This window comes from Hevea brasiliensis, chromosome 14 (genome assembly GCF_030052815.1).
Source record: "Hevea brasiliensis isolate MT/VB/25A 57/8 chromosome 14, ASM3005281v1, whole genome shotgun sequence".
NCBI classification, from domain to species: domain Eukaryota; kingdom Viridiplantae; phylum Streptophyta; class Magnoliopsida; order Malpighiales; family Euphorbiaceae; genus Hevea; species Hevea brasiliensis.
This window is the reverse complement of record NC_079506.1, coordinates 54688389-54760477: the sequence shown is the minus strand read 5'-3', so window position 1 is coordinate 54760477 and position 72089 is coordinate 54688389.

Genomic DNA, 72089 nt, shown 5'->3' with positions numbered 1-72089 from the left:
ATAGACGGGCATTCAATGATCTCAAAGCTATGATGCATTTTCTACTCAAAGCATCAGCAACTACATTTGCCTTCCCAGGATAGTAATCAATCACACAATCATAGTCCTTCAAGAACTCAATCCATCACCTCTGTCTGAGGTTGAGCTCCTTCTGGGTTGGCAAGTATTTTAGACTTTTATGGTCTGTGTAAATGTAGCACTTTTCACCATATAAGTAATGCCTCCATATCTTCAGTGCGAAGATAATTACTGCAAGTTCTAGATCATGGGTAGGGTAATTATGTTCATGTGGCTTTAGCTGCTTGGAAGCATAGGCGACCACCTTCCCCTCTTGCATCAATACACACCCTAACCCATTATGAGAGGCATCACTGTAGACCAGAAAGTCCTTCTCCGACACTGGCTGTGTTAACACTGGTGCCTCTGTCAACATAGCTTTCAACTTCTCAAAACTGGCCTGACACTTGTCATTCCTGGCAAATCTGATATTCTTATGTAACAACTTGGTCATTGGAGTAGCTATTAAGGAAAATCCCTTCACAAATCTTCTGTAATACCCAGCTAGCCCTAAGAAACTTCTGACCTCAGTTGTATTCCTAGGAGGCTTCCATTCCATCACTGCTTCTATTTTCTTGGGATCCACTATAATCCCATCAGCTGACACTATGTGTCCAAGGAATGCAATCTCATTCAACCAGAAGTCACACTTGGACAACTTAGCATGCAGCTTCTTTTCTCTCAGGGTTTGCAGAACAATCCTCAAATGCTCATCATGTTCTTCCCTGGTCTTGGAATACACCAAAATATCATCAGTAAAGACCACTATGAACCGATCTAAGTATGGATGGAAGATACGGTTTATAAGGTTTATGAATGCCGCTGGGGCATTTGTTAGGCTAAAGGGCATCACTAGAAACTCATAATGCCCATACCGGGTCCTAAATGCAGTCTTTGGCACATCTGCATCCTTCCCCCTTAACTGATGATACTCTGATCTGAGATCAATTTTTGAAAATACTCCTGCTCCCTTCAACTGATCAAACAGATCATCAATTATAGGCAACAGATATTTGTTCTTCACTGTTACTTTATTCAACTGCCGGTAATCAATACATAACCTCAAAGTCCCATCCTTCTTTTTCACAAACAGCACTGGAGCTCCCCATGTTGACACACTGGGGCGTATGAACCCCTTATCCAGCAACTCCTATAACTGGATTTTCAGTTCTTTCAATTCTATGGGTGCCATGCTATAAGGTGCAATAGAGATTGGTACTGTACCCGGCAGAATCTCAATAGCAAATTTGACTTCCCTTTCTAGTGGCGAGCCAGGCAATTCTTTAGGGAACACATCTGGGAAGTCTCTTACTGTGGGTATATCATGCAGATCTAGTTTAGCCTGCCTAGTATCCACCACATGTGCTAGGTAGGCTTCACAGCCTTTTCTTATTAGTTTTCTTGCAACTGTGGCTGAGATGATATTGGATAAAAAATTTGTCCTTTCCCCAACAACTGTAATCTCATTACCCTTAGCAGTTTTCAATGAGATCCTCTTCAACTTACAATCAACCATTGCCTGATGACATGACAACCAGTCCATTCCCAAAATCACTTCAAACTCATGAAAAGGCAACTCAATCAGGTTTGCCAAGAATTCATACCCCTGAATCCTCAATGGGCAACCTTTGTACACCTTGTTCACCACTACACTGTGGCCCAATGGATTAGTGACCAGGATGTCTTGGTCACTCTTCCCTACTAGTATCCCCCTTTCTACAGGTAGGTTGATGCAGATGTATGAATGAGTGGATCCAGTGTAACACCCCGAACGTCCGAGTTATAAATAGTACCATTTTTGGTCTGTGACTAGTACTATTCAAAGACATATTGAGGACCAAAAATAAAATGAAAATTTATTGAGATGGACGCAATAAAAATTCAAATGACCTAAAAATATAAGGACTCACCGGGTATATTAAAAAGGAGGGATTATGACCCGATGAGGGGCATTTTAGTCAATTCACCTCAAGAGTTGACTTTTGACCAAAATTTTAATTAATTTAAGTGAAATTAATGAATTGAATTATGGAATTTTTTTTTTAGGAAAAGAATTCAAGTACAAAGTGAAAGGAAAATAAAAGAAACAAAAATCTAGAATTTTAGGTCCATTTTGACCCAATTGAAATTTTAGTACCAATGGGCTTTGGACAACTCAATTAAAATTAATTAAATAAATCAAAAATTGGGATAAGTATAAAAGGAAGTCATCTTCCTCCCTCCCTCATTTAGTTGCCCTCCCACACACCTCCTCTCCCTCTCTTTTCTTTCTTCTCTCTTCATTCTTCCACTTACAACCTCTCTCAACTATTGATTTTCCCCACTTTTTCTCCATGGGTTTTCTATCCAATTGGTAGAAAACATTAAATTTATCTTTCATTGAGAGATTAGAAGCTAAGAGAACAAAAGAGTCAGAAGAAATTGAAGATTAGAAGTGGTCACTTGAGGTAAGTTTCTTTTCATGTTAGATTAGTTGTATAAGCCTTGAATGAAGTTAACTTATGATCAAATTTCATGAGAAATTGAAAGGAAACATGCATGGAACCTAAACTAGGTTTTTGGCCAACTTAGGGAAAATTAGGGTTTTGATGTATTTTAGTTAAATTGATGATAAATCTAAGTTAAATTGAGGTAGTATGCATGATTGGAAGTAGTAAGATTTCATGGGATTGCATAAATTAAATTATGGAAGCTTAGGGTTCATGGGAAAATTGGGTTTTGGTGCTAGAGAGTGAAATTGGTGTGTGTAGTGTTAAATTATGGTCATTTGAGGTTTATTTAGTTTGAATTGATATTGGGTTGATGAATGGAGGTAATGAAATGGTAGGATTAGGGAAATTGCAAACTTTGGTTTTTGAAAATTGTAGGTTTTGTGCTAGGAAGTGCCATTGATATGTTAATGCTAAATTATAGTCATTTTTGGTGAATTAAATGTGAATTGAGGTTAGTTAGTGGAAGTAATTGAAGAAATGAAAATTTGAACCTAGGGCAGAATTTGCATACTGAGTTCAGTGTGTTTGACAGCTAAGCTACACAACTCCAATTGGTGTGAAACTAATTGGAAATGAAACTTAAGACATAGGGCTAGAATTTTTGTGAAGATACCCTGCCCCGAAAATGATCTTAAGCTATTCGAAATGAACCTTGAACTTAGAGACAAAATTCTAGAACCTGCAGAATTTGACCATATGAACAATAAACTTTGCATGGCCATAACTCTGTCTAGAAAACTCCGATTTAGGTGAATCTTGAACCAATGGAAACCTAAGACATAGTAGAACATTTCATATGCAGAACTTGAGGCCAAAATATGGACTTAACCTAATCAAATTGCTGAGCAAATTTGAATCACTGAATCTGCAGAATTGCAGATTTACCATATGAACAGTAAACTTTGCATGGCCATAACTCTCTCTAGAAAACTCCAATTTAGGCGATTCTTGAATCGATGGAAACCTAAGACATAGTAGAACATTTCGTATGAAAAACATTAGACCAAATTATGCACTTAACTTGATCAAATTGCTGAATGAATTCGGATCAATAAATCTGCCAGAACTAAATCTGCAGCATGAACAGTGACGTGAACAGTAATCATGTTTTCGGCATAACTTGAGTACACATATCCAAATTAGGCGATTCAAAAAGGAAAATAAAATTAAGACCTAGATGAACAATTTTCATGAAGCACAGCTCACCAAATTCTGATCGAAACTAGGTAAAAATTGGGTTCAAAGATTGGGGCACCAAGTTGTCCAAAACCAAAATTTTCTAAAATTTATAAAGCTAACTTAGGATGCATTAGACATGCATGTAATGAGTTTTTGGCAGCAATTGAGATTGGTATGGAGGTATTTTATTTGTGTATTTTCAGTAGAAAAAGAAGTTGGAACGGACAAGGAGAAATAGGTAATAAGGAAGGAGAATTATTGAAGGTTTGTGCACAACTAACATTTTCTTCATTTTTAAACTTGTAAATTGCTTGAAATGTGTTGAATAGAATGAGTTTGCTTTGAACAAGTTTACTTTGACTAAAATATGGTTTTTCTCTTGCATTTAAGAAATTTGGGTGTTGCCACCTTTATATGGTTATTATGATGAATATAAATGTGTTTATTGGTTTATAAATGTGATTGTGAGTAAAAAATTTTTGGAAACTGTTTTGAAACCACAGTTAGCATGACAGTCCCTTTCGGAACTCCCTAGTAGTAACGGCTACTTGGGGTTAATAATTGATATTGATTATGTCTCCCATTAATAATGGTTAGTGGGGTAAGACTACATGAGTACTCATTAGTTAGCTAGCCCTTCCCTCATTAATAACGGTTAGTGAGGTTGAGATTGCTTTGTCGTGGTGTACAACATGGCACTGATCGTGAAATTTTGTGTCATGGCCTGAACTGTGTGTTGATTTTGGCGACACTAATGCTTGGTGAATTGGGATTTATGATGTGTGATTTCTCATTTGAAATGTTATTCCAATAAATGGCTCTTATGGACTTAGAACTATTGTGAAGTTTTCATGTTTAAGAAAAATGTGATTTATTATGCTTTGACAAATTGTATTTTACCTTAAGTTTTAAAGTTATTAGTTGTGCACCACTGAGTGATATACTCAATGATAGCTTCTTTATGCTGTCTGTCGCAAGGGATTTTGTGGTCGCCTGGACGATCACTCACCGAAGTGGGAAAGAGTGAGGAGTCGCCACCTTAGTTTTGAGGGAAACTAAAGAAAACCATTTGGAGGAAAATGAAACCACTTCAAAACAGAGATTCTAGGTTCGGGGTCCGTAAACGGGTGGGGAAGGTGTTAGGCACCCCACCTCGTCCCTTAATAAGGGTAAGTAGATTTAATTTTGGCGTTCTTTATAAATTGGTTAGGAGGGCTTGAATAGGAATGTTAGTCCTTTTAGTAAAAGGAATATTTGATCTTTCACTAAATTCGGATTACCCAGATACATAAGTAAATGAGACAGCCTTAGTGAGTTGGTGTCGCGAATCATCTTGGTTTTGGGATTATTTAAGTATAGGTTAAGATTTGGTGTGAGAATCGGATAAGAACTCTCCTCCGGTCTCTTTTAAGTTATTTATTAAAATTTTGGGGTAAGACTGGATAAGAACTCTCCTCCGATCTCCCCCAGACGTTTATTAAAACTTTGAGTTAAGACCGGATAAGAACTCTCTTCCGATCTCTTTTAATGTTTATTAAAATTTTTAAGTTGAGACCGGATAAGAACTCTCCTCCGATCTCTTTTAATGTTTATTAAAATTTTTAAGTTGAGACAGGATAAGAACTCTCCTCCGATCTCTTTTAATGTTTATTAAAATTTTGAGAGGGGATCGGATAAGAACTCTCCTCCGATCTCCTCTAGATGTTTATTGAAATTTTTGAGTTGAGACCGGATAAGAACTCTCCTCTGATCTCTATTAGATTAACAGAAGCCTGAAAGGGACTTTTCCGGTCTCCCGGATTTTAATTTCGGCTATATGACATAAGATCCTAAAGCTAAGGATTCTAGCATTCAAAGATGCTGGGGATAAGGCTTCTCGATACCTTTTGGCTAGATGGGGAAAACTAGACTCGATTTACCGACCTTCCATGTATTTATTTTACCAATATCTGTTAACGACCGATATATTTTGTTTTGTTTATTTCGGTTTTATTCTACTTTATGACCTCTTTGTCGAATTGCTGTTTACGTCAGCCTAGTAGTTTGGCTATCTTCCTGACACATTATTCAGGTTCTCTCTTTTAAAAGAGACCCCCCTAAGTTGCGGTTACCTACGTCTTGCCTGACCATTTACACGCTACTAGGAACCAGAAAAACTTGCATTCAGAAATGACGAAGATTAATAAAACGACGGACTAATCAATAAAGAGATAACTCGAGAGTAACATTCTTTTGGGTCCTTTTGCACGAAATGAACTTGGAGAAAATCACATACGCAAGAAGAACAAAGAAAGTGCGAAAAATAAATGTAAACATTTAGTAAAACAAAGAATATGAGCTCTTACCTGTGAGGAGCCAAATCTACTGAAATAGCTACGAGGTGGCGAATAGAGATAAGACAGTGGACTGATAAGCCAGAGAGCTGACGTTCGTCGGGAAGTGAAGGGAGCTTAGCTAAAATATAATCAGATTAAGATAAAAGCCGAGTGGAATGAAGTTTTGCTTAGACAGTGGGAATGAAAACAGAGATGATAAGGGGCTGAAAGTGAGGGTGTGACCAGATAATGAACAAACTGAAAATGTAGAGTTCCAGTATTCAGAATCCTTTTCAAGAAACACTTCAGAAAACTAGTTTCAAAAGTTTTTCCAATCAACACTTCAAAGTAGCGGAATAACAAACTAAATGGAGTTTTCAGAGTTCTTCCGCTATAATAACAGCTTCTGTTTTTTTGTCCGTCCCTTGAACAGTTTTTCATGCTGGTATTTATAGGAATCGTGCTCCCATGAAGGGTCAGGATTTATTTTGAGGGAGATGGAGGGTCAAGATTTCGAAGGACATGATCGGATGTCTAGGAATTAAAGAGAATCAAGATGAATGGCTGAGATCTCTCTTCAGAACATTTGTCCTTTTCTCCTTTCAATCTAACGGTCCCAAATCTTCTTGTCCGGAACGATCTGAGGGCTAAGAGCGAAAGGCGTTGGTATTGTCGTCTCCTCTCTTGATCCAAGGGTTCTGGATTTGTCCTTACAAGTGAGATCGACGGCGGGGATTGGGATATACAGGACTGTCATGACATACCACGCACTTGTCAAGATTGGCGGCGATTCTTAGGCGTATGGAGATCTCGCCTGCAACGCTTTAACTACCTCGGCTCTTATTCTGACAACGGTTATTTGGGATTTGTCTCATTCCTTTTGTCTTCCGATCCCTCTTCTTGACACGCTCCTATTTCGATCTCTCATGTTAATCTCCCGTCTTCCGATCTATTATTCTTATCTCTCCTTTTCTCTGGTCCGGTCTGGTCAAAGCATTAATTTCCCCTTGATTCTCGAGGCGTTCGCTTGCTTTACGCTTCAAAGAATAAATGCTCATTTTCCCTATATATACCCCTCATGACAGAGACATTTCCTTCATCCGATTTTCCTCTCTTCCTTTCTTACTTTCCTCGTTTCTAGCTTCCTGGAAGTTCTGGCTATAACTGTGGCTTTGATCTTTTCCCGATGGACTTCTTTACTCACCGACTGAAAATTTACGATCCCGGTGATCGAATGACCGTAACTGACGATGGTGAGAGAACTGGATTTGACCGATCTGTATTGCGGACCTCGGTTATACCGATCTCGAGTCGCTCAACTGAGTTCATATGGCTTCTCATCACATTGAGTGTTCCGACAGCGGCTTTCCTCCACATTGGGTGTTCCGACAGCGCCTTGGTTCTGGTCGGTGACACCCCTTTGGATCCGTCACAATGTGACATTCCGATCCCTAGAGATCGCCCAAATGATGTATTTTGTTTTCAATGTAATCCGATCTCTAGAGATCACAGAAATGATGTGATCCAATTTTAGTGTAATCCGATCCCTAGAGATCGCCCAAATGATGTAATCCGATCTTTTGAAAATAAAGACTTTATTTTATCGGTTATCATCTTTTTATCTTTGCATTGATTATTTTCCGATCTCTAATGTGATTATCCAATCTGGTGCTTTACCTGAATGACACTTAACTGATCCTTTATTCAAAATATTTAACTTATTATGCCGATCTCCAATTAACCGATCTCAGAACATTCGGATATTTGAGAGAAATGTCGAAACCGCCGAGTCCCACCAATCGATGCGCGCTTAAACCTCGCGAGCATTAAATGCTCGGACTAGTATAAATAGGGGTGGGAGGGTTAGCCGCTTGTTCTCTCATTCCATTTTCAATCCCTGCTCACAACTTCAAGTTCTCTGCTTTCTCAAGTTCTTCCGACGCCGATCGGACTCCTAAGGGCTTTGATCTTCTTTTTAGTTTAAGTTCTTTATTCCTTTTGAAAATGAGCTGCCGAAGGTCGAGAGCGCGAGCCCTCCTTCCATTCGGGCTTCATGGTCGTCTGATGACGAAGAGGTAGTCGGGCCAAGCACGCAACCCGAACCTCCTGTGGCTTCCGCCTGTGCCTGGGGCGGGTCATACCATCAAGGCGTGCACTGCTTTGGAGGGAGACTCTCCTATAGATGAGCTACCGTCGCTTCTTCGAGTATCCGATCCGCAATCATTTAGCCAAGAATACAACATTCGCCCGATTAAATGCGAGCTAATCAAGTGCCATGGCGATCTTCGTGTCGATCACTCCTTTGAAGGGAATGACATGGTTATGGTGTACGAGGAACAGTTAAAGGCCGGTCTTCGGTTCCCTCTAGATGACTTCTATAAGGAGGTCCTAAAACTTCACCGAGCGTGCATTGCTCAAATTCACCCTAACTCGTGGCGGATCTTGGTAGCCTTCCGAGGTCTATGCCGAGCTAAGGGAATCAGACCTACGGCTAAGGTTTTCGCCGAGCTGCACAGACTAACTCGCCGAAAGGATGATGAACACTGGTTCTTTCAGTGAAGCCTCATTGCGGCTCTTTTCCGACCGCCTCATCCCTTAAGAATTGGAAGAACCGTTTCTTCTTTTTGAGGAGCAAAGATCCGAGCTACTTTGAGGACTTCCCCCGTAGCTGGTGGTACCAGGGGCCTTTGCTTCCGAAGCATATTACCCTGAACCAGGAGGAAAGCTTAATAGCGATGGATCTGAAGAGTCTGGCCGCCACTCAAAAGTATTCTTGTTTGGATGCGGTAACTGCCGAGTTGCACCATTGGACCATTCAACTGCTCACCGGCCAAGACCGCGAACTTCCGCTCTCTGACCTCGGCATTGGTATTTTCTATATCTCAGCTCTCAGGACCTTAGCGATCTCACTGACCTTTTCTTTGTGCAGGTATGGCGGGTGGTGAGAGTTCTAGGAAGCGGAAGAAGGACAAAGAGATCTCCCGGAGAATAAAGGAGATGAAGCGTTCGGAAATGCTTCGAACAGCTGGTCATGAATCTGGGGAAGTACAAGGGGACCCGCCTCAACCTTCGGATCTGCCGACCTCTGAAGCTGTCCGATCTCCTCCTAGATTGGAAGAGCAGCCTCCGGCTCTTCCAGTTGTTCCAAGCACAGAGAGGGGTCCTTCTCAATCTTCTGGAATGACCTCTTCTCGTGGCGCTCAAAAGCTAATTGAGTCCCTGAAGAATAATCGGACTGTTCGGGAGAACCCTGGTTTTGCCCAAGTCTTGGGGTCTTCCTTCTTTCTTCGGGAGGATCGGGACAGGCTATCCTCGAACAGCCTTGATGATATCTTGACTCATTCCATGAGCCTGAACGTGGAGTGCCTGGTGAATCAGACCATGGTTTGGGAGAAGGTTCAGCGTCTGGGCAAGGAGATCGGGAAGAAAAATCAGGAAGTGGCTTCCCTCCGATCTCAACTCTCATCCGCTCAAGATTATATATCTCAAGTTGAGGGGCGAGCGAAGTTTTATGAGGACAGGGTGGCCGAACTGAATCTTATTCTGGCTGAAAGGAATCGGGCTCTCGGAGAAGTCCAGGCGCTACAGGCCAACGAAGCTGCTCAGGTCGCCCAACTCATCGAAGAGCTTAAAGAGAAAGACGGGGAGCTTAAGGAGAAAGATGAAGAGATGGTGACGGGAATTGCCGGGGCCTACGTGAATGCTCACAAGGACCTCTTGGCCGAACTCCAGAAGCGTTACCCGGGGGAGGACTTCTCTTGGATGGCCGACCTGGCTCCTGAGGGCGACGATGAGGACAGTGAGGAGGAAGCCGAGGGTGGGAGATAGAGTGAACAAAATGTAAATCAGGCTGGGGGTGACCCTCCAGCCGAATAGCTTGTAAAAAAAATGAAATGAAATGGACTCTCTTTTGTTCAATGAATGGATGTGATTGGAAAATCTCTGAATTGCCTAAGTATTTGATTGTATGAGCATAGCGAAACAAGAACTAAATGCAATTATTAATCTAAGTATAAGAGATCGGAAAGCACAATAAGCATGAGATCGGTGGGGAAGAAATGCTGAATGGGACTTGATTAAAATTGAAAATTTAACTAACACTTAAAATTGGAATCCTTATTAAACCGAACCAAAACCTTAACTCTTAAACTTTCGAAAGGGAGATCGGCAATAAAACTGGTAAGAAAAGATCTAGTGCCAGTTCATTTATCAGGAATATACTTGACGGGTCCTGAGTTTCGACAATGGGTTTGAGAGATCGGTGAGTGACAGACTGGTAAAGCTTTGACTGATGCGAGAACGTAACAACTTGATTTAATTCTTTGCGGGGAGAGATCGGAATTGTGACAGCCTATCAAAGAGGGATCGGAAATGTGATTAGCTGTCCGAAGGAGACTTAGTACCGGGGATCGGTTTCAAAGTTTTATTGATTTCGGGGATCGGCCAAAATATGGTGTCGACAGCTGCCCCTCTTTACATAATTTCTATTAAGGAAAAAAATTCCCGTGTAGGAATTATGTAAAGATTCAGACTCATATTTTCGACGATTAGGTGTACCTAAGTTAACGACCTAGAAATTGGCAACGGAAGTTAGAATACTTAGAAAATTAAAATCAACTTGGATCCAGAAACCAGAGGTTGATAGCAGGAAAATTAAATTGCGAGAAAATAAAATTGCAAGAATTTAAAATCAACTTAGATCGAGGAACCAGAGGTTGATAACAGAAATGTAAATTGCAGGAAATTAAAATCAACTTAGATCAAGGAACCAGAGGTTGATGGTGGAAATGTGAATTGCAAGAAATTAAAATCAACTTAGATCAAGGAACCAGAGGTTGATGACAAAAGTGTAAATTGCAGGAAATTAAAATCAACTTAGATCAAGGAACCAGAGGTTGATGGTGGAAATGTGAATTGCAAGAAATTAAAATCAACTTAGATCAAGGAACCAGAGGTTGATGACAAAAGTGTAAATTGCAGGAAATTAAAATCAACTTAGATCAAGGAACCAGAGGTTGATGGTGGAAATGTGAATTGTAGGAAATTAAAATAAACTTAGATCAAGGAACCAGAGGTTGATGACAGAAAATTTAAATTGCATGAAATTAAAATCAACTTAGATCAAGGAACCAGAGGTTGATGGTGGAAATGTGAATTGCAAGAAATTAAAATCAACTTAGATCAAGGAACCAGAGGTTGATGACGTAAAAATTTAAATTGCATGAAATTAAAATCAACTTAGATCAAGGAACCAGAGGTTGATGGTGGAAATGTGAATTGCAGGAAATTAAAATCAACTTAGATCAAGGAACCAGAGGTTGATGACAGAAAATTTAAATTGCATGAAATTAAAATCAACTTAGATCAAGGAACCAGAGGTTAATGATAGAAAATTTAAATTGCATGAAATTAAAATCAACTTAGATCAAGGAACCAGAGGTTGATGGTGGAAATGTGAATTGCAAGAAATTAAAATCAACTTAGATCAAGGAACCAGAGGTTGATGACAGAAAATTTAAATTGCATAAAATTAAAATCAACTTAGATCAAGGAACCAGAGGTTGATGGTGGAAATGTGAATTGCAGGAAATTAAAATCAACTTAGATCAAGGAACCAGAGGTTGATGACAGAAAATTTAAATTGCATGAAATTAAAATCAACTTAGATCAAGGAACCAGAGGTTGATGACAGAAAATTTAAATTGCATGAAATTAAAATCAACTTAGATCAAGGAACCAGAGGTTGATGACAGAAAATTTAAATTGCATGAAATTAAAATCAACCTACAAAGCAAGTCTAACCCTGACACATGAAGTTCTTTCCCTGACGAAGTGTACTTAACAAGATACCAAAGGCCGATGATTAATGGAGGAGGAGTTGCAAGACTCGACCCATGATCCCATTCTTTCGGATGACCCTTTTTGTCCCCGATTTTCTTTCTATTTTACGGAAAGCGCCCTTGCGGGTTTTCACTTTCTGTTCGTCCATTCGACTGTAAGCGCTTCGGTTTTCACCACTAGTTTTTTTTTTTTTTTTTTTGAAGGCCATTCCCTGCAAATCTCATAATAAAGCACGTGAGGTTATCAATTTTCGAATTCAGATCTTATGGCAAAAATTTTAACTAATCAATAACGCTTTAAACAAAGAGAAAGGATAGAATTTGAAAAGTGAGTAGACAAGAAAACAAAAGCAGAATGAATAAAGTATAATTTTATTATGGCTTTAGGAAAAATAGGGATATACTTTCAAAGGAAGGGTACAAGGATAGATCTCACATATTCCTTACAGTTGGTTTTGAAGTCTTTTAACTGCCATTATTTCAAGTCCTCTGAAGCCTCATGTCGCGACAGTTTCCTCTCCATCCTCGGTTTCATATCCCCCTCCTTATTTCCCCATTTTGGTTCTTGGGGCGCCCTTCTGGGTTTTCACCCCAATTTTTTTTTTTTTTTTTTTTTTTTTTTTTTTTAGGACGCCCTTTCGGGTTTTCATCCTTCACCCATTTTATGCATAGTACCTCTTGACAGTGTCAGCATTTACAGGTCTCGGGAATTCGTCACCGTCCATGTGGGTCAAGATCAAGGCTCCTCCAGAAAATGCCTTTTTAACCACATAGGGTCCCTCATAGGTTGGTGACCATTTGCTCCGGGGATCGTTTTAGTTCGGCAGCACTTTCTTCAGTACTAGGTCCCCGGGTTGGAATTCGCGTGGGCGGACACCTTTATCAAAGGCCCTAGCCATTCTCCTCTGGTATAATTGCCCATGACATGCTGCTGTTAATCTTTTCTCGTCCAGCAAGTTTAACTGATCTAACCTTGACTGGATCCATTCTGATTCATCAATTCCTGATTCCTTCAGGATCCTTAAGGAGGGAATTTCGACCTCAATAGGTAATACAGCTTCCATCCCGTAGACCAGTGAGTATGGAGTTGCCCCGGTTGAGGTCCTCACTAAGTCCCAGATGCGTGAAGAGCGTAAGGGAGCATATCATGCCAATCCCTATATGTGACCGTCATTTTCCGAATTATCCTCTTGAGGTTTTTGTTTGCGGCTTCCACCGCTCCATTCATCTGGGGACGGTATGGGGAGGAGTTGAGATGTCGGATTCTGTATTGATCACACAGTTTCTGAACCTTCGGACCATTCAAGTTCTTGGCATTATCAGTGACAATTTCATTCGGGAGGCCATGCCGGCAGATGATGTTGCTTTTGAAGAATTTAAGAAACGTGTTTTGAGTGATGTGAGCATACGACGTTGCTTCGACCCATTTGGAGAAATAGTCGATGGCCACTAGGATAAACCTATGTCCATTGGATGCCTTGGGATTGATAGGACCAATCACATCGATGCCCCACATTGCGAAAGGCCAAGGTGAGACGAGGTTGAATAACTTGTGAGGTGGCACATTTATTGGATCCGCATAAATCTGACACTTATGGCACTTTCGGAAATACTCGATGCAGTCTTTTTCCATTGTGGTCCAAAAATATCCCCGTCGCATGATTTGCTTAGCCATCACGTGTCCATTGGCGTGAGTTGCACAATTTCCCTCATGAGTCTCAAAAAGGATTCTCTTTGCCTCTTTTGCATCTACACATCTCAATAATTCGCCGCTGGAGCTCCTCTTGTATAGGGTTTCTCCACTGGGGAAGTATCCCAACGCTAATCTCCGAATCATCTTCTTTTCATTTTTGCTTGCCCCTGAGGGGAATTCTCTGGTTCTGCAGTAGACCAGGATATCATGATACCAAGGCTTTCCATCGGGCTCCTCTTCAACCATGAAGCAGTAAGCAGGCTCATCCCTTGCTTTAATCCTCAATGCTTGAGTCATCTGCCCTTCTTCGATCTGAGCCATAACAGCTAGAGTGGCTAAGGCGTCAGCAAATTGATTCTTGTCTCTGCTAAGATGGGTGAAAGAGATTTCTTCAAATTCCTTGATTAGTTCCAGCAGGTACTTCTGATATGGGATCAGCTTGAGGTCTTTGGTTTGCCATTCTCCCTTGACTTGATAAATTATCAGAGCCGAGTCTTCGTACACCTCCAGCTTTCTGATTTTCATCTCGATAGCAGCTTGTAGACCCATTACACAAGCTTCATATTCTGCGACATTGTTAGTAATACCAAATCTCAACTTGACAGCTATCGGGAAATGTTTTCCGTCCGGGGATACTAGTACAGCTCCGATTCCATTTCCGGATAAATTGACTGCTCCATCAAAATACATTTCCCATACATCGGCTGGCCCGTCTTCTTCGCAGTCTACCTCATTAATATGCTCATCAGGGAACTCAAAATCCAGAGCTTCATAATCCTGGATAGGGTTTTCCGCTAGGAGGTCAGCAATCACGCTACCTTTCACCGCTTTCCGGGTCATGTAGACTATATCATATTGGGAGAGTATAACCTGCCACTTGGCTATCCTTCCTGGCACGAAGGGGCTCTCGAATACATATCTGATAGGATCCATTCTGGAGATAAGCCATGTCTTGTGATTCAACATATAGTGCTTGAGGCGATTTGCTGTCCAGGCTAACGCGCAGCAAGTCTTTTCTAAGAAAGAGTACCTTGATTCACAATCATTGAACTTCTTGCTCAGGTAATAAATGGCCCTCTCTTTTCGGCCGGTATCATCATGTTGTCCCAAAACACATCCCATCGAGTTCTGCTGGACTGCCATGTACAGGATCAAAGGCCTGCCTGCCACAGGTGGAACCAATACTGGTGGATTTGACAGATACTGCTTGATTTTCTCAAAAGCCTCTTGACAAACTGAATCCCATTGAGTAGAGTTGTTTTTCCGGAGTAATCTGAAAATAGGCTCAGCTTTGGCAGTGAGATTAGAAATAAACCTCGAAATGTAGTTCAGCTTTCCCAGAAAACTGCGCACCTCCCTTTCTGTTTTTGGGGATGGCATTTCTTGAATAGCTCGAACTTTGTCTGGATCTAATTCTATCCCTTTCTCGCTTACTATGAATCCCAACAACTTCCCCGATTTAGCTCCGAATATGCATTTAGCTGGGTTCAGCTTCAAGTGGTATTTCCTGAGCCTTTCGAATACCCTCCTCATCACCTGAACGTGGCTCTCTTCTCCCCTGGATTTGATGATCATATCATCCACGTATACCTCCACTTCTTTATGCATCATGTCATGGAATAATGTGACCATTGCGCGCTGGTAAGTAGCCCCGGCATTTTTCAACCCGAAGGGCATGACCCAATAGCAGAATACTCCCCATTGAGTGATGAAAGCAGTTTTATCCTTGTCTTCTTCTTCCATTGGGATCTGGTTATATCCTGATGCCCCATCAATACACGAACACCTTCCCAATCCCGCAGCATTGTCAACTAACACATCAATGTGGGGGAGAGGGAAATCGTCTTTCAAGCTAGCTTTATTAAGGTCCCTGTAGTCAACGAACACTCTGACTCTCCCATCTTTCTTCATTACCGGGACGACGTTAGCCACCCATTGGGGATATTTGACCACTTCTAAGAACCCGGCGTCATACTGTTTCTTGACTTCATCCCGAACTTTGAGCAGTGTGTCGGGATTCATTCTCCTTAGTTTCTGCTTCACCGGAATCGTTCCTGGAATTAAGGGAATTTTGTGCACTACTATCTGAGGGTCCAAACCCACCATATCATCATAGCTCCAAGAAAATACATCGAGGAATTCTTTAAGCAGACTGATCATATCTCTTAATTCTTCACTCTCTACTACCTTAAGTTCCCTTTTTACTTCTTCCGTGCCCAAGTTTATTGTGTGCGTCTCGTCTCCACAAGGCACGAGGGAGGGCTCATCCTTTTCACTGTCTTCTTGCGTAAGTTCTTCCTCAGAATCACTTGAAGTAATGGAGGTTATGGGGATTTCAAAATTAACCAGAGGGATTTCTGAGTCTATTGGATTATTAGGTGTTAATTGATGAATGGTCCTGAATAAGTAAGGAATAGAACGTGTTATAAGGATGGAATTAAAAAGGAAATAAAGAGAGTATTGGATTTAAAATGCGCTATCAATTCATTAATTTTAATGCCATAAGAAAAGGTCCATTTACAATATTACACTTGTCACCATGGACAAAATGATCAAGTGTTGATAACCAAAGGTACTTTACTCGAGATTGAGTACAGGGATATCCTCTGTTGTCCAGTTGTCAAGCTCCTGCCCCTCAGCCATTAGCGATACTAGGGTCTCATACAAGGAGTCCAGTTGGATGACATCGATGGATGGATCATCGGGTGATTCTTCTGTGTTTGCCGGATGTTGAATGACCGGCTTGGTGAAGATCTCCGTGATTCTCGGGACTACTTTCATCTTTCCCATTTTCTGATCGAACCTCTGATCCCGAAGTATTTTCCTCATCCAGAATTGCCCATCCACGAGGGCATCCTCCTCATATCCCAAACCACAACGGCCTACCCTCTGAATAGCCGGTATGGGTTCCATGATTCCTTGCAGTGTGGTGCCCAAGCCTTTCCCCTCTTGATACCCATTCCTCGACATCACTTTGGCCACCATAGCCATAGCCCCCTCCTTCCCGGTATCTTGTAGTTCAAGGGCCTGGAAAGAACTTTCCAATGATTCCTCGGCCGCTTCCACATAAGGAAGTGATTGCGGCTTGGTGACCAGTATGGCTTCTTCGCCCCTTACAGTGATGATTTTGCCGTCCTTAATGTATTTGACCTTCTGGTGCAAAGTCGAAGGAACAGCATTCGCAGAATGGATCCATGGCCTCCCCAACAGCATAGTGTAAGCTGGCTCAATGTTCATCACCTGGAACGTGACGTTGAAAGTGCATGCACCGACTTGGACTGGCAAGTCAATGTCTCCAAGCACCTCTCTTCTGGTGCCGTCAAAAGCTCTTACCACCATAGCACTCTGACGTATATATGATTGGTCGACTGGCAGTCTGGCTAAGGTAGCGCTAGGCAGTACATTGAGGGCTGATCCGTTGTCGATGAGGACCTTGGCCACTATACAACCCTTACACTTCACAGTTACATGTAGAGCTTTATTGTGCCCTAGGCCTGCGGGGTTTACCTCCTCTTCAGAAAAGGCTACAAAGCTGGATGCCTGGATTTGTTCTACTATCTTCTCAAACTGCCCCGGAGTAATGTCGGGGTTTACAAAGGCTTGATCCAGGATTCTTTGTAAGGCTTGTCGGTGGACTTCCGAGCTCAGGATCAGTGATAACAGTGAAATCCGGGCGGGTGTTTTTCTCAACTGCTCCACCACATCATACTCGCTCTGTTTCATTATTTGGAGCAGCAGTTCTTCATCTTCCTTGTGCTCAACAGGCTCTACTTCCCCTGCTTTCTCAACCTCCTCTTCCGTGTTTCTTGATGACTCTCCCATTTTTACTTTCCCTTTTCTCCTCTCTCTTTCTTCGTTCCCGTAACACCTCCCACTTCGAGTTATAAACTCGACTTCTTGCTCAGGTGGAGAGGGCTTTGTTGTGATACTGGGCTGAGAACTGGTCTGGGGAGTAATGTTGCTGGCAGGTCCAGCATAAGTCATCCTGAAGTGCTCATGAGGAGCGAAACATGGTTTTGGTGGTGCCGGAGGTGAAACAAGACCAGGAGCCGAGGTACTGCTTGACGCTCCCTGAGTGAAAACTCGGAAATTATAATTCCATGGAACAGCGTGAGTATTGGCGACGGGGAGCTGAGGTGGAGTTCGGATAACCGTTACCGGTGGTGAGGCTACCGGGGGTGAGAAGGTGATTCTGGGTTTGGAGGTAGAAGCATTCTGGCAGTGGTGTTCACTCCCTTTTCCGTCTTCAGCCATGTCTGGCAACTCAGAACCTTAAGAGACAATAAGTTAGGACTTCTTGCTCAACCCCTCACAATCTCGCACTCATGGTCACCGCCTCCATGGTAAGGACACCCCGTACTCTCTTCGAATCCTGCTACCTGAGGGCGAAGGTAGCCTTCCCTCATTGCTACAGCAAAAATCTCCTTAAAGTAAGGAACCAGCTTATCCACTTCTGGTGTTGATCCTTCTCCCTTAGACTCTATCATATTTACACCACTGCCCGTATTATGGTTAGGCAAAGGGGTTTGAGGTAACGTTGGGGAGGGAACCATTTCTCGATCTTCAACCACCCATTTCGGATTAAAGCGCACTCTCCTCCGAGTGCCCCGCAGCTTATCGCTGAATGCCCTTGTGCCCCTCCATGGTACTCACAACGGCAAAGGGCATCATACCATCCGGGTATGGTGGCTGGATTGGGTCTAAGGGGACTGGTACAATTTGGTTTATACCGACAAGGTATCGGTATATTTCACTGAGTGGGAGGGGAAGAGGTGGATCAGGGTTTCTTGGGGGTCTTGAATTATTTTGTGGTGGTCTTGGTTGAGCAGGAGGAGGTGGTCTTGGTTGGAAATTTGTAGGTGGGGCATATTGTGGGCGCGGTTGTGGATAATTTGGGAGGGGAGGTGGGATGTTTGCGATGGTTTGGCCATGAGGGGGAGGATATGGCCGGTAGTTATTTTGGGGGAATGGGGAATAATTGTTTTGACGGGTGACAGAATGTACCTCACCCTCCTTTTTCTTGCCAAGTCGGCGCCTTCTTTGCGAGTTCTCTCACGACTTCGCAATGTCCCCATTCTTAAGTTGGCTTTAATTCTCTCACCCGCCTGGATGATGTCAGAGAAGCTGTTGGAAGTGTTTCCAATCATCAAGTTGAAGTAGGGAGCCTTCAAAGTCTCGATGAACAAAGAGCATAGCTCATTGTCAGTCACCGGGGGATATACTTCCGCCGCCTTTTCCCTCCATCTCTGGGCATACTGCTTGAAACCTTCCCGGTCTTTCTGTGCCATGTTCTGGAGGTCTCTCCTTGTGGGTGCCGCATCACAATTGAATTTGTATTGCTTCAAGAAGGTATCAGCTAAATCCTTCCAGGAGTGCAGCTTGCTCCTGTCCAATTGTATGCACCATCTTAGAGCCGCTCCGGAGAGGCTCTCGTGAAAGAAGTGAATGAGAAGTCTGTCATCTTCTGTTAGGGCAGACATTTTGGCAATATAGGTTGCCAGGTGGATGCGGGGATCTGAGTTCCCGGTGTACTTGTCAAAATCCGGAACCTTGAATTTGGGTGGCACCACCACATCTGGCACCAGTCTTAGTGATGCCACATCCACAGAGCCATACATATTCAGCCCTTCAATTGCTCTCAATCTTTCCTCTAGAGCAGACAGTTTCTCATTTTCTTTTGACTTATTTTCTCCCCCTACTGCGTGGAATACTCCCCCAGTTGGGAGATGAGGGGTGAAGTGAATGGGAGGGATCACATTTGAAGGGTATGGGTCGGTGTTTTGAACAGTTGGGTAATGAGAGTAAGGCAGGTCATTATTTGTGGTAACCGGATTGACAGTGATTGTCGGATCCGGGATGGGAGACTGAAAGGTAAAAGAAGTTGAAGCTTGATGAGGATCATTTGTTGGAGGTGGTGGAGGAGGTAATGGCAGGCTAGACTCTGCTATTGGTTTATTCTGGGACATTTCTCTCATTAGTCTCATAAGTTCTGAGACCTGGTCTTTCAATTCGGAAACTTGCCCCTGTAGGTTCTGTACTTGTTCCTGATCTTCCATTATCTTCTTTGTTCGAGATCTTGTTAAGTACACTCGCTTGGGCTGAACTGTGTGCTTGGTCAGACTTGCTTTGTTTGAAGCAATATTGATTTCCTGTGAGGGGTAAAAAAGAAAATTTTAAATGAACTTTTTTGCAAAGAAACTAAAAGTCCTGGTCTGGACGAAGGATACAGTGGCATTTGAGAGCCAGGTTGAGATCTGTAAAAGGACAATTGCATCGACTTTATCATGGCATCGTCCGATAGTCTGACTGTGAATGACGGGATTGAATGCGCATTTATGATACCTGTCCATATAGCGCATTCAATTTTTCACATAACCCTAGCGAGGGAGTTCCTACGGGAGTCATATTATTCATTCAAAAATTTACTAAACAATGATCCAAAAATCATTTCATTAACTGAATAATTTGTACACCATATTCTTTACATCGGCCTAGGCTCTGGGAGGTTCTTTATAATGAGATGACATTTTCTGAGATACTCATATAACCTTTCTTCTTGCTTAGCAGGATCGAATGCTTTCAAGGCATACTCGGATTCAGGTAATAGTTCTTGTTTTCCCTGTGCTATTGTTCTCTCCAGCTGGTCAACATTCTCTTTCAGTCCTTGATAGAGAGCAGCTTGTTTTTCTTTCTCTTTCCTTTCTTTAGCACACTCTTTCAAGATATCGTTGATGAGTAGTGCTTGTTCTTTTAATTCAAGCTTCTTCTTTTTGTTTTCTTGCTTATACTCTTCAATGAGTATTTCTTGTTATTTCATCTTTTCCTGAAGCTTACTATTCTGCACTTTTATTTCTTTGGCCTCAGCTTGAAGAGAGTCTTTTTCCTTTTCCCACTGCACCTCTTGCTTTTCGAACTCCATCCTTTCGGCTCTTGCCTCTTCCTTGAGTCTTCTCACCCTTCTCTTAAGTTTCTGTTGTTGGTCCTCCAATTGTTTCATTCGTTTTTGCAGCTGTGAGTTCTCGGTATTTGCCTTCTGTAGCGAGTCATCCCGGCAGTCATCAGCTTCTTCTAATAGGGCGCTTTGGCGAGGGTCACTATTCTTGAATTCTACAGTAGAGTGTTCTCGGTCTCTGTCAGCTCTCCATTTAAGATAATCGCCCGAGGCAGTTGGGCCTTTTGGCGATCTCTCCATCAGAGTGATGTCTTCCCAGGACTTGCGAGCCATTTTCAGCCCTTCCTCTTCCTTGAGCTCATGGTAGAAGTGACCTCGGTGGTATTCTTCAATGTTGATCACGGACTGTGTTGAGCCAAACTGCCTCATTACCAATGCCGGAGTGTAACTTGTGTATCCGGTTATTCCAATTAGGGACACCGACTGATTACCCCCTGTACCGATCAGAACGGATTGGCCTGACGTCCACAGCTTTCTCCAACAGTAATTATGGCCATTGAAACTCAAAATCCTTTCCCACCACTGCTGTTCATTCTTCAGACTGATTACTAACCGGGTCATTCTCTCGATGGGAGGCTGGTCAAGGTACCAAGTCAATCCCTTTGTCTCCACAGGACACATGTGACTGATAATCCAGAGGTATAACAGTTGAGAACAACACTTAAGGGATCCTTTGCCCTGTTGTCTGCAGTAGGTAAGGGTTAATAAAGTCTCCGCAAGGATTGCCGGTATTGGATTAATCTGCTGCCTTTCCACCGTCCAGAACACTTCCACCGCGTTGCAAGTTATGATTCCCAATGGTCCCGGGAACAAAATCAGACCATAGATTCCCAAGGCGAGTGCTACCGAAGCTTGATCCCACCGTTTCTCTCGGAGGCATTGATCTAACCATTTCTGGAGATATGTCCAATACCAACCATGCGTGTTTCCTTTGGTGGTTTCTTTTGACTTCAATTCTTCTGGGGGAGTACCCAACATATGTGCCAGTCGTTTCCAGGTCTGCCTATGTTCGAGGTGTAGGTAGATCCGGTTCTGTAATGAGTAAGGAATCCCTAGCAATGCCTGATATTCTTCCATAGTGGGAACCGTATCAATGTCATTGAAAGAGAATACCCCGTACTTAGAATTCCAAATCAACAACATGGCTTTTAATGCCGGGATTTGGACCTTGACTCTCATTAAGGTCGCAATCCTCCCGTACTTCTCTTCAAATCGTGCCTTGACCTGATCGGGAAGCGACCTCCATCCATTAGACAGACCCTCGAGGTCGTTCATTCTGACCTCTATTTTATTCAGATCTAATGAAGGTAGTGAGCTAGCGTGTGCCTCGGAAACATCATTTTGCGAGGGTACCAAGCTATGAGCTTATTTGGACCAAAGTTTAGCATTCTGAACCTTTTCTGCTGACTGACTCGAGGATGCCATGATAAAAATGATGCCTATCCTTTTACAGACTCTTGGTTTGGTAATGCCTGTGAGAAAATTCGTTAGTAAGACAAATTAGGGTAATTTTGAATCATACTGTTGACAGGGTGACACGTACACATTTATCAAAGTAGGAAAATGTGTAGGTGTTCTAGTAGGATTCAAGATTACCCTCAAAAGAAATGAACAAAAGGAAATTAAAGCAGAATAGGGTAAGAGTAAGTATGCCCCTTTTGTCCTATAGTAGGGAGACTCCTAACACCGGGTGAGCGCTACCTACCTGGATAGTTCTATCTTATGAGGTAGTTTACTACGGCTTTCAACTATTGTGATAGTTTAGCTCAGGATCTAATTTTCTAAAAGCCACAGGTTCCCAAATTGCCCCTACTGTAAACAGTAGAGCCCCATTCTACCCCCATGATATTATCGGGAAAATTCCACGAGTATCACAGTGGATAGAACGAGTTTTAATTTGAGCAGAAGCCTTCACGGATACTAACGGGGTAGAACCCACGGGTACCGCTACATGACCCCCTCCTACTTTCCTAAAAGGGTAAGAAAGCCCGGGTTAGGACCAAAGTGTGTGAGGACATTGTGTAAGTGTTTAGTGTGTGAAGGGACACCTTTACCTCTTCCCAATTTAGGGGGATTTTATTTTTCCATTTTTCCCTTTTTCCCTTTTGTTGAAATGAAGAGCACTGTGAGAAATAGAACAGGCAAAACAAACAAAATAGTTAGCAGCAATAATAATAATTAACGTATAAAACATCGCCGAATGAGCCCATCTAACTATAATTTGATCTGACAAAATTAAATCTACTTTTGGACCACTAGACTAGGGTTAAGTCAATCTTTAATGTTAATCCCCAGTGGAGTCACCAAGCTGTCGCAAGGGATTTTGCGGTCGCCTGGACAATCACTCACCGAAGTGGGAAAGAGTGAGGAGTCGCCACCTTAGTTTTGAGGGAAACTAAAGAAAACCATTTGGAGGAAAATGAAACCACTTCAAAACAGAGATTCTAGGTTCGGGGTCCGTAAACGGGTGGGGAAGGTGTTAGGCACCCCACCTCGTCCCTTAATAAGGGTAAGTAGATTTAATTTTGGCGTTCTTTATAAATTGGTTAGGAGGGCTTGAATAGGAATGTTAGTCCTTTTAGTAAAAGGAATATTTGATCTTTCACTAAATTCGGATTACCCAGATACATAAGTAAATGAGACAGCCTTAGTGAGTTGGTGTCGCGAATCATCTTGGTTTTGGGATTATTTAAGTATAGGTTAAGATTTGGTGTGAGAATCGGATAAGAACTCTCCTCCGGTCTCTTTTAAGTTATTTATTAAAATTTTGGGGTAAGACCGGATAAGAACTCTCCTCCGATCTCCCCCAGACGTTTATTAAAACTTTGAGTTGAGACCGGATAAGAACTCTCTTCCGATCTCTTTTAATGTTTATTAAAATTTTTAAGTTGAGACCGGATAAGAACTCTCCTCCGATCTCTTTTAATGTTTATTAAAATTTTTAAGTTGAGACCGGATAAGAACTCTCCTCCGATCTCTTTTAATGTTTATTAAAATTTTTAAGTTGAGACCGGATAAGAACTCTCCTCCGTTCTCTTTTAATGTTTATTAAAATTTTGAGAGGGGATCGGATAAGAACTCTCCTCCGATCTCCTCTAGATGTTTATTGAAAATTTTGAGTTGAGACCGGATAAGAACTCTCCTCCGATCTCTATTAGATTAACAGGAGCTTGAAAGGGACTTTTCCGGTCTCCCGAATTTTAATTTCGGCTATATGACATAAGATCCTAAAGCTAAGGATTCTAGCATTCAAAGATGCTGGGGATAAGGCTTCTCGATACCTTTTGGCTAGATGGGGAAAACTAGACTCGATTTACCGACCTTCCATGTATTTATTTTACCAATATCTGTTAACGACCGATATATTTTGTTTCGTTTATTTCGGTTTTATTCTACTTTATGACCTCTTTGTCGAATTGTTGTTTACGTCAGCCTAGTAGTTTGGCTATCTTCCTGACACATTATTCAGGTTCTCTCTTTTAAAAGAGACCCCCCTAAGTTGCGGTTACCTACATCTTGCCTGACCATTTACATGCTACTAGGAACCAGAAAAACTTGCATTCAGAAATGACGAAGATTAATAAAACGACGGACTAATCAATAAAGAGATAACTCGAGAGTAACATTCTTTTGGGTCCTTTTGCACGAAATGAACTTGGAGAAAATCACATACGCAAGAAGAACAAAGAAAGTGCGAAAAATAAATGTAAACATTTAGTAAAACAGCAATATGAGCTCTTACTTGTGAGGAGCCAAATCTACCGAAATAGCTACGAGGTGGCGAATAGAGATAAGACAGTGGACTGATAAGCTAGAGAGCTGACGTTCGTCGGGAAGTGAAGGGAGCTTAGCTAAAATATAATCAGATTAAGATAAAAGCCGAGTGGAATGAAGTTTTGCTTAGACAGTGGGAATGAAAACAGAGATGATAAAGGGCTCAAAGTGAGGGTGTGACCAGATAATGAACAAACTGGAAATGTAGAGTTCCAGTATTCAGAATCCTTTTCAAGAAACACTTCAGAAAACTAGTTTCAAAAGTTTTTCCAATCAACACTTCAAAGTAGCGGAATAACAAACTAAATGGAGTTTTCAGAGTTCTTCCGCTATAATAACAGCTTCTGTTTTTTTGTCCGTCCCTTTACGCTTTTTCATCTTTGGGTATTTATAGGAATCGGGTGCTCCCCATGAAGGGTCAGGATTTATTTTGAGGGAGATGGAGGGTCAAGATTTCGAAGGACATGATCGGATGTCTAGGAATTAAAGAGAATCAAGATGAATGGCTGAGATCTCTCTTCAGAACATTTGTCCTTTTCTCCTTTCAATCTAACGGTCCCAAATCTTCTTGTCCGGAACGATCTGAGGGCTAAGAGCGAAAGGCGCTGGTATTGTCGTCTCCTCTCTTGATCCAAGGGTTCCAGATTTGTCCTTACAAGTGAGATCGACGGCGGGGATTGGGATATACAGGACTGTCATGACATACCCTGGCACTTGTCAGCATTGCGGGCGATTCTTAGGCGTGCGGTGGAGATCTCGCCTGCAACGCTTTAACTACCTCGGCTCTAATTCTGACAATGGTTATTTGGGATTTGTCTCATTCCTTTTGTCTTCCGATCCCTCTTCTTGACACGCTCCTATTCCGATCTCTCATGTTAATCTCCCGTCTTCCGATCTATTATTCCGATCTCTCCTTTTCTCGGTCCGTCCGTCAAAGCATTAATTTCCTTGATTCTTGAGGCGTTGCCGTTTTCGCTCAAAGAATAAATGCTCATTTTCCCCTATATATACCCCTGTTGACAGAGACATTTCCTTCATCTGATTTTCCTCTCTTCCTTTCTTACTTTCCCTGTTCTAGCTGTTCCGGTGGAAGTTCTGGCTATAACTGTGGCTTTGATCTTTTCCCGATGGACTTCTTTACTCACCGACTGAAAATTTACGATCCCGGTGATCGAATGACCTTAACTGACGATGGTGAGAGAACTGGATTTGACCGATCTGTATTGCGGACCTCGGTTGTACCGATCTCGAGTCGCTCAACTGAGTTCATTCGGCTTCTCATCACATTGAGTGTTCCGACAGCGGCTTTCCTCCACATTGGGTGTTCCGACAGCGCCTCGGTTCTGGTCGGTGACACCCCTTTGGATCCGTCACAATGTGACATTCCGATCCCTAGAGATCGCCCAAATGATGTATTTTGTTTTCAATGTAATCCAATCTCTAGAGATCACAGAAATGATGTGATCCAATTTTAGTGTAATCCGATCCCTAGAGATCGCCCAAATGATGTAATCCGATCTTTTGAAAATAAAGACTTTATTTTGTCGGTTATCATCTTTTTATTTTTGCATTGATTATTTTTCGATCTCTAATGTGATTATCCAATCTGGTGCTTTACGAATGACACTTAAGCGATCCTTTATTCAAAATATTTAACTTATTTTGCCGATCTCCAATTAACCGATCTCGTAACATTCGGATATTTGAGAGAAATGTCGAAACCGCCGAGTCCCACCAATCGATGCGCGCTTAGAACCTCGCGAGCATTAAATGCTCGGACTAGTATAAATAGGGGTGGGAGGGTTAGCCGCTTGTTCTCTCATTCCATTTTCAATCCCTGCTCACAACTTCAAGTTCTCGTTTTCTCAAGTTCTTCCGACGCCGATCGGACTCGGTAAGGGCTTTGATCTTCTTTTTAGTTTAAGTTCTTTATTCCTTTTGAAAATGAGCGGTGCAGAAGGTCGAGAGCGCGAGCCCTCCTTCCATTCAGTTCTCATGGTCGTCGATGACGAAGAGGTAGTCGGGCCAAGCACGCAACCCGAACCTCCTGTGGCTTCCGCCTGTGCCTGGGGCGAGTCATACCATCAAGGCGTGCACCTGTTTCAGGGAGGGAGACTCTCCCTATAGATGAGCTACCGTCGGTTCTTCGAGTATCCGATCTGCAATCATTTAGCCAAGAATACAACATTCGCCCGATTAAATGAGCTAATCAAGTGCCATGGCGATCTTCGTGTCGATCACTCCTTTGAAGGGAATGACATGGTTATGGTGTACGAGGAACGCTTAAAGGCGGTCTTGGTTCCCTCTAGAAGACTTATATAAGGAGGTCCTAAAACATCACCGAGCGTCCATTCCTCAAATTCAACCTAACACGTGTCGGATCATGATAGCCTTAAGAGGTCTATGACGAGATAAGGGAATCAGACAAACGGCGAATGTTTTCGCCGAGCCGCATGCACTAACTCGCGAAAGGATGACGAACACCGGTTCTTTCAGAAGCCTCATTGCGGGCTCTTTCGATCGCCCTCATCCCTTAAGAATTGGAAGAACCGCTTTCTTCATTCTCGAGGAGCAAAGATCCGAGCCGCTTGAGGAGTTCCTCAGAGTGGTGGTACCAGGGGCCTTTGCTTCCGAAGCATATTACCCTGAACCAGGAGGAAAGCTTAATAGTGATGGATCTGAAGAGTCTGGCCGCCACTCAAAAGTATTCTTGTTTGGATGCGGTGACTGCCGAGTTGCACCATTGGACCCTTCAACTGCTCACCGACCAAGACCGCGAACTTCCGCTCTCTGACCTCGGCATTGGTATTTTTTATATCTCAGCTCTCAGGACCTTAGCGATCTCACTGACCTTTTCTTTGTGCAGGTATGGCGGGTGGTGAGGGTTCTAGGAAGCGGAAGAAGGACAAAGAGATCTCCCGGAGAATAAAGGAGATGAAGCGTTCAGAAATGCTTCGAACACCTGGTCATGAATCTGGGGAAGTATAAGGGGACCCGCCTCAACCTTCGGATCTGCCGACCGCTGAAGCTGTCCGATCTCCTCCTAGATTGGAAGAGCAGCCTCCTACTCTTCCAGTTGTTCCAAGCACAGAGAGGGGTCCTTCTCAATCTTCTGGGAGGACCTCTTCTCATGGCGCTCAAAAGCTAATCGAGTCCTTGAAGAATAACCTGATCGTCGAGAACCCGGTTTGCCCAAGTCTTGGGGTCTTCCATCTTTCTTCGGGAGGATCGGGACAGGCTATCCTTGAACAGCCTTGATGATATCTTGACTCATTCCATGAGCCTGAACGTGGAGTGCCTGGTGAATCAAACCATGGTTTGGGAGAAGGTTCAGCGTCTGGGCAAGGAGATCGGGAAGAAAAATCAGGAAGTGGCTTCGCTCCGATCTCAACTCTCATCTGCTCAAGATTATATATCTCAAGTTGAGGGGCGAGCGAAGTTTTATGAGGACAGGTGGCCGAACCGAATCTTGTTCCGCCGAAAGGAATCGGGCTCGGAGAAGTCCAGCGCTACTGTGCCAACGGCCGCCAGTCGCCCAACTCATCGAAGAGCTTAAAGAGAAAGATGGGGAGCTTAAGGAGAAAGATGAAGAGATGGTGACAGGAATTGCCGGGGCCTACGTGAATGCTCACAAGGACCTCTTGGCCGAACTCCAGAAGCGTTACCCGGGGGAGGACTTCTCTTGGATGGCCGACTGCTCTGAGGCGACGATGAGGACAGTGAGGAGGAAGCCGAGGGTGGGAGAGAGAGTGAACAAAATGTAAATCAGGCTGGGGGTGACCCTCCAGCCGAATAGCTTGTAAAAAAAATGAAATGAAATGGACTCTCTTTTGTTCAATGAATGGATGTGATTGGAAAATCTCTGAATTGCCTAAGTATTTGATTGTATGAGCATAGCGAAAAAAGAACTAAATGCAATTATTAATCTAAGTATAAGAGATCGGAAAGCACAATAAGCATGAGATCGGTGGGGAAGAAATGCTGAATGGGACTTGATTAAAATTGAAAATTTAACTAACACTTAAAATTGGAATCCTTATTAAACCGAACCAAAACCTTAACTCTTAAACTTTCGAAAGGGAGATCGGCAATAAAACTGGTAAGAAAAGATCTAGTGCCAGTTCATTTATCAGGAATATACTTGACGGGTCCTGAGTTTCGACAATGGGTTTGAGAGATCGGTGAGCGACAGACTGGTAAAGCTTTGACTGATGCGAGAACGTAACAACTTGATTTAATTCTTTGCGTGGAGAGATCGGAATTGTGACAGCCTATCAAAGAGGGATCGAAAATGTGATTAGCTGTCCGAAGGAGACTTAGTACCGGGGATCGGTTTCAAAGTTTTATTGATTTCGGGGATCGGCCAAAATATGGTGTCGACACTGTCGCAGGTAGGGGAAAGGAGAAGGCTACCAAGTGAGAGACTTGGAAGCAGCATTTTGGTATTGATTGTGGGTATTTACTTTAGGTATACCCTTGTGATTCCTTTAGATGTATTTTATACCTATATGTATGGATGTACAAACATTGAGTAGTTTGTATTTAAAAGCATTGCATTGCTATCACATTTTGAGTTTGTAACTATTTGTATTTTATTTTGAGACTTATGAAAATGTAACTCTTGTAATATTTAGTCTATCATTATTTCCAATGAATGTTTACATGGAATTTTAATTATTCTCATGCAGTTTTCCGCAAAAGGATTGATAAGATAAAAAGTTATGATTTGTTTTAAAATCCTTTGTAACATAACTAATGGGTTATCGGTAGGTGAAGTTCGGTAATTCATTAGGTATGCTACGGGAACATGTCATGCCTTACTAGGGATAAGGTGTTACATGTTTTAGTGGTATCAGAGCTTTGGTTTTTATACAAGTTTTGAAATAGCATGTTTGAAAATTTTTGATAAGTACAACTGCTCAACTGTCATTAATTGATACATATAGTGCATTCCATCATAAATATGGACTAATGGAGGGAAATCTCCTTGTGTTGGTTGTTCAAGGAGTAGAATTCCTTGTGATTGAGTACGGAAGAGGGGGATCACACAGTAGAGCAATCAGTAGCAACTGAGGTACAGGGGGAAGCCCCAGCTCCTCAGAATGCCAATGGATCGGCTGCACCCATCCCACCCATGCAGTTTCCCGCTCAGTTCGCTTAGTAGATGGCTGCACTATTTTAGCAAATGGCTGGCAATATACCAGTCCAAGCTCCTGTGCAAGCACCTCCAGTGCAACCACCATCCCCAGCCAGACAATATGACAATTTAATGAAGTATGGGGCAACAGAGTTCAAGGGTACAGTGGACCCATTAGAAGCTGAGCAATGGTTAGAATTGATGGAGAGGGTCTTTAAGAAATTGCACTGCACAGATGAGTTGAAGTTTGAATATTCAATTTCCCTACTGCATGGAGATGCATATGAGTGGTGGAAGACCAGTCCCCACAGTTTGGCTGAGCCACCAGTGCTGACATGGGATGACTTTCTAAGGGAGTTTAGACAGAAGTATGTTCCTAATACCTATATGGATATAAAGCTACAGGAGTTTCTCAGTTTGAAGTAAGGGAACAAGACTATAGCCAAGTATGAGAGAGACTTTTCTCACCTCAGCCACTATGCTGGAAGCCTACTTACTACCAGTAGAGACATATGCAAACGGTTTGAGGCCAGTTTGAGGCCTAGTTTGAGATTGCAAGTGGTTGGGTTTCGACATGACAACTTCTCTAGGTTGATATCACAGGCCCTTGAATTGGAAAGGATAGAACTGGAAGGGGGATCTAAGAAGGTAACCACTGAAAAAGAGAAGAGCAGTAAGCCTACAGGTCAGAGTCCAAGTAACAATTCGGGTAAGAGGAAGAGCTTTGGGGGACCAAGTAATAAAGAATCTAGTAAGGGAAGATTCTCAGGGCAGAGGCCACCTAGATCCGGACAGCAGACATCTAGGGGTTCCTTTCCTACCCGTGCTTGTGAGACTTGTGGCAAGACTCATGGAGGAGTATGTTATAAGGCCATAGGAGCCTGTTACAATTGTGGTGGAAGTGGGCATTTTGCTAGAGATTGCACTAGTGCCCGCAAATCTGGGCCACCTACTACCACTGAGGGATCTGTTCAAGGTTCTACTTCCAAAGGACAACAGACAACTAGAAGAGGCACAGGCAGGGGTAGAGGTAACACTTCTAGCAGTCAGGGCATAGTGAGCCAACCAGAGCAGAGTGGTGCACTAATCAGGGTGTACACCATGCGCCAGATGGATGAAGCTGAGACATCAGATGTTGTGGCTGGTACTTTCTCCATTTCTTATAGAGATGTATATGTGCTGTTTGACTCTGGTTCTACACTTTCTTATGCTAGTGCCAGTATTGCAGGCTATATTGCTATTCCTTGTGTGAAATTGGATTATGATGTGCTAGTGACTAGTCCTTTAGGACAAGAGGTTAGGGTGAACAAATTGTATAAGGATTGTCCTTTGGTGATCCAAGGACATACATTCCTATCAAACTTAATTGACATGCCCTTCTGAGATTATGATATCATATTGGGCATGGATTGGTTAGCCAAGCATCACGCCATGATTGACTGTAGACTGAAGATAGTCACTTTTGGTCTTCCTGAGTATGCAGACGTAGTGATACATGGGGAGAGGCAGTTATTGCCATCCAACATCATTTCAGCTGCACTTGCTAGAAAGATGATTAGAAAGGGATGTGAAGCTTATCTAGCTCATGTGATAGACACCCAGGTGGGGAGTCCGGATCTTAAAGATATTCCTACTGTATAGGATTTTCCAAATGTCTTTCGGGAAGAATTACCGGGATTGCCTTTGGAAAGAGAGGTGCAGTTTGAAATTGAGACTATGCCTAGTGTGGAGCCAATCTCCATCACTCCTTATAGGATGGCACCTGTTGAGTTAAAAGAGTTGAAGGTGCAATTGCAGGAATTGTTAGATAAGGGTTTCATCCGCCCTAGCGCGTCACCTTGGGGAGCACCAGTATTATTTGTGAAGAAAAAGGATGGTACTCTCCGCCTATGCATAGACTACAGACAGTTAAATAAGGTGATCATAAAGAATAGATATCCTCTGCCACGGATCGATGATTTGTTTGATCAGTTGAAGGATGCAACTGTATTCTCCAAAATTGACTTGAGATCAGGCTACTACCATTTGAGGGTGCAGGAGCAAAGTATTCCTAAAACTGCCTTTAGGACTCAGTATGGCCACTATGAGTTCTTGGTAATGCCATTCGGGTTTACTAATGCTCCAGCTGCTTTTATGGGCCTGATGAACACTATCTTCAGGCCATATTTGGACCAGTTTGTTATGGTGTTCATTGATGATATTTTGGTGTACTCAAAGAATACAGAGGAACACGGCAAGCACTTGAGGATAGTATTGCAGACTTTGAGGGAGAAGCAGTTGTATGCCAAACTATCAAAATGTGAGTTTTGGCTAAAGGAGATTTCATTTTTGGGGCATATTGTATCTGCAGAAGGTATCCAGGTAGATCCTAGCAAAGTAGAAGCTATTCTTAATTGGAAGCCACCTAGAAATGTCATGGAAGTTTGGAGTTTCCTTGGTTTAGCTGGGTATTACCGAAGGTTTGTGAAGGGATTCTCCATGCTAGCATCTCCACTGACCATGCTACTTAGGAAGGATGTAAAATTTCAGTGGACTGATCGATGCCAGGAAAGTTTTGATGAGTTAAAGAGGATTTAATTGAAGCTCCAATCTTAACCTTGCCCACTTTGGGTAAGGAGTACACCATATACAGTGATGCTTCTCATAACGGATTAGGCTGTGTGTTGATGCAAGATAGAAACTTCATTGCCTATGCTTCACGCCAGCTTAAACCGTATGAGAGGAATTATCCTACACATGACTTGGAGCTAGCAGCCATTGTCTTTGCCTTGAAGATCTGGAGACATTACTTGTATGGAGAGAGATGTTATATATACACAGATCATAAAAGTTTGAAGTACTTGGGCACACAAAAGGAGTTAAATTTGAGGCAGAGGAGATGGTTAGAGCTGATAAAAGATTGTAATTGTTTGATAGACTATCAGCCTGGAAAAGCTAATGTTGTAGCTGATGATTTAAGTCGCAAGACTATGGCTGGTTTGAGGGTTTCTCCATTGTCCATGGTGCATGAGTTAAGGGCATTGCATGCTAATTTGGAGATTAATGAAGATGGTCAGATGGTAGCTACTTGGCAAGTGAAGCCAATGCTGGCAGAACAAATTAAAGTAGTTGCACAGAAGGATGATAAGTATGTAAAGTTGATGGAAGAGGCTCGAGATGGGAAGAAACCAAAATTATCAGTAAATGATGAGAGATTGTTGTTATATAAGGGCAGAATGTGCATTCCTGAGAATGTTGAACTGAGGTAGACCATTTTAAAGGAAGCACATGATTCACCTTTTGCAATGCACCCCGGTGGAACCAAAATGTACAGAAGTGTGAAAGAGCACTATTGGTGGAGAGGAATGAAGAAAGACATTGCAGAATATGTTGCCAAATGCTAACTTGTTAACAAGTAAAGGCAGAACACCAAGTGCTTTGTAGGGTTGCTACAGCCATTGCCAATTCCCTAGTGGAAATGGGAAAGAATCACTATGGATTTCGTGACAGGACTTCCACGTACACAAAAGAATCATGATACAGTTTGGGTTATTATTGATAGATTGACTAAATCTGCACACTTTTTGCTAGTGAGGATGGATTACAGCCTGGAAAGATTGGCCAAACTGTACATTGATGATGATGTTGTGAGGTTACATGGAGTGCCAGTGTCTATTGTGTCGGACAGAGACCTAAGGTTCACTTCTAGATTCTGGGGTAGTCTCCAAAAAGCCCTAGGAACTAGATTGAACTTCAGTACAGCATTCCATCCACAAATAGATGGCCAATCTGAAAGGATCATTCAGATTTTGGAGGATATGCTTTGGGCTTGTGTGATTGAGTTTGAAGGGAGTTGGGACACACACTTGCCTTTAATTGAATTTGCCTATAATAACAGTTATTAGTCAAGCATCGGGATGCCTCCATACGAAGCACTTTATGGTAGAAAGTGTAGAACTCCCTTGTGTTGGGATGAAGTGGGCGAGAGGAAGTTGATTGGTCTAGAATTAATGCAGCAGACAAAAGAAAAGGTTAAGCTCATTAGAGACAAACTCGAAGTTGCAACGGATAGACATAAGTCCTATATTGACCTAAAGAGAAGAGATATTTGGTACAGTGTGGGTGACAAGGTGTTCCTGAAAGTTTCCCCATAGAAGAGGATTATGAGGTTTGGTAGAAAGGGGAAACTAAGTCCTCGCTTCATTAGGCCGTATGAGGTTCTGGAAAAAGTGGGTCCATTGGCATATAGACTTGCATTGCCTCCGGAGTTGGAAAAGATTCACAATGTCTTCCATGTCTCCATGTTGAGGAGGTACAGATCAGACCCCTCTCACATTTTGCTAGTAGAGGAGATTGAGGTGAATCCAGACCTAACATATGATGAAGAGCCCATAAAGATCTTGGCACATGAGGTGAAGCAGCTAAGAAACAAGCAAATAACTCTAGTGAAAGTACTGTGGAACCATCATTCAGGCCAGGAGGCTACATCGGAGCGTGAGGAGGACATAAGGAGACAGCACCCACAGCTATTCAAATAATGAAACCAGGTAAATTTTGAGGACAAAATTTATTTTTAAGGAGGGGAGAATTGTAACACTCTGAACCTCCGAGTTATGAATAGTACCATTTTTGGTCCGTGACTTGTACTATTCAAAAACACCTTGAGGACCAAAAAAAAATTAAAATTTATTAAGATGGACACAATAAAAATTCAAATGACCTAAAAATATAAGGACTCACCGGGTATATTGAAAAAGAGGGATTATGACTCGATAAGGGGCATTTTGGTCAATTGACCTCAAGAGTTGACTTTTGACCAAAATGTTAATTAATTTAAGTGAAATTAATGAATTGAATTATGGAATAATTTTTTTTTAGGAAAGGAATTCAAGTATAAAGTGAAAGGAAAATAAAAGAAACAAAAATCTAGAATTTTAGGTCCATTTTGACCTAATTGAAATTTTAGGACCAATGAGCTTTGGACAACTCAATTAAAATTAATTAAATAAATAAAAAATTGGGATAAGTATAAAAGGAAGTCATCTTCCTCCCTCCCTCATTTACTTGCCCTCCCACACACCTCCTCTCCCTCTCTTTTCTTTCTTCTCTCTTCATTCTTCCACTTACAACCTTTCTCAAGCATTGATTTTCCCTACTTTTTCTCTATGGGTTTTCTATCTAATTGGTAGAAAACATTAAATTTATCTTTCATTCAGAGATTAGAAGCTAAGAGAGCAAAAGAGTTAGAAGAAATTGAAGATTAGAAGTGGTCACTTGAGGTAAGTTTCTTTTCATGTTAGATTAGTTGTATAAGCCTTGAATGAAGTTAACTTATGATGAAATTTCATGAGAAATTAAAAGGAAATATGCATGGAACCTAAACTAGGGTTTTGGCCAACTTAAGGAAAATTAGGGTTTTGATGTATTTTAGTTAAATTGATGATAAATCTAAGTTAAATTGAGATAGTATGCATGATTGGGAGTAGTAAGATTTTATGGAATTGCATAAATAAAATTATGGAAGATTAGGGTTCATGAGAAAATTGGGTTTTGGTGCTAGAGAGTGAAATTGGTGTGTGTAGTGTTAAATTATGGTCATTTGAGGTTTATTTAGTTTGAATTGATATTGGGTTGATGAATGGAGGTAATGAAATAGTAGGATTAGGGAAATTGCAAACTTTGGTGTTTGAAAATTGTAGGTTTTGTGCTAGGAAGTGCCATTGATGTGTTAATATTAAATTATAGCCATTTTGGGTGAATTAAATGTGAATTGAGGTTGGTTAGTAGAAGTAATTGAAGAAATGAAAATTTGAACTTAGGGAAGAATTTGCACACTGAGTTAAGTGTGTTTGATGGCCCATAAATTGAGCTACACAACTCCAATTGGTGTGAAACCAGTTGGAAATGAAACTTAAGACATAGGGCTAGAATTTTTGTGAAGATACCCTGCCCCGAAAATGACCTTAAGCTATCCGAAATGAGCCTTGAACTTAGAGACAAAATTCTAGAACCTACAGAATTTGATCATATGAACAGTAAACTTTGCATGGCCATAACTCTCTCTAGAAAACTTTGATTTAGGCAATTCTTGAACCGATGGAAACCTAAGATATAGTAGAACATTTCATATGAAGAACTCGAGGCCAAAATATGGACTTAACCCAATCAAATTACTGAGTAAAGTTGAATCATTGAATCTACAGAATTGCAGATTTACCATATAAATAGTAAAATTTGCATGGCCATAACTCTCTCTAGAAAACTCCAATTTAGGAGATTCTTGAACTTATGGAAACCTAAGACCTAATAGAACATCTCGTATGAAGAACATTAGACCAAATTATGGACTTAACTTGATCAAATTGCTGTACGAAGTTGGATCGATAAATCTGCCAGAACTAAATCTGTAGCATGAACAGTGACGTGAACAGTAATCATTTTTTCGGCATAACTTGAGCTACATAGCTCCGAATTAGGCGATTCAAAAAGGAAAATAAAGTTAAGACCTAGATGAACAATTTTCATGAAGAACAGCTCACCAAATTCTGATCGAAACTAGGTAAAAATTGGGTTCAAAGATTGGGGCACCAAGTTGTCCAAAACTAAAATTTTCTAAAATTTGTAAAGCTAACTTGGGATGCATTAGATATGCATGTAATGAGTTTTTGGCAGCAATTGAGATTGATATTGAGGTATTTTATTTGTGTATTTTCAGTAGAAAAAGAAGTTGGAACGGACAAGGAGAAGTAGGTAATAAGGAAGGAGAATTATTGAAGGTTTGTGCACAACTAACATTTTCTTTTTTTTTTAAACTTGTAAGTTGCTTGAAATGTGTTAAATAGAATGAGTTTGCTTTGAACAAGTTTTACTTTGACTGAAATATGATTTTTCTCTTGCATTTAAGAAATTTGGGTGTTGCTACCTTTATATGGATATTATGATGAATTTAAATGTGTTTATTGGTTTATAAATGTGGTTGTGAGTGGAAAATTTTTGGAAACTGTTTTGAAACCACAGTTACCATAACAATCCCTTTCGGAACTCCCCAGTAGTAACAGCTACTTGGGGTTGATAATTAATATTGATTGTCTCCCATTAATAACGATTAGTGGGGTAAGACTACATGAGTATTCATTAGCTAGCTAGCCCTTCCCTCATTAATAACGGTTAGTGAGGTTGAGATTACTTTGTCACGGTGTACAACATGACACTGATCGTAAAATTTTGTGTCATGGCCTAAACTGTGTGTTGATGTTGGCAACACTAATGCTTTGTGAATTGTGATTTATGATGTGTGATTTCTCATTTGAAATGTTATTCCAATAAATGGCTTTTATGGACTTAGAACTATTGTGAAGTTTTCATGTTTAAGAAAAATGTGATTTATTATGCTTTGTCAAATTGTATTTTACCTTAAGTTTTAAAGTTATTAGTTGTGCACCACTGAGTGATATACTCAGCGATAGCTTCTTTATGCTGTCGCAGGTAAGGGAAAGGAGAAGGCTATCAAGTGAGAGACTTGGAAGTAGCATTTTGGTATTAATTATGGGTATTTACGTTAGGTATACCATTGTGATTACTTTGGATGTATTTTGTACCTATATGTATGGATGTACGGACATTGAGCAGTTTGTATTTAAAAGAATTGTATTGCTATCACATTTTGAGTTTGTAACTATTTGTATTTTATTTTGAGACTTATGAAAATGTAACTTTTATAATATTTAGTCTATCATTATTTCCAATGAATGTTTACATGGAATTTTAACTATTCTCATGCAGTTTTCCATAAAAGAATTGATAAGATAAAAAGTTATGATTTGTTTTAAAATCCTTTGTAACATAACTAATGGGTTATCGGTAGGTGAAGTTCGGTGATTCATTAGTTATGCTACGGGAACATGTCATGCCTTACCAAGGATAAGGTGTGACATCCTGGATCCACCAATGCATGCACAGATGTATTATAGAGGGAGAACGTACCCCTGATGACGTTTGGGGCATCTTGCTCCTCCTGAGCTCTTATGGCATAGGATCTGGCAGGTGCTCTGTCCTCAGGCCTCTCTCCTGGCTCAGATGCGGGTCTCTGTGATGGTCCCACTGCCTTAGATTTTCAAGATTTCCTACCCCTTTGTGGTGCAGGAGCAGGTCTGTCTGCTTGTGTTGGAGCTGCAGTAGCAGTTTTGTGTGGACAGTTCTTCAACTGATGCTCTGTTGACCCATACCTTAAGCAGGCACCAGTCACTCTCCAACACTCCCCTTTATGCCACTTCAGGCAATGTGGACATGCGGAAGATGCTAGGGCTGGTCCCCTGAACCCCATCCCCGGAGAGCTACCCACTAATGGTGTGGACTGACCTCTCCTAGGGGTGAACTATGGCCTGGGCCCCTCGGACTAACACTGACCTTGTGGTTGACCTAAACTCTATGCAGGTGGACCTTTGAACTTCTTCCCAAGTGCAGAAGATGGACTAGACTGACCCGGGCCCCTCTTCTGCTGTCTCTCTCTTCTGGTCTGCTCACTTATTATAACCTTTTTAACTTTTATTGCAGTTTCCACTAACTTCGTGACGTCTGTGATTCCCAAGGCAGTGATCATGATCATTTAAGTCAATCCCAAGTACAATATAATTCATTTAAGTCATTTATTGAAATTATAATTTATTTGAGGTTTCGCAAATTTTATAGAAAATCCGGCAGAGTGCCGGCTAAAAATGGATAAAACAGTTCTTCGGAAACTGTGAAAAACACTTCCAAAATTTTCAATCAATCCCAAACTCCATTTCATCAACAAATTCTCAATATTTTTCAACAATATTTCCATTTCTCAATCATTAATTTCATAGGATATTCATGTAAAAGTCATCAATAAACATTCACTTTTTCATTCATAAACACAATTGCCATTATTTACATCAATACCAAAATACATTACATAAGTCTTAATTACACATGAGAAAATAAAAGTTAATTACAAAATACCAAAATAAAACCTAGTGTCCTACCAATGCATTGATGACGGTAAGGTGACACGAACACTATGCAGAGATGCAGAGGGTCTCACCTGGTCTGTGGCCTACTAGGCTCTCGATCGGTCTCTCGATAACCTACGCATGGCAAAAAGCAACGTGCTAAGCAATAATGCTTAGTGGTGCCAATAATAGAATAAAAAGAAATAATAAAAAATAAATATGCAGTGCATGTTTTGATGTCTTATACAGACAATTTTTCGATCATTATTGGTAATCTTATTTATTTTGTACTTGTTATATTCATAATTTCATTAAATTTATTCACTTTCAGTTTTGGTTACCCAAGTAACCTATACCGGATGACTGGACTGGATAAACGGATAAACTGGCACTAGGTATCAAGTACCTCGGGCCGTCACACCATCGGTCACATATGTATCTCCCGGTGTGCAACAGAACAGTTAATAAGCTGTAATAAGATTAGGCACAAGGCCAAGTCTCAACACAATCTCAGAAAGGCTAAAAGCCATGAAATCACAGAATGGCATAATGCCATGTGCAGTACTACTAACTAAACCCTATTGGCATGCCAACCTATCCAAACCAATCTTGCTAGGTGTACTAGGGCATGTTACACTTTTAAATTGTACAATTCTTAAAATTTAAGTTTAGGTGTTACTATTCATTTCATTAGTCAACTAAAATGTTGACTTTTGAATAGGCAATAGGTACATTGGTTATAATACTCCCAACATACCACATTTTGCATTCTAAAGTTGTTGGTATTGGTTGCCAATACCATTTCTAAGCTTAGTGCTAGTTGTTCAAAATTTTCAGATATCAAGCCTTTTGTTTACTGTTCCATTGGTCATTTTTACAGTAGGAATTTGGCAAAGTTGTCAACATTAAAGTTGTTCCTTATTGTGTCTAGTTACAGTTTTTTTTTTTTTGAATCACTCCATTTGGAGTTTTGTAGCTCAAGTTATGGCCTAAACACCATAACTGGCCAGATTATAAACTTTCCAGATTTTCTGGACTGACTAAATCTACAGTGTTTTGTGTAGTGAATGTAGGTCACTTTTTGAACATGTTATGATCAAAATTTGGGTTAGGTTTCTTCATGAAAGTTGTAGGTCTATATCTCATATTTCTGCTGGAAAGATTTTAGGTCAATTGGACCTTTCTACGCTAATATATGACCAAGTGAATAGACATTATTCATTTGGTCATTTTGCCCAGGCAGAATGCAAGTCACCCGGATTAGGCCAATTTTTAGGTCAACTTGGTTTGGTTTTTTGAGCAGGGTTTCTATACCAAAGTTGTGCCATTATTGTCTAGTTTCATGTCCAATTAGCCTTGCACCAATTGAACTTCTACAACTCCATTTATAACTACCTAAACCTGCTGGACTCATGCTCAGTCTTGTAGGTTAGCCAAGGCAGCTCACCCATACACAAATGCCAAGCCTCAACTCACTTCATTTCTTGTTCACACACAACCAAATGATCATCAATTGATCATTAAAACTTATTTTCATCCTTACATGAACAAAATCTCAAGTTTGTGTCCAAATCCTAACCTCTACATTTCACATCTCATGCAAATACCACCATCCAATTATACAAAGCATATAAACAATTCAATACACACTAGTAGGCATGTGTAATCAACTCAATTCAATAAAACCACTAAGCTCTCATTACTGGCTGAAATTTTGGTTCTTCATTTAAGCATAGTTTCATTCATTTTCCATGAAATTCCATCTCATGTTAACTTAATTCTAAGAATCAAATAAGGAAGAGGTCTATAAATTGCACTAACCTTCACTTAGTCACTTTCCAAGACTTAAAACTTCACTTTCTTCCTTTCAAATTGCTGCACAAGGCTTGCTCTAGTGGTAGGGATAATTTTTAATGAAGGCAAGTTAGGGTTTTGAGGTAGTTTGATGGGTGAACCAAAGCTTGGAAAAGCATTAATGGAGGAAGACGATGGAGGTGCTGGTTCAGCCAAAAGAAGAAGATAAGGAATTCTGATTTTTTTTTATTTTCTTTGCTGCCCATTTATTTATTTTAAGTGAGTGCTAGCCATGTGTCACCATGTGATTGGTTAAAATTGTTTTAATGACATCATAATGATGTCAAAATTCCCATTTTCTTTCGTTTTCTTTCCATTTTTTTTCTACTCATTTTCAATTAAATTTGTAGCAATATTTATTCACATTTTATGTGAAAATAATTATTTACTTAATTGGATAAGTCGGCCAAAAATCATCTCTGAAGGCGAAATGACCAAAATGCCCTCCGTTTGGCTTAACAGACCAAAATTGTCTGTACCGATTGAAAAATTTTCTAAGCATTTTCCTGGCATTCTAATGCCATAGGAACCTCAATGACCCTTCTCTAGAGTCCCAAAAATTATTTTATGAATTTTTCCTTGGGTGTAAGGCTCCTAGCTGCGGGAACCGCAACTTCCCACTAGGTTACCCATCGCTAGGGCACCGGCACGTTTAACTTAGTTGTATTTTATTTTTAAAGTTTTTTCTAAATTTTTCTTATTAATATTTGAGTTAATTTTGGTTCCTCACTTTAGTTTAAATATTTTTCCGGACGTTCTAGCTGTCCAGACCGACATTGATCACCGAAACAGTAGAATGTACGGAGTTGCTATAGTGAGGGTGTTACATTTATGGTGAAAAGGTGAGGTTTGGCAAGAGAGAGAGAGAAGAAAGCTCTTCAACGGTGAAGGGAGAGAGTGGCTACCGAAAATTAAAGAAGAAGGTCTGATTTCTTTTTAATTTTTATCCTTATTTATTTAGTTTTTATCCTCTTAAAATGCTTGTCAAACTCCCATTAGTTGGTAATTTAATTTGTTGAAAATTTTAACTTAAGTTTTATGACATCATGGCTTATGTCATAAGCCAAATTTTTATTTCAATTTCTTTTTTTTCTTACTCATTTTTAGTTTAATTTTCATCACTTTTTATTCATATTTTATGTCATATAATTTACTTACTTAATTGGACAAGTTGGTTAAAAATCATCTCTGCAGTTGAAATAACCAAAATGCCCTCCGTTTAGCTTAAGGAGCTAAAACTGTTTGTACTGATCTTAAAAATTCTCCTAACCTTTTCTTGACATTCTAATGCTACCTAGGGCGCTGTAACTCTTCTCTGACGTCCCAGAAATTATTTCACAGGATTCTTCTCGGGTTTAGAGTTACTAACTGCCTTCACCGATACTTCCTATTAGGTCACCCATCACTAGGACACCGACTCTGTTAATTGGTTGTGTTTTATTTCTAAAATTTTTCCTTAATTTTTCTTGGTATTATTTGAGTTATTTATGACTCCTCACTCTAATCTAAATACAATTTTAGACATTCTAGCTGTCCGAACAAACCTTCGTCACCAGAACAATAGAATGTACGGTCAGGCTAAAGTGAGGGTGTTACAGGTAGAGAGTCATGCACCCACACCTGCTCCTAGTAGGGAGCAAAGTAGTAGAGCCGAGTCATCTCACGGTACTGCAGGGAGAGCATAGTAGGCTTTCCTAGAACAGATGACTCAGCTGCTCTATCAGGTCACTGGAGCTATACCTCAGCCACAGCCACCTCCACCTCCATAGCCACAGCCACAGCTATCACCACTTGTACAACCATCACCGCCCCCACAGCCGCAACCTACACACAGATCTCGACTAGAGAGATTGTGGAAGTATGGGGCAGTTGACTTTAGAGGTAAGAAAGAGGATGATCCAGCTGTATCAGAGTATTGGCTGGAGAGGACAGAGAGGGTATTGCAGCAGCTACACTGCACCCTAGAGCAGCAGTTGGAGTGTGCTCTGTCACTGGTACAGGAGGATGCTTATAGATGGTGGGTGACAGTATCAAGAGTGGTACAGCCTGCACAGATCACCTGGGAGTTCTTTTTGGCTGAATTCAGAAAGAAATACATCAGTCATGTGTACTTGGAGGCCAGAAAGAGAATTCTTGGCACTGAGATAGAGGCAGCTTACAGTTTTCGAATATGAACAGGAATTCGTGAGACTTAGTGGATATGCATTGGAGTTGATGCCCACTGTCGACACCATATTTTGGCCGATCCCTAGAATCAATAAAAATTCTTCTTTGAACAGCTAATCACGTTTCCGATCCCTCTTTGATAGGCGGTCACATTTCCGATCTCTCCTCACAAAGAATTGAATTAATGCTGAGCCCTCATATTCATTAAGGCCTCGCCGATCTCTCAAATCATTTACCGACCTCTCAAACCCGTTGTCGAATTTCCGGACCTGTCAAGTATATTCCTGATCTCTGTTGATAAATAAAATGAACTGGCACTAGATCTTTTCCTACCAGTTTTATTGCCGACCTCCTTTTCGGAAGATTAAGAGCTAAAGTTTGGGTTCGGTTTAACGAGGGTTCCGATCTTAAGTGTTCAAGTTAAATTTTCAATTTTAATCAAGTCCCGTTCAGCATTTCTCCCCCACCGATCTCATGCTTATTGTGCTTTCCGATCTTTTATACTTAGATTAATAATGGCATTTAGTTCATGTTTCGCTATGCTCATACAATCAAATACTTAGGCAATTCGAAGATTTTCCAATCACATCCATTCATTGAACAAAAGAGATATTCCATTTCATTTCATAATTTGTACAAGTTATTCGGCTGGGGGATCACCCCCAGCCTGATTTACATTCTACTCACTCTCTCTCTCTTCCTCGCCCTCCTCCTCACTATCTTCACCATCGCCCCCGGGAGCCAGGTCGTCCATCCAAGAGAAGTCCTCTTCAGGATAGCGCTTTTGAAGTTCGGCCAAGAGATCCTTATGAGCATTCACATAGGCTCCGGCTATTCCCGACACCATCTCTTCATCCTTTTCCTTGAGCTCTTTTTCTTTCTCCGAAAGCTCCTTATCCTTCGCGTTAAGCTCCTCTACAAGTTGAGCGACCTGAGCGGCTTCGTTGGCCTGAAGTGCCTGGACTTCTCTGAGAGCCCGTTCACTTTCAGCCAAGTCACGAGACCTTTCGGCCAGCTGGTCTTCATGGTACTTCGCCCGTCCCTCAACTTGAGATATATAATCCCGAGCGGATGAGAGTTGGGATTGGAGGGAAGTCAATTCCTGATTTTTCTTCCCAACCTCCTTACCTGCACGCCGAATCTTTTCCGAATCATGGTCCGGTTCACGGACACTCCACGCTTAGGCTCATGGTTCGAGTCAAGATATCATCGAGACCATTCAGGATAGCTGTCCGATCCTCTTGAAAGAAGATGGTAGATCCCGTGACTTTGGCAAAATCGGAGTTCTCCCTAACGATCGGTTATTCTTCAAGCCGATCAAGATGTCGAGCGCCACGAGAAGAGGTCCTCCCGGAAGATTGAGAAGGCTCCTTTCCTTGCTTGGAATAATCGAGAGAGGCGGGCCGCTCTTCCGATCTAGGAGGAGATCTCGACAGCCTCAATGGTCGGTGGACCGAAGGTTGAGGCGGGTCTCTTTGTATCTCCCTGTGTTCGTGGATCGGTGTTTGAAGACGTTCAACGCTTCATCTCCTTTACCTTCCGGAGATCTCTCTTTCCTTCTTCCGCTTCCTAGAACCCTCACCACCCGCCATACCGCACGTAAAAGAGGTTAGTGAGATCGCTAAGGTCCCGAGAATCGAGATATAGAAAATACCAATGCCGAGGTCGAGAGCGGAAGTTCGCGATCTCGGCCGGTAATCGCTGCATGGTCCAATGGTGCGATTCGGCGATCACCGCATTTGGACAGAATATTTTAGAGTGGTGGCACGACTTTTCAGCTCCATCACTATCAAGCTTTCCTCTTGACTCGTGGTAATGTGTTTGAGCGAGGGCCCCGGTACCACCAGCCTACTAGGAAAGTCCTCAAAGCAGCTCGGATCTTTACTCCTCAGAATGAAGAACCGGTTCTTCCAATTCTTAAGGGATGAGGGCAGATCGGAAAAGAGTCCGCAACGAGGCTTCGCCTGAAAGAACCAGTGTTCGTCATCCTTTCGGCGAGTTAGTCTGTGCAGCTCGGCGAACACCTTAGCCGTAGGTCTGATTCCCTTAGCTCGGCATAGACCTCGGAAAGCTACCAAGATCCGCCACGAGTTGGGGTGGATTTGAACAATGGATGCTCGGTGAAGTTTTAGGACCTCCTTATAGAAATCGGCTAGAGGGAACCTCAGACCGGCCTTTAACTGTTCCTCGTACACCATGACCATGTCATTCTCTTCAAAAGAGTGATCGACACGAAGATCGCCATGGCACTTGATCAGCTCATATGAATCAGGACAAATGTTGTATTCTTGAACAAACGATTGCAGATCGGATTCTCGAAGAACCGACGGAAGCTCGTCTATAGGAAGGGTCTCTCTCCTTGAAGGTGGTGCAAGCCTTGATGGTATGACCCGACCCCGACCTGGAGCAGAGACCCTAGGGGGTTTAGGTTGCACGCTGGGCCCGACTGCCTCTTCTTCGTCAGACGATGACCATGAGAACTGAATGGAAGGAGGGCTCGCCGCTCGACCTTCGCACCGCTCATTTTTAAAAGAAACAAAGAACTTAAACAAGAAAGAAGATCAAAGTCCTTACCGAGTCCGATCGGCCGAGAGACTGGAGAAAATGAGAGAACTTGAAGTTGTGAGCAGGGATTGAAAATGGAATGAGAGAACAAGCGGCTAACCCTCCCACCCCTATTTATACTAGTCCGAGCATTTAATGCTCGCGAGGTTCTAGGCGCATCGATTGGTGGGACTCGACACTGTTTCCGACACTTCTCTCAAATATCCGAATGTTCGAGATCGGTTAATTGGAGATCGGCATAATAAGTTAAGTATTTTGAATAAAGGATCGCTTAAGTGTCATTCGTAAAGAACCGATCGGATAACCACATTAGAGATCGGAAAAATAATCAATGCAAAATAATAAGATGATAACCGACAAAATAAAGTCTTTATTTTCAAAAGTTCGGATTACATCATTTGTGCGATCTCTAGGATCGGATTACACTAACATTGGATCACATCATTTCGTGATCTCTAGAGATCGGATTGCATTGAAAATAAAATACATCATTTGGGCGATCTCTAGCGATCGGACTACAATAAAGGTCTAACTACAACATTTGGGCAATCTCTAGAGATCTGATTACATTGCAGGATTACCTCAGTTGGGCGATCTCTAGAGACCGTGGAACATCCTATCTAAAAGGCCTATGTCAAAGCCTAGTCTTGTGGTGAATCAAAAGATGTGTTTGACCAGAGACCTACTGTTGGCATCGGATAGATGTGCAGCTCGGATGGGGTGACTATGACTCCCATGAAGAGGAGAGACATCGCCACCGATGTTACCACTCGAAACCGACCATTGTCGGAACACCCAATGTGGAGGAAAGACGCCGGAACATCCAATGCGATGAGAAGCCGAATGAACTCGAGAGAGCGACTCGAGATCGGTACAACCAAAGTCCGCAATACTGATCGATCAAATCCACCCTCTCACCATCATCAAGAAAGGTCATTCGATCACCGGATCGTGAATTTTCGATCGGTAAGTAAAGAAGTTCATCGGAAAAGATCAAAGCCACGATTATAGCCGAACTTCCACCGAGCAAATAGAACAGGAAAGTAAGAAAAGAAGAGAGGAAAGTCGATGAAGAAAATGTCTCCGCGATGTGGGTATATATAGGGGGAAATGGGCATTTAATGCTGAGCGGAAAACGAAGCGGACGCTTCGAGAATCGAGATGTAATTAATGCTTGGACCGAATCCAGACTGATTAAGGGATAATAGAGATCGGGAGATAGGAGATCAGCATGAGAGATCGGAATAGGAGCTAGGGGAGGGATCGGAAGACAAAAAGAATAAGACAAATAACCGTCGTCAGAATCAGAGCCGAGGTAGTTAAAGCGTGGCAGACGAGATCTCCACCGCACGCCTAAGAATCGCCCGCAATGCTGACAGGTGCCAGGGTATGTCATGACAGTCCTGTACATCCCAATCTCCACCGTTGATCTCACTTGTAAGGATGAATCCGGAACCCTTGGATCAAAAGAGAAGATGACAATACCAGCGTTTTTCACTCTTAGCCCTCAGATCGTTCCGGACAAGAGGACTCAAGACCGTCAGATTAAAAGAGGAAAAGGACAAATATTCTGAGAAGCGATTTCAGCCATTCGTTTTGATTCTCTTTAATTCCTGAACGTCCGATCATGTACTTCAAAATCTTGACCCTCCATCTCCCTCAAAATAAATCCTGACCCTTCATGGGGAGCACCCGATTCCTATAAATACCTGCATGGAAAAGCTGTTCAAGGACGGACAAAAATATAGACAAGAGGCTGCTATTATCGTGGAGGAACTCTGAAACTTCATTCAGTTTGTTACTCTGCTGTTTTGTAGTGATTAAAAAGACTTTTGAAACTAGTTTTCAGGAGTGTTTTCTTGGAAAAGATTTTGAATACTGGAACTCTACATTTCCAGTTTGTTCATTATCTGACATCAACTCTCAGGCTGATCAATCCGCCATCTTCATCACTATTTACCACCTCATAGTTATTTCAATACATTTGGCTCCTCACAGACATCAACTCTCAGGCTGATCAATCCGCCATCTTCATCACTATTTACCACCTCACAGTTATTTCAATATATTTGGCTCCTCACAGGTAAGAGTTCATATTACTGTTTTATTAAGTATTTGCGTTTACTTTTCGCACTTTCTTTGTTCTCTTTACGTACGCGGTTTTCTCTAAGTTTATTCTAAGCAAAAAATCTCAAAGAACGTTACTCTCGAATTATCTCTTTAGTGATCGGTCCATCATTTCATCAATTTTCGTCATTTCTGAATACGAGCTTTTAGCTCCTAGTAGCGTGTAAGTGGTCAGGCAAAATATAGGTATCTGCAACTTAAGGGCCTCTTTTAAAAGAGAAAGCTTGAATAACACGTCAGGAAAATAGCCAAACTATTAGGCTGACGTGAACGGGAATTCGGCAAGATTCCATGAAGAGGAATAAAACCAAAATAAACTAGACAGAACAGATCGGACATTAATAGGTATGCGTGAAATGACTACATGGAAGGTCGGTAAATCAGGTTTAGTATTACCCATTTAGTCATAGGGTATCAAGAAACCTTATCTCCAGTATTTTTGAATGCCAGAAACCTTAGTTTTAGGTTCTTGTGACATGTAGCTGAAATTGAAATTCGGGAGATCGGCAAAGCCCCTTCCAGGCTCATGCTAATCCGAAAGAGATCGGAGGAGAGTTCTTATCCGGTCTCAGCTTAAAATTTTAATAAATACTTAATAGAGATCGGAGGAGAGTTCTTATCCGGTCTCAGCTTAAAATTTTAATAAATGCTTAATAGAGATTGGAGGAGAGTTCTTATCCGGTCTCAGCTTAAAATTTTAATAAATACTTAAAAGAGGTCGGAGGAGAGTTCTTATCCGATCTCAAATTAAAATCTCTAATAAATATTTATTAGGGATCGGAAGAGAGTTCTTATCCGATCCCCAACCAAAATTTTAATGAATATCTAAAAGAGGTTCGGAAGAGAGTTCTTATCCGATCTTCTAAATTAAATTTTAAATAAAACATTCCTTTTCAAGTAAAATTAACATACACAAGTAATTCACTAAAGTTGTCTCATTTACTTATGTATCTGGGTGATTCTAATCAGTGAAAAATCAAACATTCCTTTTACCAAAAGGACTAACATTCCCATCCGAGCCCTTCTAACTAATTTATAAAGGACGCAAAATTAAATCTACTTACCCTTATTAAGGGACGAGGTGGGGTGCCTAACACCTTCCCCACCCGTTTACGGACCCCGAACCTAGAATCTCTGTCTTGAAGTGGTTTCATTCTTTATTTATCTTCTCAAATGGTTTTCTTTAGTTCCCCTCAAAACTAAGGTGGCGACTCCTCACTCTTTCCCACTTCGGTGAGTGATCGTCCGGGCGACCGCAAAATCCCATTCACGTGACTTAGCGACTCCACTGGGGATATATTGACCCAACCCCAGTCTAGAGGTCCAAAAGTAGGCTTAATTTTTGTCCGATCAAATTATATTTAGAGGGGCTCACTCGGCGATGTCTTATATGCTAATTATTATTGCTACTAACTATTTTGTTTTGCCTGTTCTATCTCCTACAGTGCTCTTCATTTCAAAGAAAAAGGAAAAAAGAAAAAATGGAAAAATAAAATCCCCCTGAATTGGGAAGAGGTAAAAGTGTCCCTTCACACACTGAACACTTACACAATGTCCTCACACACTATGGTCCTAACCCGGGCTTTCTTACCCTTTTAGGAAAGTAGGAGGGGGTCATGTAGCGGTGCAGTGGGTTTTACCCGTTTGTATCCGTGAAGGCTTCGCTCAAATTGAAACTCGTTCTATTTACCGTGATACCCGTGGAATTTTCCGATAATATCATGGGGGTAGGATGGGGCTCTCTTGTTTCTGATAGGGGCAATTTGGGAACTGTGGCTATTAGAAAATTAGATCTGAGCTAAACCGTCACGATAGTGAAAGCCGTAGTAAAGCGCCTCATAAGATAGAACTATCCGGATAGGTAGCGCTTACCGGTGTTAGGAGTCTCCCTACTATAGGACAAATGGGGCATACTTACTCTTATCCGATTGTGTTTAGTTTAGTTTGTTCTTACTATTAAGGGTAATCTTGAATCATGGTGTTAAGAAAACCTGCACATTTTCCTACGTTGATAAATGTGAAGGAACCACTCTCCCAACCATATAATCCAAGATTACCTGAATCTATCCCGCTAATAAGTTTTTCCTGCAGACATCACTAAATTAAGGTCTATGAAAGATAAGCATCATTTTTAACATGGCATTCTCGAGTCAGTTGGCAGAAGAAGTTCTTAGACCATAACAGAATGCTAAACCATTGTTGAACCTATGAGGCGGTTCGGGCCATGGTTTAGCAAAATTGTGAATGGATAGTATGACTCCCGTAGGTACTCCCTCGTTAGGGTTATGCGAAAAGTTGGAAGCGCCATATGGACAAGTACTATAGAGGCGTGTTCAATCCAGTCATTCACCGTCAGACTATCGAACAATGCCATGATAAAATTGATGCAATTATCCTTCTCCAGACCCCATTTTGGCTCCCAGATGCCACAGTATCCTTCGTCCGAACCAGGACCTTTAGTTTTTACGAAATCCAAAATTTATTAAAAGTTTTTTTACTTCCTCACAGAAAAACAACATTGCTTCGAACAAGGCAAGTCTGACCAAGCACGCGATTCAACCCCAGCGAGTGTACTTAACAAGATCCCGGACAAAGAAGATAATGGAAGACCAGGAACAAGTACAGAACCTACAGGGGCAAGTGTCTGAAATAAAAGACCAAGTTTCAGAACTTGTGAAGCTGATGAGGGAGATGTCCCAAAATAAGCCAGCTTCAGACCTTAACCTACCATTACCTCCCCCACCTCCTACAACGGTTGATTCTCACTACGCTTCAACCTCTTTCACTTTCCGGCCATCAATACCGGATCCGACGGTCACTGTCAATCTGGTTCCACTAAATAATGAACCTCCTTTCTCTTATTATCCAGCCATCCCGAATGCCGAACCATCCCTTTCGGTCCCGAACCCTCCAATTCATTCCGCCCCTCATTTCCCAGTTGGGGGAGTACCTCACACATCAGGAGGAGAAAGTAAGATGGGAGAAAATGAGAAGCTGTCTGCTCTGGAAGAGAGATTAAGAGCTATAGAGGGCTTGAATATGTATGGCTCAGTTGACGTGGCATCATTAAGATTAGTCTGGATGTGGTGCCACCCAAATTCAAGGTCCCTGATTTCGATAAGTATACTGGGAATTCAGACCCTCGCATTCACTTGGCAACCTATATTGCCAAAATGTGTGCCCTAACAGAAGATGACAGGCTTCTCATTCACTTCTTTCACGAGAGCCTCTCCGGAGCAGCTCTGAGATGGTGCATACAATTGGACAGGAGCAAGCTGCGCTCCTGGAAAGATTTGGCTGATACCTTCTTGAAGCAATACAAATTCAAGCTGACGTGGCCCTCACAAGGAGAGATCTCCAAAACTTGGTGCAGAGGGACAGGAAAGCTTCAAAGAATATGCTCGAGAGATGGAGAGAAAGCAGCGGAGATATACCCTCCAGTTATTGACAATGAGCTTTGCTCTCTCTTCATTGAGACCTTGAAAGCTCCTTATTTCTATTTGATGATCGGGAACACTTCCAACAACTTTGCTAACATTATACAGACTGGGGAGAGAATTGAGGCAAATTTGAGACTAGGGGAGGTGCACAATGTGATCAACCATGCCCCCCACAAAACACCTACCGTTCTCGATTTCCTTCCCAAAACCTAATGGTAGCCAATTTTCCACCACAAGTTCTTCTTATCCCAACCGCAATAGGTCCCATAACCAATTGCTTACACTTCACGTCTGCCGACTCAAACAAACTAGTTCATCTAAATCACCCACTCCCCAATCCCGACCCACCACTGCCTATACCCTTGAGCGAGATTTATTGCTACCTTTTAAGCATAAACCAGATAGCCCCCATACCACTTGACCTTTTACAATCCCCATATCCAATGAGGTGTGATCCAAATGCTCATTGTGACTACTATAGGGGGGGCAATTGGTCACTCAACACACAATTGTGGAGCTTTCAAAGGTAAATCTGATCCCTTATCGAAATGGGTGGTTGGAGATGGAAAGTGAAAGTGCAATTCCTAATGTTGCCTAACCACGAGCGGTAAAAGAGAATGTGCACAAGAAAGAATGCATAGGGGATGCGTTTGAACCAGAAATGCTGATTGTGCAAATAAAAGGAAATCAAGAGCTTGATACTTGGGGGGCAAAGGATATCCTTATACTTTTCTCTGAGTAATGAATATTTGGTTACCAACACTTGACTACTTTGTCCATGGTGTCAAGTGAATTGTGAATGGACCTTCTCTCATGATTAAGTATTAGTAAGTTAATAGCGCATTTTCCAAATTTTCATATCCGATTACTTCTTTTGTTTAGCCTTTTCTTTGCTTAATAAAACCACTTAATTCTCCTCTTGTAACCGCCCCATTTCCATTTTCTTCAAGAATAATAATCAACCAATACATAATGATTCAATCAACTATGATATTCATGAAGTTAACTTTGAAGGACCAATAATTGCCCTGAATACTAGTGATTCTGATGAAGGGGAACTATGCCACGCAAGCTAACGAACACATGATGGCTAAGAAAATCTTACGACAGAGATACTATTAGATTACTTTGGAAGGAGAAACTATATTGAATATGTTTGAAAATGTCACAAGTGCTGTACATACACTGGCTGGATAAACGTCCCATGATCGATTGCAATGCGGGGGATCGATGTCATTGGAAGCCTCCGGGGTGATTCATCTTAATTCATCACCTTATCGGCCCCAAATGAACAAAGCCATGGAAATTGTAAACAAGAATCTCAAATGAATGATCGAAAAGATGACTGATTAGGGCAACTCCATATATGCAAGCAGTTTTGCCAATCAAGATGGAAATTCCTTCATTTGTGAATCTTAATGGAGAAACGAGCTAGATAAAATCGAATAGGTCAAAACAAGATTCGAAATCTACCATGGACGATATACCAAAGAAGAAAGGCCAGGGCGCTTGAATAAGAATGAACAATCTCGGGAGCTCCAACCAAGAGATCTTATATCGAAGGAAAATACTACAAAATGTGGGACTTGAACTTAAAAAAAAAAAAAAAAAAAAAAAAATGTAGGAGTGAAAACCCGAAAGGGCGCTCCTAGCAAAATGTGTGAAAGAGGGTGAAAACCTGAGAAGGCGCCTTCTGTAAAATGAGTGAAGGATGAAAACTCGAGAGGGCATCCTGAAAAAGTGAGTTATCGGGATTGAAAATCTCAAAGGATGCGCCTAGCAACATGAAACCTTATTGAGAACGTAAAATGGAGTCAAAAGGTAGCAAGTGACCATGGCACAAGGATTCTTCTCAAACTATTAGTATTTGGGGCAGTAAAGGGTCTAGAAAAGTTAATGAAGGAATTCGTGAGATTTCTCTTTCTTCCAAATTCATATTCTTATTCTTTGCTATTAAAAACCATATTTTTCTCATATTCCATTAGCCCATTTACCTTGGAACATGCATTTGTTAACTTGTTAATGCCTTATTGTGAGTTAAGAATTTAAACACAGGTAACTTTATATACATTGCATTGAGAATTATAGGGAATGACTAAGCAGTGAACACAACCTATTGATATGGGAAGTTGGGACTTGAAAAAAAAAATAAAATAAAAATAAAAATAAAAATAAAAATAAAAATGTAGGAGTGAAAACCCGAAAGGGCGCTCCTAGCAAAATGTGTGAAAAAGGGTGAAAACCTGAGAGGGCGCCTACTGCAAAATGAGTGAAGGATGAAAACCCGAAAGGGCATCCTGAAAAAGTGAGTTATCAAAAAAAAAAAAAAAAAAAAAAAAAGGGGTGAAAACCCGGAAGGGCGCTTCTAGTCAAATAGACGTAAGGAAAGTGAAAATTCGCAAGGGCGCTTTCCATAAAATAAGAAGAAAATCGGGAACAGAAGAGGGGCATTTGAAGCCTTGATGGTCATGGGCCAAGTCTTGCAACTCCTTTTCCATTAATCATCGGCCTTCGGTATCTTGTTAAGTACACTTCGTCAGGGAAAGAACTTCATGCGTCAGGGTTAGACTTGCCTTGTAAGTTGATTTTAATTTCATACAATTTACATTTCTGTTATCAACCTCTGGTTCCTTGATCTAAGTTGATTTTAATTTCATGCAATTTAATTTCTGTTATCAACCTCTGGTTCCTTGATCTAAGTTGATTTTAATTTCCTGCAATTCCACCATCAACCTCTGGTTCCTTGATCTAAGTTGATTTTAATTTCTGTTATCAACCTCTGGTTCCTTGATCTAAGTTGATTTTAATTTCCTGCAATTCCACCATCAACCTCTGGTTCCTTGATCTAAGTTGATTTTAATTTCATGCAATTTAATTTCTGTTATCAACCTCTGGTTCCTTGATCTAAGTTGATTTTAATTTCCTGCAATTCCACCATCAACCTCTGGTTCCTTGATCTAAGTTGATTTTAATTTCTGTTATCAACCTCTGGTTCCTTGATCTAAGTTGATTTTAATTTCCTGCAATTCCACCATCAACCTCTGGTTCCTTGATCTAAGTTGATTTTAATTTCTGTTATCAACCTTTGGTTCCTTGATCTAAGTTGATTTTAATTTCATGCAATTTACATTTCTGTTATCAACCTCTGGTTCCTTGATCTAAGTTGATTTTAATTTCATACAATTTTAATTTCTTTTATCAACCTCTGGTTCCTTGATCTAAGTTGATTTTAATTTCATACAATTTTAATTTCTGTTATCAACCTCTGGTTCCTTGATCTAAGTTGATTTTAATTTCATGCAATTTACATTTCTGTTATCAACCTCTGGTTCCTTGATCTAAGTTGATTTTAATTTCATGCAATTTACATTTCTGTTATCAACCTCTGGTTCCTTGATCTAAGTTGATTTTAATTTCATGCAATTTACATTTCTGTTATTAACCTCTGGTTCCTTGATCTAAGTTGATTTTAATTTCATGCAATTTACATTCCTGTTATCAACCTCTGGTTTCTAGATCCAAGTTGATTTTAATTTTCGAGGTCATTAACTTAGGTGTGCTTTAGTTCCCTAATTTCGAACACCTAATCGTCCAAAATATGAGTCTGAATCTTTACATAATTCCTATACGGAAATTTTTCCTTTAATAGAAATTATGTAAAGAGGGGCATTGTCGACACCATATTTTGGCGATCCTAGAATCAATAAAAATTCTTCTTTGAACGACTAATCACGTTTAGATTCCTCTTTGATAGGCGGTCACATTTCCGATCTCTCCTCACAAAGAATTGAATTAATGCTGAGCCCTCATATTCATTAAGGCCTCGCGATCTCTCAAATCATTTACCGACCTCTCAAACCCGTTGTCGAATTTAGGACTGTCAAGTATATTCTGATCTCTGTTGATAAATAAAATGAAGCGGCACTAGATCTTTTCCTACCGGTTTATTGCCGACCTCCTTTTCGGAAGATTAAGAGCTAAAGTTTGGGTTCGGTTTAACGAGGGTTCGATCTTAAGTGTTAAAGTAAAATTTTCAATTTTAATCAAGTCCCGTTCAGCATTTCTCCCCCACCGATCTCATGCTTATTGTGCTTTCCGATCTTTTATACTTAGATTAATAATGGCATTTAGTTCATGTTTCGCTATGCTCATACAATCAAATACTTAGGCAATTCGAAGATTTTCCAATCACATCCATTCATTGAACAAAAGAGATATTCCATTTCATTTCATAATTTGTACAAGTTATTCGGTGAGGATCACCCCGGCTGATTTGTCTGCTCACTCTCTCTCTCTCTTCCTCGCCCTCCTCCTCACTATCTTCACCATCGCCCGGAGCAGTCTTCCATCCAAGAGAAGTCCTCTTCAGGATAGCGCTTTTGAAGTTCGGCCAAGAGATCCTTATGAGCATTCACATAGGCTCCGGCTATTCCCGACACCATCTCTTCATCCTTTTCCTTGAGCTCTTTTTCTTTCTCCGAAAGCTCCTTATCCTTCGCGTTAAGCTCCTCTACAAGTTGAGCGACTGGCGGCTTCGTTGGCTGAAGTGCTGGACTTCTCACGAGCCGTTCACTTTCGGCCAAGTCACGAGACCTTTCGGCCGGTGGTCTTCATGGTACTTCGCCCGTCCCTCGACTTGAGATATATAATCCCGGCGGATGAGAGTTGGGATCGGAGGAAGTCAATTCCTGATTTTTCTTCCCAACCTCCTTACCCGGAAGTGAATCTTTTCCCGAATCATGGTCCGGTTCACGGACACTCCACGTTTAGGCTCATGGTTGAGTCAAGATATCATCGAGACCATTCAGGATAGCTGTCCCGATCCTCTTGAAAGAAGATGGTAGATCCGGGACTTTGGCAAAATCGGAGTTCTCCCTAACGATCGGTTATTCTTCAAGCGATCGATCGATGTCAGCGCCACGAGAAGAGGTCCTCCCGAGAAGATTGAGAAGGCTCCCTTCCGTGCTTGGAATAGCGAGAGAGGCGGGGCTGCTCTTCCGATCTAGGAGGAGATCGGCGACCTCAATGGTCGGCGGACCGAAGGTTGAAGCGGGTCTCTTTGTATCTCCCAGGTTCGTGGCCAGGGTGTTTGAAGACGTTCAACGCTTCATCTCCTTTACCTTCCGGAGATCTCTCTTTCCTTCTTCCGCTTCCTAGAACCCTCACCACCCGCCATACCGCAGAAAAGAGGTTAGTGAGATCGCTAAGGTCTCGAGCGAGATATAGAAAATACCAATGCCGAGGTCGAGAGCGGAAGTTCGCGATCTCGGCCGTGTCGATTGCATGGTCAATGGTGCGATTCGGCGATCACCGCATTTGGGCAGGAATATTTTAGAGTGGTGGCACGACTTTTGGCTCCATCACTATCAAGCTTTCCTCTTGACTCGGGTAATGTGTTTGAGCGAGGGCCCCTGGTACCACCGGCTACGAGGAAAGTCCTCAAAGCGGCTCGGATCTTTACTCCTCGGAATGAAGAACCGGTTCTTCCAATTCTTAAGGGATGAGGCAGATCGGAAAAGAGTCATAGCGAGGCTTCGCTGAAAGAACCGATGTTCGTCATCCTTTGCGAGTTAGTGCATGCGGCTCAGCGAACACCTTAGCCGTAGGTCTGATTCCCTTAGCTCGGCATAGACCTCGGAAAGCTACCAAGATCAGCCACGAGTTGGGGTGGATTTGAACAATGGATGCTCGGTGAAGTTTTAGGACCTCCTTATAGAAATCGGCTAGAGGAACCTCGGGCCGGCCTTTAAGCGTTCCTCGTACACCATGACCATGTCATTCTCTTCAAAAGAGTGATCGACACGAAGATCGCCATGGCACTTGATCAGCTCATATGAATCGGGACAAATGTTGTATTCTTGAACAAGCGATTGCGGTCGGATTCTCGAAGAACCGAGCGGAAGCTCGTCTATAGGAAGGTCTCTCTCCTTGAAGGTGGTGCAAGCCTTGATGGTATGACCCGACCAGGCACAGGCGAGAGACCCTAGGGGTTTACGTTGCAGCTGGGGCCCGTTGCCTCTTCTTCGTCGGACGATGACCATGAGAACTGAATGGAAGGAGGGCTCGCCGCTCTCGACCTTGGCACCGCTCATTTTTAAAAGAAACAAAGAACTTAAACAAGAAAGAAGATCAAAGTCCTTAGGAGTCCGATCGTCGGAGAAGGCTGGAGAAAATGAGAGAACTTGAAGTTGTGAGCGGGGATTGAAAATGGAATGAGAGAACAAGCGGCTAACCCTCCCACCCCTATTTATACTAGTCAGAGCATTTAATGCTCGCGAGGTTCTAGGCGGCGCATCGATTGGTGGGACTCGACACGTTTCGACACTTCTCTCAAATATCCGAATGTTCAGAGATCGGTTAATTGGAGATCGGCATAATAAGTTAAGTATTTTGAATAAAGGATCAGTTAAGTGTCATTCAGGTAAAGAACCAGATCGGATAACCACATTAGAGATCGGAAAAATAATCAATGCAAAAATAATAAGATGATAACCGACAAAATAAAGTCTTTATTTTCAAAAGTTCGGATTACATCATTTGGGCGATCTCTAGGGATCGGATTACACTAACATTGGATCACATCATTTCTGTGATCTCTAGAGATCGGATTGCATTGAAAATAAAATACATCATTTGGGCGATCTCTAGCGATCGGACTACAATAAAGGTCTAACTACAACATTTGGGCAATCTCTAGAGATCTGATTACATTTCAGGATTACATCATTTGGGCGATCTCTAGAGACCGGTGGAACATCCTATCTAAAAGGCCTATGTCAAAGCCTAGTCTTGTGGCTGAATCAAAAGATGTGTTTGACCAGAGACCATTTGTTGGCATCGGATAGATGTGCAGCTCAGATGGGGTGACTATGACTCCCATGAAGAGGAGAGACATCGTCACCGATGTTACCACTCGAAACCGACCCGCTGTCGGAACACCCAATGTGGAGGAAAGACGCTGTCGGAACATCCAATGCGATGAGAAGCCGAATGAACTCAGTAGAGCGACTCGAGATCGGTACAACCAAAGTCCGCAATACGGTCGATCAAATCCGGTCCTCTCACCATCATCGGTAAAGGTCATTCGATCAAGGATCGTGAATTTTGATCGGTAAGTAAAGAAGTTCATCGGAAAAGATCAAAGCCACGATTATAGCGAACTTCCACCGGAGCGGCTAGAACAGGAAAGTAAGAAAAGAAGAGAGGAAAGTCGGATGAAGAAAATGTCTCCGTCAGCGGTATATATAGGGGAAATGGGCATTTAATGCGAGCGGAAAGCAGCGGGACGCCGAGAATCGAGATGTAATTAATGCTTGGACCGAATCGGTGATTAAGGGATAATAGAGATCGGAGATAGGAGATCAGCATGAGAGATCGGAATAGGAGCTAGGGAGGATCGGAAGACAAAAAGAATAAGACAAATAACCGTCGTCGAGAATCGGGCGAGGTAGTTAAAGCGTGGCGACGAGATCTCCATCGACGCCTAAGAATCGCCCGCAATCTTGACAGTGCGGTATGTCATGACGATCCTGTACATCCCAATCTCCACCGTTGATCTCACTTGTAAGGATGAATCCGGAACCCTTGGATCAAAAGAGAAAATGACAATACCAGCGTTTTTCACTCTTAGCCCTCAGATCGTTCCGGACAAGAGGACTCAAGACCGTCAGATTAAAAGAGGAAAAGGACAAATATTCTGAGAAGCGATTTCAGCCATTCGTTTTGATTCTCTTTAATTCCTGAACGTCCGATCATGTACTTCAAAATCTTGACCCTCCATCTCCCTCAAAATAAATCCTGACCCTTCATGGGGAGCACCCGATTCCTATAAATACCTGCATGGAAAACTGTTCAAGGACGGACAAAAATATAGACTAGAGGCTGCTATTATCGTGGAGGAACTCTGAAACTTCATTCAGTTTGTTACTCTGCTGTTTTGTAGTGATTAAAAAGACTTTTGAAACTAGTTTTCAGGAGTGTTTTCTTGGAAAAGATTTTGAATACTGGAACTCTACATTTCCAGTTTGTTCATTATCTGACATCAACTCTCAGGCTGATCAATCCGCCATCTTCATCACTATTTACCACCTCATAGTTATTTCAATACATTTGGCTCCTCACAGACATCAACTCTCAGGCTGATCAATCCGCCATCTTCATCACTATTTACCACCTCACAGTTATTTCAATATATTTGGCTCCTCACAGGTAAGAGTTCATATTACTGTTTTATTAAGTATTTGCGTTTACTTTTCGCACTTTCTTTGTTCTCTTTACGTACGCGGTTTTCTCTAAGTTTATTCTAAGCAAAAAATCTCAAAGAACGTTACTCTCGAATTATCTCTTTAGTGATCGGTCCATCATTTCGTCAATTTTCGTCATTTCTGAATACGAGCTTTTAGCTCCTAGTAGCGTGTAAGTGGTCAGGCAAAATATAGGTATCTGCAACTTAAGGGCCTCTTTTAAAAGAGAAAGCTTGAATAACACGTCAGGAAAATAGCCAAACTATTAGGTGGCGTGAGCGAATTCGGCAAGATTCCATGAAGAGGAATAAAACCAAAATAAACTAGACAGAACAGATCGGACATTAATAGGTATGCGTGAAATGACTACATGGAAGGTCGGTAAATCAGGTTTAGTATTACCCATTTAGTCATAGGGTATCAAGAAACCTTATCTCCAGTATTTTTGAATGCCAGAAACCTTAGTTTTAGGTTCTTGTGACATGTAGCTGAAATTGAAATTCGGGAGATCGGCAAAGCCCCTTCCAGGCTCATGCTAATCCGAAAGAGATCGGAGGAGAGTTCTTATCCGGTCTCAGCTTAAAATTTTAATAAATACTTAATAGAGATCGGAGGAGAGTTCTTATCCGGTCTCAGCTTAAAATTTTAATAAATGCTTAATAGAGATTGGAGGAGAGTTCTTATCCGGTCTCAGCTTAAAATTTTAATAAATACTTAAAAGAGGTCGGAGGAGAGTTCTTATCCGATCTCAAATTAAAATCTCTAATAAATATTTATTAGGGATCGAAAGAGAGTTCTTATCCGATCCCCAACCAAAATTTTAATGAATATCTAAAAGAGGTTCGGAAGAGAGTTCTTATCCGATCTTCTAAATTAAATTTTAAATAAAACATTCCTTTTCAAGTAAAATTAACATACAAAAGTAATTCACTAAGGTTGTCTCATTTACTTATGTATCTGGGTGATTCTAATCAGTGAAAAATCAAACATTCCTTTTACCAAAAGGACTAACATTCCCATCCGAGCCCTTCTAACTAATTTATAAAGGACGCAAAATTAAATCTACTTACCCTTATTAAGGGACGAGGTGGGGTGCCTAACACCTTCCCCACCCGTTTACGGACCCCGAACCTAGAATCTCTGTCTTGAAGTGGTTTCATTCTTTATTTATCTTCTCAAATGGTTTTCTTTAGTTCCCCTCAAAACTAAGGTGGCGACTCCTCACTCTTTCCCACTTCGGTGAGTGATCGTCCGGGCGACCGCAAAATCCCATTGCGACACCCACATAAACTGATAAATGCAGAAGGTTTAAGGACAGACTGAATGATAGTATCAGGTTGATAGTCACATCTCATCACTTCACAGACTTCTCCCAGTTGATAGAATCAGCCCTTGATGTGGAGAGGGTCAGAAATAAAGAGCAGTCCATAAAGGACAGGCAATATAAAAGGGGTTCTGGATCTGGTCAATCTAGTGCAGCAGACACAGGTAGTGAGAGGCCCAAGAAGTCTCAGGGTCAGACTCAGGTCGAGGCAAGAAGCAGAGATCCTAATTTTCTCCCAGGAGAGGAGGAGGACAGTTTGGTGCATCAGTGGGTAGTTCTTCAGGTTCAGCTACACGGGGATCAGCCCCACCTCCAGCTTGAACACATTATGCGAGACCCCACAGAGGAGAGTGCAGATTGTTGACTGGTGGGTGTTTCAGATGTGGGTCTACGGATTGCTTCCTGAAGGATTGTCCATAGAATAATGCTAGTGTTCCCACTGTTCCACCCCAGACAGAGAGACATACCCCAGCAGCACAGAGGGGTAGAAGACATACCCCAGCAGCACAGTGGAGTAGAAGACATGCGAGGCCAGATACAGCTGGTACATCACAGAGGCCTATTTTAGAGACAGTTCAGAGCCAGGAGACTAGAGTAACACCTCGTGCTTATGCTATGAGAGCTCGGGATGAGCTAGAGCTAGCTGATGTCATAAGGGGTACTTTCTCACTTTATGATCTATCTGTATGTGCATTAATTGATTTTGGCTCCACACATTCTTATGTGTGCATTGCCCCACCTGTTGGTAGAGGGGTACAAGTAGAGGAGTTAGAGCAGGACATACAAGTCACAAACCCTTTAGGCCATAGTGTCATGGTGAAAAATGTCTACAAGAGTTGTCCTCTAAGGATACAGGGTTATGAGTTTCTAGCTGACTTGATTGAGCTACCATTCCATGAGTTTGATGTGATATTGAGAATGGATTGGTTATCACATCATTAGGTAATGGTAGATTATCGGCTAAAGAGGATGTTACTACAAACAGCAGATGGGGATGAGATTATAGTTATGGGTGAAGGAATGGGTTGTCTTTCCACTATCATATCAGCCATAGCAGCTAGAAGAATGATAAGAAAGGACTGTGAGGCTTTCTTAGCATATGTGGTTGACACCAGGAAGACTAGTCCAAGCATACTGGAGATCCCCAAAGTATGTGAATTTCCGGATGTGTTTCCAGAAGAGTTACCAGGTTTGCCACCTGATAGAGAAGTGGAGTTTGCTATAGAGGTTATGCTGGGTACTGCACCAATCTCTATTGGTCCATATAGGATAGCACCTACTAAACTGAAAGAGTTGAAAGTTTAGTTACAGGAGCTACTGGATAAGGGTTTCATATGCCCCCTAGTGTATCACCCTGAGGAGCATCGGTACTATTTGTGAAGAAGAAGGATGGTACACTTCGGTTATGTATAAACTACCGGTAGCTGAATAAGGTGACTGTGAAAAACAAATATCCCTTACCTCGGGTATGGATGACTTGTTTGATCAGTTGAGGGGAGCTGGAGTATTCTCCAAGATAGATCTCAGATCCAGCTATCACTAGTTGAGAGTGAAGGAGGCAGATGTTCCTAAAACTGCTTTAAGGACTCAGTATGTGAAGGAGTGGAAGCATGAAAAACATAAGTTTAGATCATTGAATTCATAAATTTTTCATCTAGGGTGACAGGCATCATGCAAGATTCATTTTTATCTATTTGATTTCAATGATAAATAGCATATTAAAACTCTTTTAATATGTTTTTGGATCTACATTTGCCATTTAAGATTTTAGAATTAACAGATTAATTCATTAGAACCCTAGATTAGATCAAGAACAAGTTCACTAACCTTTTGATGCACTACAGTGTGTTTGGCACCCTTGGGATGCGTCTAGAACACCAGATGTTGTCCCTCTAGCTTGTCCACACCAAGATCACCAATGCTAGCCCTTGAATAGCTTCTAAAGCTTTTTCTATGAATTAGAAAATAAAGTTTTTCCTTTTGAGAGATTACAGATGTAAACAGGACACTAGAAATTATTTCTAGTATTTTTAATTCAAGAGATTGCTTGCTAATCTCTTTGAATTGATGAGAGATGAAGAAGAAGAGAGGAAGAGTGTTCTTTAGGTGGCAGCACCAAGGAGTAAGTGGTAGCTTGTTCTTTTTCTTTTTCATAACAACATATTATATAGCTAGGTTACCACTTAAAACCCTTATCACATGTCACCTTTTCATTAGCTCTAGGTTTAATTGACCCAATCACATTGTTCCAAGTGTCAAACCTATATTTAATATTGACTTTGATCATCTTACATGATTAAAAGACATATGGCAAGTTTATGTGTAGTGCTATGTGTCACCATCTCATGGTGGCACATGTTACCCTGTGAAATGACCAAAATACCCTTGTATCTTAATTTTGAGTTCTCAACCCAAAATAATTATTTCTCTTTTTCTAATCAATTTATATCAAATATAAATTAATTAATTAATCTCTATTAATTAATTTCTCATTAAATAAATTCATATTTAAATACTTTAAATATAAATTTAACTTATACTATACATCCAATAATCTATATTTGGTTTCAAGCCATGTTAGGGACTTTGTAATCTAATTGCAAACCAAACCTATTTAATTAATCAATTAAACTCTTTAATTAATTAATTAAATCATATTTAATTTGGTGATTACTTGTGTATGTGTGTGACTTACTAGGCTCATCACTAATTGGCAATTAGACATGATGTCAACTCTTAATATCATCAGAACTCTTTTTTACCATAAATGATTTCTCTAAATCATTTTATGCAGCTCATAGACTATGGTTAACACCTAGTGTAGCATGCAATAGCCACCCAATCAGTAATAAGTTTTACCTTAAATGAACCCATAATCATATGTTACCATGCACTAGAATCTCTCTGTTACAAAATCCCTATTCGAGCTAGAGTCATGGTTTATGTCAAACTCCATTTGCTATGAATATTATGTTCTCTTTTAATTCCAATTCTTGATTAAAAAGATTTTCTCATCAGAAACTCTTTTCTGATTAAATCTATCTGTCCTAGCCAGGAACTTGAAACATCAAGAACGATTAAATGAACATAGGATTTTATCCCATTTACTTAGGGTAACAGATTCTATCTTGATCAACCTCTACCTCCATATATAACTAGTAGGAGCCAACACATGCCCATATACCTATACACAGTATAAGTATGAAAGCAGTATGAAACACAAACCACCTATATATAAGATAACTGTGCTATCTTAGGTTTAAAGATTATATGCACTGATATGATTTATAATAATACATTGACAAGTGTAAACTCCATGTGCTTGTCATAAGTGTCACTGGTTCGACCTACTTATCATGTATAAGTGCCTATCATGTTTGTTATATGGCATGAGACTCACCATTCCATCTTATTTACATCTCATATAAATAACTTGGGAACAAACATGATTACAATCTTTCTGCATAAGTCATGTCCTTATTGTGAAGTATCCTCGATTGTAAACCAATTTATGATACTTTATGCTAGAAATACTGTCACTCATATTCTTAACAACATAAGAATATAATTTCTAACAAAATGTCAATGGACCTTTTCTATTACACATAAATATATAATGTAAATAGAAAAGTAAAAATGTCTTTTATTAATAAAACATGTACAAGATACATACTAAATGATATGCTCTAGGGCATACTACTAATAGTATGGACACTATGAGTTTCTAGTGATGCTATTTGGACTGACGAATGCACCAGCAGCTTTCATGGACCTAATGAACCATATCTTTAATCCTTACTTAGATCAATTTATTGTGGTATTTATAGATGATATCTTGGTGTATTCTAAGAACTGGGAGGAGCATGATGAACACCTAAGAGTAGTACTACAGACACTACGGGAAAAGCAGTTGTCTACCAAGTTGTCTAAGTGTGACTTCTAGTTGGATGAGATATCCTTCCTTGGACACATTGTGCCAGCAGATGGGATCAGGGTAGATCCAAAAAAGATTGAAGCAATAGTTAAATGGAAGCCTCCTAGAAATGTAACAGAGGTCATAAGCTTTTTGGCGTGAGCAGGATACTATAGGAGATTTAAGAAGGGATTCTCCCTTATAGCAACCCCATTGACTAAACTACTACACAAGAATGCAAAGTTTGACTGGAATGATAAATGTCATGTTAGTAGTATGCCCTAGAGCATATCATTTAGTATATACCTTGTACATGTTTTATTAATAAAAGGCATTTTCACTTTTCTATTTACATAATATATTTATGTGCAATAGAAAAGATCCATTGATATTTTGTTAGAAATTCTATTCTTAAGTTGTTAAGAATATGAGTGACAGTATTTCTAGCACAAAGTATCATAAATTGGTTCACAATCGAGGATACTTCACACAAGACATGACTTATCCAGAAAGATTGTATTCATGTTTGTTCCCGATGTATTTATATGAGATATAAATAAGATGGAATGGTGAGTCTCAAGCCGTATAACAAACATGATAGGCACTTATGTATGATAAGTAGGCTAAACCAGTGACATTTATGACAAGCACATGGAGTTTACTCTTGTGAATGCATTGTCATAAATCATATCAGTGCATATAATCTTTAGACCTGAGATAGCACAATTATCTTGTATATAGGTGGTTTGAGTTTGATACTGTTTTCATACTTGTGCTGTGTATGGGTATATAGGCATGTGTTGGTTGTTAGTAGTATGCCCTAGAGCATATCATTTAGTATGTATCTTGTACATGTATTTATTAATAAAAGGCATTTCCACTTTTTCGTTTACATAATATATTTATGTGTAATAAAAAAGGTCCATTGATATTTTGTTAGAAATTCTATTCTTAAGTTGTTAAGAATATGAGTGACAGTATTTCTAGTACAAAGTATCATAAATAGGTTCACAATCGAGGATACTTCATAATAAGGACATGACTTATCCAGAAAGATTGTATTCCTGTTTTTTCCCAAATTATTTATATGAGATATAAATAAGATGGAATAGTGAGTCTCATGCCATATAACGAACATGATAGGCACTTATACATGATAAGTAGATCAAACCAGTGACACTTATGACAAGTACATGGAGTTTACTCTTGTCAATGTATTGTCATAAATCATATCAGTGCATATAATCTTTAGACCTGAGATGGCACAGTTTTCCTGTATATAGGTGGTTTGAGTTTTATACTGCTTTCATACTTATACTGTGTATGGGTATATGGGCATGTGTTGGCTCCTACTAGTTATATATAGAGGTAGGTGTTGATCAAGATAGAATCTGTTCCTCTAAGTAAATAGGGATAAAATCCTATGTTCATTTAATTGTTCTTGATGCTTCAAGTTCCAGGCCAAGACAGATAGATTTAATCAGTAAAGAGTTTTTGATGAGAAAATCTTTTAATAAAGAACTGGAATTAAAAGAGAACATAATATTCATAGCAAATGGGGTTTGACATAAACCATGACTCCAGCTTGAGTTAGGATTTTATAACAGAGAGATTCTAGTACATGATAATATATGATTATAGGTTCATTTAAGGTAAAGCTTATTGCTGACTGGGTGGCCATGGCATACCATGCTAGGTGTTAACCATGGTCTATGAGTTGCATAAAATGATTTAGAGAAATCATTTATGGTAAGAAAGAGTTCTGATGATATTAAGAGTTGATATCATGTCTCATTGCCAATTAGTGATGAGCCTAGTAAGTCACACACATACACAAGTAATCAACTAATTAAATATGATTTAATTAATTAATTAATTAAAGAGTTTATTTGATTAATTAAATAGGTTTGGTTTGCAATTAGATTGCAAAGTCCCTAGCATAGCTTAAAACCAAATCGAGATTATTGGATGTATAGCATAAGTTAAATTTATATTTCAAGTGTTTAAATATAAATTTAATTAATGAGAAATTAATTAAATAGAGATTAATTAATTAATTTATATTTGATATAAATTGATTAGAAGAAGAGAAATAATTATTTTGGGTTGAGAACTCAAAATTAAGACAGAGGGGCATTTTGGTCGTTTCATAGGGTGACATGTGGCACCATGAGATGGTGACATATGGCACTACACATAAGCTTGCCAAATGTCTTTTAATCATGTAAGATGATTAAAATTAAGATTAAATATAGGTTTGACACTTGGCACAATATAATTGGGTCAATTAAATCTAGAACCAATCAGAGGGTGACATGTGACAAGGGTTTTATGTGTTTACCTGGCCATATATGTGTTGTTATGAAAAGAAAATAATACAACCAGCAGCTCATATCTTTAGTGCTGCCACCCAAGAAGCTCTCCCTTCTCTTCATCTTCTTCTCTCATCTATTCCAAGAGATTAGCAAACAATCTCTCGAATTAAAAATACTAGAAATTGTTTCTAGTGTCCTGTTTACATCTTTAATCTCTTAAAAGGCAAAACTTGATTTTCTTAATTAATAGAAAAAGCTTTCAAAGCTGTTCAAGGGCTGCCATAGGTGAACTTGGTGTGGACAAGCTAGAGGGACAACATCTGGTGTCCTAAGGATGCATCCCAAAGGTACAAATATGCTGCAGTGCATCAAGAGGTTAGTATATTTATTCTTGATCTAATTTAGGGTTCTAAAATTAATTTGATTAATTCTAAAATCTTAAATAGCAAATGCAGATCCAAAAACATATTAAAAGAGTTTTAAAGTGTTGTTTATCATTGAAATCAAATAGATAAAAATAAATCTTGCATGATGCATGTGACCCTAGGTGAAAATTTTTGAATTTAATAGTATAAACTTGTGTTTTTCATGCTTTTGCTCCTTCAATTGGTACCAGAACCACTATATTTGCCATTTAGTTTGTTGATTATATGATTTAATTGTGTGATTTGATCATGAGATGATTGATCTAGTGCTGGTTGCAAAGGATGTGTGGCGGCACACATGGTGAAGCCACCATAGGTGGCGGCAATAATGTTCCTCCAATGGTGGCACAAGGTTTGGTTTTAAATTCTATAATTATTGTATGATCTAAAGCCTATCCCATGACTAATTAAAGTGTTTAATTAGTAGTTTTAATTACACAATTAAATTTTGATTCAAATCAGAATTTTAAAAATTGTTTGAATGTGATTCAAATCTGAATTTTAAAAGTTGTTTGAATGTAATTCAAATCTGAATTTTTAAAGTTGTTTGAATAATATTCAAATCTGAATTTTTAAAAATTGTTTGAATGTGATTCAAATCTGATTTTTAAAAATTATTTGAATGTGATTCAAATTTGAATTTTTAAAATTGTTTGAATGTGATTCAAATCTGAATTTTAAATTTATTTGAATCATATTCAAATCTGGATTTTTAAGTTGAATATGAGATATTCATTTTAATTTAAGTATGTATATTTTATTTAATTGTTAAAGAGTGATATGCATGATGGATGATCATGGACTATAAAAGACTAATGTGATTGGATTTATTTCTTTTATGTTTCTTTGGGATTGTAAATTAATTAATTTATTTTAATTTATTTTGGTCATGTATTATTAAGGTTGTAATAATTTTCGGGTTGTAATTTCATTTATTTAAGTTCTTGTAAATTCGCCTTGGTATGCTAAGGATTATAATGTAATATTGGATTGCAAGAAGTTCAAGGAGGTCAAGAGCATTGGTGGGACCAGTGGGAGGAATTCAAGATCAAGTGTTGATTATGTACTCCTTCAGCAACTCTTGTAAAATAAATGAATGAAATGCACCTAGAAATGCCCTAATTCAATTCTTGGTGGCTCAGAATTGAATCCCTTAGAAAGTCCATGATCATACCATATTTACTGTTTATCCATGAATGCATGAGATGTATGGGAATGTATTCAAGTATATGATATATGCATGCTAAATGGATAATATGCAAAGTGAGACCTTAATAGTAATTAGGATGACCATAAAATCTTTCAAACAAATGATTAAGTTGGAAATGTTATAATTAAAGTAATTATAACACGGGCCTTCCATTGAGGCAATTATTTTAAAAAATTTTAAATACTTGCATAAGATGCAATTAATTTAAGAGATTTTCTTAAGAATAATTGTTAAGCATGAGATGTAACACCCCTAAGTTCGGTAGTGCGTTCTACTATTCTGGTGACTAGTGTTGTCCGGACAGCTAGGATGCCTAGAACTACACTTCGTTATGAGTGACGGGACATAAAATAATGAAATACAAGAAAAGAAAATATAAGAAAAACAAAGGAAAAATAATAGCAAAGAAATGTAACCAAGTTAAGCGAGCCGAGAACCCTAGCGATGGGTGACCGCACCGGGAAGTCACGGCGTGGACCGTTGACTAGCCCTGGACCGCGGGGAACCCTGGAAAATATTTTTAGGACTTAAAGAGACATCAAATGAAGTAGGAATATCATTAGAAATATCAAAGAAAAATTAAATTATTAGTACAAGGAAAAGTGAGAAATCGAAAAACAGACAAAACCCGGTGTTACCGAAAAATCGGGAATGCAACCCGAACAGGGGCATTATGGTCATTTGACATCCCAAATTGTCTTTTGACCTAAATGTCCATTAAAAATAAATAATATTACACTTAGAAAATAAAATGAAAAATTAATTTGGTGGTACCTAAAGTAAATAACAAGAATTAAGGGTTTAATGTGGAATAAGTGAGAATTTAACTTATTAAATGATTAATTTGTGTGAGTGGGCCACTAATGAATAAAATAAAAACAAAATGGGGCAGCTATAATTCCATTACACCATCAGAAACTTCATCTTCTCCAAATGCTCTTAACCTTGCCGAAATGAAGGATTGGAAGTCCACCATTGCCGTTTTCCTTAAGCTTCATTTAACCTCCTCATTTCACTTCCAATCATTTAGGTTTCTTCATTAAAGATTGTCTACACATCATAAGGAAGAGTTTGATACCAAAATCAAGAAGTTTAGTCAAAGGTTTAGCAAGTCCCAACCATAGGTAAGTTTACAATTTTGAATATTGCTTTGTTAAACTTTGTGTACATGTTATGGGTGTGTGCTTGGTGAAGAAAATTTTCAAGTTTGAAGAGTTCTTGATATATCAATTTTGGGCAGCCATGGAGTTGTACATTTGATGATTTATTTTACATATGTTTGATGGGAATTCATGTTGAATAGGGTGAATTGATGTCCTAGTAGTTAATTCCACATGTAAATGGTGATTATGCACTTGGAATGGAAATTGATGAATTATGGACTCTTTGGCATGGTGAAACTTTTCGGCAGCCTTGAGGTTTCTTTGATAAATGTATGTGTTCATGAAGATATGGGCAGAATTGCGACATTGAGGATTGATGAGTGTGCATGTAAATTGATTGTGTAAAGTATGTGTAAGAATTAGAAATGTCCATGTGTATGTATTGTTTTATTTGGACTTTATGAATTGGAGTTTTATTTGGTGTATTGAGGATGTTTGTAATCTGCCCAAAATGACTTTAAGGTAAGGTGGTATATGGTTTTGGTAATGTACCAAAACAGAATTGGTAAGGGAAGTGGACATATAGTAAGGTAAATGTGTCATTGATGTATGTTTAAGCAAGGTAATTAAGGGCAGTATGCATTTTAGACTATAACTTTAAATGTGTAACTTCAATTGGTATGAGACCAATTGGAGGTGAAACTAGGCACAAAATGTGCCAACTTTCATTAAGAAAGCATACCAAAATTCTGCTTGCAAGGTGACATGAAAAATGACCAATTCGGATTAAGTGCAAGTGAAACCTGAAAACTGACCAATTGGGCAGCAGTTAGTGTATAGGCCATAACTCACTCAAAACAGATCCAATTGACCTGAAAGTTTAACCATGAATAGTTAAGATCCATACCTACAAGTCTTATGAAGACACCAAAGCCCAGAAATGACCATAAGCAAGTCAAACAGCTTGCACAAGTTCGGGTCCAAAAACTGGCCGAACCAAAGTTGACCAAATTGACCTAAAATGACCAAATTTGATGCCATTTGACCAGCAACAGTAAAATGACCATAATTTGGTCTACATAACTCGGATTGACCTAAAATTTTGCCCCGCGTTCTGTAAGACATAGATCTACAAGTTTGTAGTTTTGACCAAAACCCAAAAACCAAGGGAACTAGGTCTTCCGGCTAGGTCAATCTACTATACCGAAATCCAGCAAGTTGCATTAAAATGCACTAAATAAGGAAATGAGTTTGGTAAAACGTACCAACCCTAAAATCCTATCGAATGTGACATATTAATGACACTAAAACCTAAATTACCTAGAACACATCGAGGGTTGGTATATTAGGTGATTAAGCAAATAATAGCTTTCAGTGAATTAATTGTCAAACATTATCGATAGAGACAGTTTAATTTTGTATTGAAACACTTCAAATTGTGTTTCTCAGTTAGCAAGGACTCAGGAAAAGGGAAGGAAACACTGAGTCCAGACCAACAGACAGTTATCAGAGGTTTGTGCACAACTAATTTTTAACTGATTTTGTTTTGAATATTTCATATGATTAAATGACATATTTTCTTATGTATTATGTTTAACAAGCATTAGATTTAATTCAATGATTATTGAAAATTGTTAAAGTATGTATGAATTTAGCTTTGTGAAATGGTATTTCCACAAGTATTAAGCATTGTTATGGATTGAATAAGTTATGTTTTGGAAAATTGTGATAGAACATGTTTTGAATTGTGATGGAAATTTTCATGAAAAAAAATGCAAATTTATGATTTGAATTGTGATGAGCATAAAAATTATTGGATATTGGAATTGACTTTGAATCGAATTATATTGTGATTTATGCTCACTAAAAGGATTGTGATATTGTTTTATATCTCACTATAGATGCTTGACTAGGTTATTACCCGTCTCTCTCATTTGTTGAGAAGACAATGGAGTTAGTTGTGTTTTGATTACCATGGTACGTGCACAGGCTTAGATTTTCCTCTGATTTGAGGTTAGATCTACGTTTATTTTATCGTTATGGCCCTTGCGGAAGATTCATTATTGTGATGGTACTGTGCACGATGATTCGACCTCCCCGACCATAGGGAGTTAGAATCTGATTCGACCTCCCCGACCATAGGGAGTTAGAATCACATCGAAGATGGCCCTATCGGATTAGTCTTGCATAGTTAATGAGATAAAGAAGGATTTGTGAGATACAGCATGGTTTTTGAGCTACAGCGTGGTTTTTGAGATACAACATGGTTTTGAGATAAGGATTGATTTTTGAGATACATAATGATTTTTGAGATACAGAATGGCTTTTGAATAGTAAAGAATTGTGATTTCAATTATGGTTTATGTATAATTGATTTTGTTGGAATTACTTAAATGGTTAATCATGATTTGATAAATTGAATTTTGTGATCAAAGTCATTTATACAAATGATTTACATTATTGGCAATGAATATTTTGAGTTTTGGAATTTGATGAGTATTCAGATTTCCAAATTATTTACTGTAAATTTTGTCAATGTATACTGTACTATGTTTTAAATAATAGTTGTGTACCACTGAGTTCACCACTCAGTGATAGCTTTGTATGCTGTCGCAGGTAAGAAGAGCATAGAGCAGTGAGTAAGTTTCTTTGAAGACACTTTCAGACCAGCTCCAAGTATATTATAGGTATACCCATGTACATAGGTCTGATGTATGCATGTAATAATATGTATGTAAATTATTTGAGTAGTTGTAAATTAAAATTGTACATTGAAGTTGTAAAGTGAATTATGAGTTATTTTGACTTATAAAATTTGTATTATATTTCTTTTATCTCATCCTTTGAAAATACTGAAAAATTGTTGTGGATTGAGTTGAGAAAAATATTGTGTTGAATTTCGTTGGAGTTGAGATTTGGAAAAAAAATATTGAAGTGCTTTTTACAGGTTTTCTGAAGAACTGTTTTATCCAAAATACAGATGGCACTCTGCCAAAATTTTTACAGAAATTCCA